The sequence below is a fragment of the Haemorhous mexicanus genome, chromosome 32, assembly GCF_027477595.1.
Source record: "Haemorhous mexicanus isolate bHaeMex1 chromosome 32, bHaeMex1.pri, whole genome shotgun sequence".
NCBI classification, from domain to species: Eukaryota; Metazoa; Chordata; class Aves; order Passeriformes; family Fringillidae; genus Haemorhous; species Haemorhous mexicanus.
The window spans coordinates 3,109,699-3,179,286 of record NC_082372.1 but is presented as its reverse complement, the minus strand read 5'-3'; the positions used below and the strand labels follow the sequence as shown (position 1 = coordinate 3,179,286).

Genomic DNA, 69,588 nt, shown 5'->3' with positions numbered 1-69,588 from the left:
GGATCATCCAGCTCGGATCCTCCCATGGGGGATTGAGCTGGAGCAGCGCATGAAGCTCTTCCCACACTCGGGACACTCGCAGGGCCTCTCCCTGGTGTGGAAGTGCTGGTGAGTGACGATCCCTGAATTCCACCTGAAGCTCTTCTGACATTCCAAGCACTCATGGAGCCGTTCCCCAGTGTGGATCTTGTGGTCCTTGGTGAGGTCGGAGGTTCCACTGAAGCTCTTCCCACGTTCCCCACACTCACAGGGCCTCTCCCCAGCGTGGATGTTCTGGTGTTCCATCAGGCTAGAGCTGTAGCTGAAACCCTTCCCACATTCCAAGCACTTGTAGGGCTTCTCCCCGCCATGAGGCTTCTCCACTGAGCTCCGGCTGGATCTCCAGACACCTTCCTGGCTCAGGGGGACTCTTTCCTTCCTGCAGCTCCCTGGGCTGGGTTTGCAGCCACTCCTCGTGAGGGATCTCTGGGGCTTTTCCTCCTCCTCCATCAGGCCACAGCTTGGCAATGACAGATCCTGGTTTGGGGGAAACCAAGGTGGGAGCGCCTTGGAGTAGAGGCTCCTCCTGCCCAATTCCATTTCTAGAAGTCAGCAGGGGTCTTGTGTCCATGAAAATCTCCACAATGTCAAGCTTCAGCCCAAAAAAATCTCTCCCAGGAGTTCCCTATCGCTGATCTCTCCACTTTTGGGGTTCCAGAGTTTTCCTTTCCTTGGGATGATGGGGGTCCAACGGCTCCAAGGCTTGTCCTTTCTCCAGTATCCTGCTTAGGGATGATCCAGGGGCTTTTGGGGGTCCATGGGGTCCCTTCTCCCCTGATGCTCTACTTTGAGATCCGAGGAGTCCCAGGGGTCCCTCTTCTCCAGGCTCCCCCCCTTTCAAGGCAGCCGGGGTCCCCCGGCTCTGGGATCGCCCCTCTCTGCTCTCCCCACTCTGGGGGTCCCAGGGGTTCCCCTCCTCTGCTCTCCCAGGGGTCCCCAGCACCAATGTCCTCCCCAGCCCATACTGGGCAATGGCCACGTGAACCCCCAAAGATCCCCCCAAGGGGCTCAGCCTTGGGGTCCTGCATGACCCAAAATTATAAACACAGAGAAAAAAACCTCCAAGAGACGCCAGATGATATTTGGGGCTCAAATCCACAATCTGCAGTCTCCAAACACACCCCAATAAAAAACCCTCTCCGCGACACCCCTGATAGATTTGGGACACGCCCCTCCTCCCCTCTCACCTGCAGGATGAGGTGGGGGCGATGGTCCCGCGGCTGCGGCCACAGGGGTCACTGGAACCTCCTGTTCCTGCTCCTGCTCCACCTCTTCCTACTCCTCCTTTTCCTCTCTCCCTCCTCTTCCTCCTTCCCAATCCCACCTCCTCCCCAGTTCCTGCCTTCTGTGTATTTAAGGTTGGAGACCCTTGCTTGTTTTTAGAACTAGAACAAAGATCCCTGATGGAACAAGGCTTGCTGCTTTCAGTCAGAAGTATCAGTGACTAAAGGTCACGTTTCCTTTGGTTTGGTGCCGTCCTTGTTCCCCCTCAGTGTTCAGGCTGGGCTATGGGGTGTCCTTGTGTGCTGCATTTTCCGAGTTCCTCTGGCATCCTTTGGGCAATAGGCTGTGCCCTGGGAGGGATCTTTGTGCTCCTTTGTGACACAGGAGAACCTTCCAGGCGGTTTCTGCGTGAGCTGCTGCTGTGGTGTCACAGGAGCAGTGCCACGTCCCCGTGGTGTTCCCGTTGCCGTGGGACACGGAGGCCTCAGTGCCCTGAGTGGCTCTGGGCTTGCTGCCAGAGGATCCTCCTGCCTGAGGCATTCTCAGCAGCCAGCCCAGCCCTGACGGGTGTCCTTCTGTGCTCGGAGGGCTACAGGCTGCAGACGTGTGCAGCGCAGCCAAAATGATCCAGCACGTGGCTGCTGCAGTTTGCACTCTCTACTCTGTGGCTTATTCGGGGTATTTTTTAACCCACTTGGCACGTAAGTCGAGGCTTTCCCTCGGTGCAGCATCTGTGGCTTTGGGCTTGCTGTGTGCTTTGTGTTCTTCCTCTGGAGCTGAGCTGATTTTGGAACCAAATTGCCATGAAGACACCATTGCTTTGGGAGAGCTGCTGCCAGCAGCTGCAGCTGAAAAAGGGGGTGTCTGCAGCCAGGGGGGCTTGCATGGCATTTGCAAAGAGCCCTGGGGGGTTCTGTTCCCTCAGGCAGGGAGTCTGTGCCAGCAGAGCCTGGAACTCCCTCCGTTTGCTGCTCCCGCCAAGAACTGACCCAGCCCAGTATTTTGTGCTGTTCTCTTGCTTGCTGTGGGAAGGGACTGTGGCTCCGGGAAGGATGCAGTGAAAGCAAAATGCTCTCTTGGGGTTGCCTTGCTCTGTGGCATTTCCCACCACAGGCAGTTTTTCTCCTAACAGCATCTGGTTCATGTTCCCTCTCCCATTTCAGGGCACTTCTTCTGTGGATCCCGAGCAGCTCCTCCTTCGGTGAGTGGGAAAGGAACCTTTGGTGTTTGGAATTGTGCAGCAAGTGGTGAGTTTGGCATGTGGCAGCTGAGTGCCATCCTGGGAGGCTGAAGGAAAGTTCCTGTCAGTGTCTCAGCAGCAGCAGCATCAAAGGGATCCCAGTCAGTTTTCTCTTTTTCTGCTGAAGAGCTTTTGAAGAGCTGCAGGTCTGGCTTTGCAGGCAGAGGATTGCTGGCTGGCTTTAGCCATGGTGGAATGTTGAATTCCCAGCAATAAGTGGCAATGTCAACTTTAGCCCATTGTTAGTTGGAACAGCTCCAAACCCAATTTCTGCTTAGTGCAGCTGGATGTGCAGCTGAGGATAAATAAGGTGAGAACTGAGGTAGAACTTCCCGTCCCTCACGCTGCTGTCTGTCCACAGGGCACAAAAGCAGCACCAGCACCTCCTGTGGCTCCCTCTGCTTCCAAAGAGGAGGCCAAAGAGGAGGAAGACAGCAGTGAGCTTCCCACTGTTCTGGGAGACGAGGTCAAACATCCCGTGGTGTGGGAATGCAACAGCGAGGCTCCTGCGGATTGGGACAAGGACAGTGGACATCTCCCGGAGTGGGACGAGAATGGCCAAGCTCCCATGGCATGGGATGAGGACAGCAGACATCTCCCGGTGTGGGATGAGGATGGAGGACATCCTGTGTCTTGGGAAGAGGAGAGTGAACATCTCCCAGCATGGGAAGTGGACAGCAAACATCCCCTGGCTTGGAAAGATGATGGCGAACCGGCAGCGTTTTGGGAAGAGGATGGAGAAGCTGAAGAATTTTGGGAAGAGGATGAAGAACCTCCCTCCTCTGTGGGATCCTGGGCTGAGCATTCTGACAGCAGCACAGCCCTGCAGCCAGAGGGGAGAGGGGAGTGGTGCCTGATGCAGCTGAGTACGTCTGCTCTGTCCCTGCGTGCCCGAGCAGGGCGCTGTGTGTGTGTCTCGGCATCAGCTGCACCCAGGCTTGCTCTGCAGCTGAATGTCACCGAGCCATTTCTTGTCCTTCCCCAGCTGAGACCAAGGGGCTCACGGCCCCAGGGAGTGGGGCTGCGTTCTGGCTCTGCTGCAGGGCGGGCTCTCACTCTGGGAGGGAGCGTCTTCCACGTGGTTTCTTTCAGGGAACACCGTGAGCGAGGCGGAGCCTGCCGAGAAATACCTGGAGCTGGAGCAGATTGGCCAAGGGTAAGGGCACGGCAGCGACTTCTGCACAAGCAGGGCCAGGGGTTGTGCTGGTGCAGGATCCAGTGAGAAGTCAGGAGAGCTCCAAACACCTTCAGACACTGGGCTACCATCCTGCTGTCTCTCAGTCCTGATCAGAATTGATAACTGTGGTCAGGAGGCATCGTCAGAGCCCCCTGAGGCTGGCAGTGTCCTGCCTGCAGCACGGGGCAGGACCTGGAAGATCTTCTGTCCCTGGAACTGGATTGCCTAAAAGAGCAACTCACCATCTGATGACTGTCAGAAAGCAATTCTCAAGAAGATTTCTTTCAAATATTTTCCTTTGAAAAATATCCACGGGTCAGAATGATCAACCTAAAGGTTTAGAAACAGAAACTAGAAGTGAACTAATAAGGGCTCTATTCTAGCACAGGTAGCAGACCCCATCCATTCAGTAACAGACACAGAGCTGATGCACTCTGGGGGAAAATGCATCACCTGCCTGATTTCAGGGCCCTTGTGGAGCCTGCAGGTCTTAGGCAGGACATGGAAAAGGATGAAATGCATTCTTTTCCAGTTCTTTAGACACCCATTTACCCTCCTAGGTTTTGAACTAAAGCAGTTCAGGGTGGACATTTGGGATTTGCTCCAGCCCAATTCCTTCGTGCTGGGTCTCAGTTTTCTCTTGCACACCTTGCATGGCAGAGGGCTGGTGGCTGCTGTGCTGTTGTTGGAAGGGTCGATGCACCCAGGTGTTTGTGAAGGCTGCAGGCAGCAGAGATCTCCTGTCTGGGCTGGCTTTCACTGCCAGGGCCTGAAGCGCTGCTTCTTTCTTCTCTGCTGTTTTGTCTCCAGGGCTTTCGGAACCGTTTACAAAGGACTGGACAGGGCCACTGGAGGAGAGGTCAGTGTCAACACGCCCAGCACGTCTGGCAGCTCTCCAGGGCTTTCCCCTCTGCTGGGAGCTGTGGCTGCAGCGTTGGGGGCCAGCAGAGCTTTCCTGCCCAGGCTGCTCCTCTGAAGGCAGAGCAGTGTCAGCCTGCAGAGCACAGCTGGGACAGACTTGGTCCTTCTGAAGTGCCAAAGGAATGCAAGGAGGGCAGCGGTGTCTGTCAGAGCAGGACATGCTGGCTTGGTCTGCATATCTAAAAGTGTGAATGCATCAGCTGCTGGAGACTGAGGCCCAATTTATCTTCACCCCAGCCTCCGACAGGAACACTGTTTAGCAGTTTTTCCATCCTGCCTTTCATCTTCAAAGAGAGCCTCAAGGCACTATCAGGAGGCATCCCACTTGGGCTCCATTTGGGGTTTTAGTCCTACTTCAGCTGTTCACAGAGGGCGAGGGAGAGAAATGAGAAGATGGATGTCCAGAGCAAAGCTCTCTCCCAAACCCTTCAGTGGTGTTTGGGTCTGGTGTCAGTGACAGCCTGTGACAGGGATCACCTGAGCAATGGATGTGTGTGTTTTCTTTGTTGTGCAATCCCAAACAGAGCAGTTGGATCTGAAATCATGACCAAATCCCATAGACTTACTAAAGGGTTCCTGGCTGTTTTGCTCTGTTTTCACAGAACCAGAATTACCTCTGCTTTCAAAATGGGTTTGAATAATAATAGGAGAGTTGAGGCCATTTGAGCAGACTCTGGGTGCAGAGGATGTTGTTAGAGCTTTGAGGCTGACAGCTGAGGGACCATTTCTGCAGAGCTGGCAAGGCCAAATGTCTCTGGCCATGTGTCCTGTGAGCAGCCCCCAGCTGGCAGAGCAATGGGCTGTGGGAATGGCACTTGCTGAGCTCTGGTGTCCCATCCCAAGGCAGTTTGGCACAGCCCGGCTCCGTCACTCCAAACAGACTCGCTCCGTGTTTGCTGTGGCCTCCTGCCACAGACTCCTGCAGTTCAAGGGCTGCCATGTCCCTTCAGGTGGCCATAAAGAAAATGAGTCTCCAAGGGCAGAACAGGGAACGAGCTGTGAATGAGATCCTGCTCCTGAAGGACAAGAAGAACCCCAACATTGTCAACTCTTTGGACAGGTGAGTGTTTCAGCTCTTATCCCGTGCCCAGGCCCTGCGTTAACCTTTCCTGGCATCCCGAGTCTGTAGCCTGTTTTGAAAATGCCTGACCCAGCCACATCTTCCCCAAACAACAGCCTGGAAGTTCACTCCCTGTGTGTGCTTTTGTTGCTTTGCTTTGGTTTTTCCTTCAAGTTGACCCCGTTTACTGTGTCTCCAAACAAGTCCTGATGAACCACAGCAGAAATTATTTCCCTTGGCTTCTTCTTCCCAGCCCTTTAACATTGCTACAGATGCCAGGCAGACCAGGTTCTCGTTTTCAGCAATGCCTCATTTGCCCATTTTCCACTGGCCTTGCCTGTTTCTGAAGGGACTTTCTGAAAGGTTTTCTGACTGCTTTTGTCCCAAGTGCTGCACGGCCTCCTCCCCTGCATAACCCTGGCAGTTGTGTTGCCTTGTTCTGGAGGGAATGGTGGAACTGAGGAGTTCAGAAGCTGAACCAGCTGGGGGCAAGTGTTGTGGTTCCACATTGATCTGGGCTGTTGCTAACCTGCATTTTTCACCTGCTTGCCATCTAAGGCCTGTCCTTTCTCACAGGTGTCTCCTTCTCCTTTAGACTGTGCAGATTCCAAGGGCTGGGCAGCCGGGCAGGAATGTCTCTCCATCTGATTCTGTCCTCACTGACAAGTGACCTGGAAACAAAACTCCATTCCAGGCTTTTCCATGGGGGAATTGAGCACTGCCCATTCATCTCCATGCCATTGTTTTCCTCTTCCAGCTTCCTTGTTGATGGAGAGCTGTGGCTGGTGATGGAATACATGGATGGAGGAACTTTGCAGGACGTTGTCAGACAGACACGCATGGCTGAAGGAGAGATGGCAGCTGTCAGTCGGGAGGTGAGGGATCCTGCTTGTCACTCCCATGGCTGGGACACCATGGTCCTTCCAAACAGGCATGAGAACAGGAGTGGCTCCGTGCTCAGGGCTTTGTTTCTGTGCTGTTTTCATGAGCTGGAGAAGAAAGAGCCTCTGCAGTGAACGGCCTGCCAGCATCACTGCACTTCTACTCTGTTCTTGCTCTCTCTCCTGCTGTTGTGGTACTCTCTGTCCTTTTTTGATTTGATTTGCTGTTCTCAGCTTTGCCTTGCACCGTTTGCCTGGAGCTTGTGTGCACTGCACTCCTGGCCTGTCCCAGCAAAGCTGCTGCTGGCAGAATTCTGAACTTTCCTTTCTGGTGTGATATATTCCGGCCATTGGTTTTTACCCTGGTGTTTCTTGTTCTCTCTCAGTGTCTGCAGGGCCTGGATTTCCTCCATTCCAACCGGGTGATGCACAGGGATCTGAAGAGCTCCAACATCCTCCTGGGAATGGACGGCTCTGTCAGGCTGGGTGGGTGTTCCTGGCCAGGCACGGCGCTCCCGGGCTGCGGCTGTGGGGCTGCTTCCCAGTGAGGCCAGAGCCCCACAAGGGCTGCTGGGGGCACTGCCCGGGCCCTGCTGCCAGCTGAGAGCGGCTGCCCCTGCAGAGAGCTCAGGAGAGGAGCAGGGTGCCAGCCGTGCCTTTGCTCTGGCTCTGGCCCTTCCAGAGGGGCAGCAGTGGGAATCTAAAGCTCCATGGGAATCAGTAAAAGCCACTGCATGAAAGCTGAGGGTTTCTGTAAGGGTCCAGTTCCATCTTTCCTTGGCTACAGCCCTGAGGACTTTTCCCGCTGACTTCACTACTGCATTCTCAGATGGAGAGTGGGGAATATTTGTGCTTGGTTTCCTCATTCCAGCTGCCTTTGACAGGGTTTGTTTCTGTCCTCAGCTGATTTTGGCCTCTGTGCTCAGCTCAGCCCTGAGCAGGACCGGCGCAGCTCCCTGGTGGGCACTGCTCACTGGATGGCCCCAGAAGTTGTGACCAGATCTCCTTATGGCCCCAAGGTGGACATCTGGGCCTTTGGCATTGTGACCATCGAGATGGTGGAAGGAGAACCTCCTTACTTCAGGGAAACGGGGGCCATGGTAAGAGGCAAATTCTCCAGTGGTTGCAGAGGCCTGTGAGCACAGGGGGACCCTGCCCTGGGAGCAGCAGCTGGAGGTTTCTGCACATGGGAAGGGAATTCCCAGAGGACTCCAGCCTTAACACAGACAAATATTCTGCAGTCTCAAGCAACAATTTGCTTTGGGATTTACGTTGTTGCAGCTCTTCTGGCTGTGAGGATGACATTGAAATGTGAAGCAAGTGCATCAGCCCTAATGTTACCCTGCAAGAAAACCCCAAACCAACCCCACATCCCACCCCCAAACCCAACAAGATTTCTGCAGGAGCTTCTAGAAGACATTTTGCAAGATGATCTCCCCCCTGATTCCTCTCACTGTGAAACTTGTTGAAAACCTGAGGATGATTGTTTAACATCCCCATAGTCTAACATATTTCATTCCTAGTCCAAGCTACTTTCTCTGTGTCACCAAAGCTGAGCTTTCAGCATCACAAACCTCCTGTTTCTGGCCTGGCAGTTTCTGGGATGGGGCATCAGGAATGCATTCACTTGAGTGTCAGTGGCACTGCAGAGATGCACTTGATGTAAGAATCCTGTGGAATAACCCAGGCAGACGCCACTGACTCTGGAAAATGGCCTGTACAGCTGGTGTCCACATTTGGAGAAGCAAAATGTGCTATTTCTGATGGAGGCTCCTACTGACAGAGTCAGCCAATGAAACTGGCTCTCAGGGAGAGATCATTTGGATGTTGCAGTGGCTGTGGCAGCCCAAGGGTTTGGGTTTTTTGGCTGGCACAGAAAAATGAGCTGTGAGCAGCATCTCTGGCAGGGAGGAAAGTGCCCCTGGAGCTGGGCTGCGGACCCGGGGTGGATGTGAGCCCGTGTGGGTGTGAAGGAAGCTGGCAGAGCGCTGAGTTTGCTTTCCCTGCAGGCTCGCGCTCTGATCCGGCAGAACGGGACCCCGCAGCTGCAGGAGCCCCGGCGCCTGTCGGCTCTGCTGCGGGACTTCCTCGAGTGCAGCCTGGAGCCGGACGAGGAGCGGCGCTGGGCTGCCCAGGAGCTGCTGCAGGTGAATGCCAAGGGCTGCAGGGCAAGCAGCAGCGCGAGGGAGGGGTTTTCTTGTGGGGCCCCCTCCGACAGTCTCCAGCCTCGCTGCTTTCCACACGCAGAGCGAGCAGAATCCTCGCCTGCTTTGGCTTGGCAGGCTCCTTTCGAGGCCAGCTGGGCCTGGTGCCCCACAGCGAGCAGGGACATCTTCAACAGGTCAGGGGGCTCCGAGCCCTGCCCGACCTGAGCTTGGAGGTTTCCAGGGAGGAGGCACCTCCCACACCTCTGGGCACCTTCTGTCAGTGTTCCCCCACTCTCCTGGTTAAAAAATTCTCCCTTAGATCTAATCTGAGCCTGCTCCCCTCTCTTGAGTTTTAAACCATTTCCCTTTGTTCTGCTGCAACAGAGCCTGTGAGGAACTTGACTCTGGGAAGTAACAGTTCATTTCTTTCTTTTTTATCCTTTGGGCAGCACCCGTTTTTGTCATCAGCCAAGCCTCTCTCCAGCCTGACCCCTCTGATCACTGCAGCGAAGCAACTGAGGGAGCAGCGGAGGAGATGAAGCACTTGAGGACAGCCTTTAGTTACAGTTGTTAGGACAACTAGTTAGTTTTGGTAGTTAGCACTGATAGTTATGGTAGTTAGTACTGCTAGTTGGTTATGGTAGTTTGCACAGTCTGTTTGTTATGGTTCTTGTTGGTTATGGCAGTTTTTGGAATAAAAACTCTCTCAAACCTCAACTCCCTTGACGTGTCCCTTCCTTCTCCCGCTGTTCCTCAGCTGCCCGGAGCCATGTGAGGGGAGAGCGGGCCCAGCCCGGCCCAGAGCTGAGCCCCAGCAGAGCCCTGGCAGAGCCCAGAGCAGCCTCGGCACCTGCAGAGTCAGCCTGGAAGGAGGCGCTTGGAGCCTTCGGGGCTGCACCCGGCTCTGGGTTACAAACTGTGTGTGCTGGAAAATGCCAGCGGCTCTGCAGGAGGGCAGAAGGGGCCCGGGGAAGGCCCAAGTGCTCCGTGCAAGGGAAAAACCTGCCCTGGCTTTGGTGTAAATAACTAGGCAGTGTTGGCTTTTGCTATTATGTATTGACTTGTGCAAATTATTCTTAATCACAGCGAGTTTGATATGGTACAGTTTGTAATCACTTTTCACTGTTTTTGCTATAGTATAATTTGTCAGCTTCTTGTGGCCAATGCCCTGGCCCCTGTGCAGCTCGTATCCTCAGAACATCATTTATGGATGATATTTTAGTTTGTGGAGAGTGTGAAAAACACACATTATAGTTTTGGCTTTTGCAAACTATTAAAGTGGATGCCATGTGTTGTGCATTGTAATGTTAACTTTTGCAGAAGTAGCTGTAGTAGTGAAATAATAGCTAATGCTTTTATTTTTGTAACTAACTGGCAATAATGAGAATGACTCAGAGATATTTGTGAAATAGTTAATGCTGGTTTAAAGGACTTGTGGAAATAGCTAAAACTGTCTGCCTGGTCAGATAACATTTAAGGAAGGGATGTGATGAGGGCACCTGCCACTGACCCTTCCACTGTCAGTAACTGTCACCTGCTGCAACCACAGAACAGGGGGCCCTTGTGAGGGAGTGACACACAACCCTCAAAACAACAACCCACGATTCCTGCACGTACTCTAAAAAGGTGATTTGGGGGTCAAACCAACCTAAAGAATTCCTGGAACATGTAAACGAGTTCAAAGAAATGTTTGAATGTGTATAATTTGGACAATACAATGGAAAAACTAGACAAGAAGAGTTGCTGTGGTTAACCATTGTGCCTCTGGCCATGGCCAAGCACCCAGTGTTGTTACTGATTTGTCTCTAATTATCCCTTATTAAACTTTTAAAAATTCCAAAGAGTGAGGCTCCTCTCTCAGAAAACCCCAGTTGCTCACCCCTTGTTGTTCTCCCAAGCCAGGATTTGTCAATCCTAAACTTTGTCTGTGTGGAAGGGAAGGAGGCTGTGAAGAGAAGGAAGATGCACTGTGTGGAGGCCCAGGGGCTTAACTCTCACTTATCTGCTTCCTTGCTGCACCTGTTGTTGTGCATATATGCAATGTGTTATGCAGATTGGTTTACCAAAGGCTGTTTTATTAACTGGCCATTATCTTAATTGGTGATGGTGTTTGGATTGGTTGACCAATTGGATCTGTCTGTATTGGACTGTCTGTGAGGGGGTGAGTTTATTAATTAGTACAGAACAATACAGTATGGTAGGATAAGGTGATTGATCAGCCTCCTGCAGTCATGGAGTCAATGCTAATCATTTCCATGATAGCCCTTGGCCCCCATCACTCAGAGCCTGAGCTGCTTGAGGTTTGTTCTGCTGGCAGCTGGGGACTGATGATTTTTCTTTCAGCACTGGACAGTCCTTGTTCCAGTGCCCCCATTTCTTACAGGATGCACTCTGCTCCTTCTCCGCAGGGGAAGCTTTCTTGGGTGACTTTTCCTGAGCTGCCTTCTTGCTGGGTTGGGATGAACTCTTTCCCTTGGGCCCCTGTCTCAAAACACCTTCCAGGCACCCTCCAGCAGTTGATCTCAAATTCCCTTTATCTTTGCTTTCTTTCTCGCCGGCAGGGGGCTGTGCACAAATCACCAACGGGATAGGACTGCTGGCAACGTGCCTTGAGCTGTTTGATTTTCCAGCATCACTCTCATTCCATGGTTATGGCAATGGGAAGATGCCAGCAGCTCACATCCCAGGCAGCAGACCAAGAACTCAGTGTCACAACTCACTTTATAAGTTTTTTGACCAGTCACACCAAGCAGAAGCACACTGACAGTGCTTCCATCCAAGCACTGTCAGCACAGGTACCTTTGGTTAAACAATGCTGGTTTATTTCCAGTACAATACCTGCTTGTGAGCCTTGAACACAATGCACAGAGCTCCAGTATTAACCTTCCAACTTCCAGTATCTCGCTGGATAAACTTTTCTGCAGCTTAGGGAGTTATTCTAGACAAGCGTGAGTGCACAGACCGTTGTTCTGGTTGTCCTTGCTTTTCTACTTTATAATTAATTTTTCTGTTGACCAAACTCGTGGCTGCTGCTGAGCTCCAGTCACAGTTCTGCTGTCTCTGAGGCCTTTTGCAGCTTCCCCAAAACCCTCTGATTTTGTGCATTCCCACACTGTGGAGAGTTTTGTGGAGACATGGCTTGAAGAAAAGGGACATGATAAAATACAGCTGGTAAAGCAACGGGCCTCTGGTGGGGGGCCTTTGGCAGGGCCAGAGTGTCCTTGAGCAGGAAGTTATACGATAACGGGATGCAGAAGCAGAGACTAGCTAATGAGGGGAGAAAACATAGGCATCCTGAGTATCTGATAGCAAAGGCTGAGCTGACCTTTTATAGCGAACCAATAGTGAGCTTTAGTTTTGCAATATGTATGAGCCTTATTATCACTGTTATAAGAGCACGCATGTTAAATCAATAAATTGAGACTTGTTGATCATCATTGGATGTGCTTGTCTCCCGTCGACTCCGTCAAATGGTGACCCCTACGACGTGATCCTTGCCAGACACCACGGACGAGCGACGACCGGGTCAGGTCCCGAAGCAGCCGGGACGGCAAAAAAGCGCGAAAAAGAAGAGTTAAGACGCGCCGTGCCCTGGGTGTCCGTACCGACGAGCCTGGCCGATACGTGCTGCCGAGACCTTGAGGGGCTGCAACAGCGCTGACGAATTAGGTATGGAAAGGCAAGCAGCATATGATTTATTTACCGCTTTTTTACAAAAGCGGCAGGTTAAGGAGATAGATTTACAAAAGGAGTTACCGGGGCTTTTAGCATATGGGTATGCCAAGGGAGTTTTTGCAAATCCTCATACCGTACATGAGTTGACAGAGTGGCGAAAATTCAGGGATTTATTATGGGAGGCTACATTAGAGGACGATAAGACGGCTAGAAAGTTGGGAAAGCTTTGGAGGGTGGTACACAATGAGCTTCTGCAGCATCAGGCAGAAAAGAAAGCAGCTGAGCAGGCATCTGTCGCTCACACCAAGAATAGGAGTTATGGGAGTGATCAGGATCAGACCACTCCTTTACCCCCTGTGTTCACAAAGGTGGTCCTGCCGCCTCCACCATCGCCTTCTACCAGAGCCGGTCCTGAGGTTGCTTGTGAGCCTTCTGCACCCCCCGAAGAGCAGGGGCCACGGCCGAGGGCACCCACTGCTGAATTCCCGCAGGGTAATGAGCCGATCCCTGGGGCGGAAAGCGACCTAGCGGAGGCCATTGCCAGGGAGCGAAGGGAGGCTTGGGCTGCGCTGGCGAAGGATGGCTTGGAGAGAGGGGATGACGGTGCAGTTAGTGTGGCAACCCAGCTAGCATGCCCGGTGACCTTCCAGGCACAGGCTGGTGGAGGATTACTAGCAACAATCACTGCTCTCGACTAGAAATTGCTATCACAATTGTGATCTACTGTTAGTCAGTTTGGGGTAACTAGTGAACCAGCAAGACAGATGTTGGATTATGTTTGGAATACTCAGGTACTTTTGCCTGCTGATTGCAGAGGGATAGTGAAGTTGATTTTCACTCAGCATCAACAACTTTTATTTCATGCACATTGGCAGGCGCTTGTCAATGAGTGTGTAGCGATACAGCAGCAGCCAGGAGACCCTCTCCATGGGGTGACTGTGGATGAGCTTATGGGTTTAGGAGCATTTCTTCGCACTGAAGCACAGGCTCTGATTGGACCGGACAAGTGCCGAGAGGCAATGAGGTTGGTTAGATTAGCAATAGATAGAGTGAAGGAACCGGGAGGAGTACCCGTGTATATGGGAATTAAGCAGGGCCGGGAGGAATCGTTCGGTTCATTTATAGATAAAGCTGCTGCTGCGATTGAGAAGGCAGGGGTACCCGAGTATATGAGAGGGGCTTTGTTGAAACAATGTGCTCTTCAGAATTGTAATTCAGCTACAAGGAGTGTAATTAATACACTAGGTGCAAACTGGACCATAGAAGAAGCACTAGAAAGAATGGCACAGATGCCGGTAGGATCACAAGTCTGTTTGGTAGATGCTATCAATCAGCTGGGATTAGGGTTACAAGAACAAGCAAAGGCTTCTCAGAATCAGGTGTTGGCTGCCCTTGCACCCCTTCAAGTGTCAGCTGCACTTACCCCGGCTCCGACAGGAAATCGGATGAGATGTTACCGGTGCGGAGGCATGGGTCACATTTGTCGGGAATGCCGAGCAACAGGGATCTGGTGCCAGAAATGCCGCTCGAATACACACAATACAGGAGCTGTGTGGGTACCCGCAAAGTGGACTAAACCTGTTCTCAATGCAGCGGTTGGTGGGCAACCTGACAGAAGTGGACAAGAAGCGACTAGAGGAGAAGCTGCCAGTGATCCTACGGCCACTACTGATACAGCTGAAGGGACACTCGAAGGCGATCGACAGAGCTGTGACACACTGCCAGTCTACTAAGGAGCTGACTGAAACTATTGAATCACTGTCATCTTTTTACATAAGGGGCCCAGCGGGCCAGAACTGTCTTGATTGTAATTGTTCATGTTGTGCTGCTTGGGTGGCATTGTATTGTGGGGGCTGCTGTAAGACCTTTTAGATAGAGCAGTCCTTGATCCAACAATTGTAGTGTAGTACGTGCTGGTATGACCATCGTTTTGATAGCTGGCAAAGGGAGCTGAGGGAACAAACAAGATTGGACATAGGTTCAGCTTTAAATCTTTTTGAAGCGCCTGAACAAAAGATTTTGGCTTATTATCGGTGGGAATTAAATCATATTGTAAAAAGGGTTAAAGCTCAAAGTAGGTCCTATATTGCATCTGCAAGGTGTAGAAAGTTGGTGCCCTTAACACAGCATTCTGTAGTAGGGCCCATTAAGGGGGATCCCGATGAAGAATTGGATCAATGCTTAAGAAAATTACAGGATCTAAAATTACAACGGTTAGGGACGCTGAAGATTAAAAGGAAAAAGAAGAAAAATAAGAGGGAAAAATGAAGCTTATTTTTGTTGTGTTGCTTAGTGCTGTGATAGCTGGGGTAGTAGGAGTAACGCGCTTTAATCAGCCAAGAGACAATATATGGATAACGCTTGCTAATCAAACTAATCAATCACCACTTTGTCTTAGGAGGAGTTACTAACCCCTTTTGAACGTGATTAGTGGGCCTGCCTGTGTGGTCTCCCAAGGAGTTTTGTGGTCTGACAGATAATCAAACCTTCTTGCTCAAAAAGAAAACGGGGGAAGTGTGGAGAGTTTTGTGGAGACGTGGCTTGAAGAAAAGGGACATGATAAAATACAGCCGGTAAAGAAATGGGCCTCTGGTGGGGGGCCTTTGGCAGGGCCAGAGTGTCCTTGAGCAGGAAGTTATACAATAACGGGATGCAGAAGCAGAGACTAGCTAATGAGGGGAGAAAACATAAGCATCCTGAGTATCTGATAGCAAAGGTTGAGCTGACCTCTTATAGCGAACCAATAGTGAGCTTTAGTTTTGCAATATGTATGAGCCTTATTATCACTGTTATAAGAGCACGCATGTTAAATCAATAAATTGAGACTTGTTGATCATCATCGGATGTGCTTGTCTCCCGTTGACTCCGTCATGGGCTGAGTCCAGGGGCACTGCAGGGACATGGAGACACTGCGCAGGTGGCACCAGGGACACAGCAGTGCCACCTGTCCATTGGCACTGCAGTGGTGGCCCCAGGGACAGAGCAGTGGCACCAGTTCCATCCCAGTGCCACCAACCCCATTCTATCCCAGTGCTCTCAGTGCCAGCCCAGTGCCACCATCCCATTGTCCCCATACCAATGGCACCATCCCAGTGCCACCAGTTTCACCCCAGTGCCCCCCACCCTGTCCCAGTGTTTCCCCCCCAGTGTCCCCAGTCTTGTCCCACTATCCTTGTCCACTTCCCTGCCAGGACCCTGATTTGGAATTGGTGTTTTTGGATTGTTTTTGGACACCCAGTAGGATTTGGGGTCTGGGCTTTGGAATTGGTTGGGATGCAGGATTTGGGTTTATTTGCAATAATTTATTGGGACACAGAATCATCTGGAAGTTGGGAGTATTTCGGATCCAGGATTTTGGATCTGAGATCATCTGGGATTGGTTTTTGTGGATCCAGCAAGATGTGTGGTCTGGGCTTTGGGATTGTTTGGGATCCAGGATGTGAGATTCTTTAGGATTGGATTTGGGGATCCAGCAGCATTTGGGATCTGGGAAGTTTTGGATCCAGGATTTGGGAATTGAGACCATTTGGGGTTATTCCTTGGGATCCAGCAGGATTTGGGATCGCCTGGGACCCTCAGTGTCCCCAACCCATCCTGATGTTCCCAGGGGGTCCCTTTTTCTCCCCTTCCCAGGCTCTCCTTGAAACCCCGCCCCTTTCCCACACCCCATCCCTTGCTCACCAGGCCCCGCCCAGTTTCGTTTCTGCCTAGGCCCCTCCCCTTTCCCAAGCATCATCCTTGCTGCTGGGCTACGCCCACTTTTGTTTCCCTCCAGGCCCCGCCCCTTTCCCATTGGCCACCGCTCCTGCTGCTCCGCCCCTTTCTGACACTCCCATTCCTCAGCTTTCCAATCCCTGCCCCTCCCCGCTCTGCCAGTCCCCATTGGCCGCCCCATGGGGCCCTGCCTCCTGTGGGCGTGGCTACAAGACCGATCGGCATTGATTGACAGTCTCCGCTCAGCGGCGGCCCCGGGGGGTGGAGCCACCCCGGCCAGGGCGTGGGGGGAGGGGCTGGGGACTTTCAGGGGGGTTCAATCAATGGGAGGGGCCCAGGGGGTTCCGGGGGGGGTCATGGTGATGGGAGAAGGGAGTCCTATGGATTGCGGGGTCCTGGTGAGTGGGAGGGCAGTGGCGGGGAGGGGGTCCCATGGATAGTGGTGGTGGGGTCCTGGCGCACAGGGGGGAGCTCATGGATCGGGGGGGTCCCAGCGCTTTGGGGGAATTGGTGAAGAGGGGGAGCAGTGAATGGAGGGACTCTGGTAAATTGGGGGGTGGTCCTTGGTGATAACGGGGCGGGGGGCGGAGGCAGGGACTCAAGGGACCATTAGGCAACCAAGAAATCGCCTACACAGTGCACGCAGCAACGGATAGATTATATTGCACCAGGGAGCAGCTGCAAGGGATTATCAGTCACCAATATCTATCAAGCACCATAGCAAAATACTTGTGATCATTAATAACGTGCAAAAGCCAATACAGAAATGCAAAAGCCAGTTATTATATTGTCATTTATAACCTGGCTCCACTGCAGCCACAGTGGAAACCTGCCTCTGCTGCAAGGCACTGAGGGGGCTCATTCACCCCCTGACCCGCCACCATGTCCCTGTGTGTCCCTGAGCATCCCAAGTGACAGTACCCCAGGAATTGCCATCAGGACTTGGGACAATTTCAGTGAAAAATCCCAGAAAATTCCCCAAATTTGTCTCAAATACCATGTGGGGAGTGGGGAGGGGACAGGTGATGCCAGTCAAGTCCCCGATGATGTTACTGTCTCCGATGACATCACAGTGGTGACATCACTGTTCCCACAGCAGCCTCGGGATGTCCTCGATGGCTTTCTGGCATAGCTCGGGCACCACACGGGCATCATCAGCTGCAGGTTGATAATGGAAAGCCCAGTAGAGGCCCTCCATATCCTGAAGTGTCTCCAGCAGGTGACACATGGCCAGACGGGCGCTGGCATCCCACAGCCGCTCAGCCTCGGCCACCTTGGCCATCCAGGTCACACGGAAATCGTGGGATGGCTCATTTGTCCCTTTCAGGGCAGCTTTGATGTCCTGAACCCTGCGCTGCAGCTCCCGAGGGAACTCAGTGGCTTTGTCACATGCGGCCACCAATTGCTCCAGCAGCCCCAGAGCCGCCTCTGCCCGCTCTCTCACCATGGTGGCCACCTCTGCCTGGCTGGTGTCCACCTCGGCCTCTCCCATGGCATCTTCTATGGCCGCAGCGGTGCCCTCACCGGTGACCGCGTCCCTGCAGGTGTCCCGGAGCTCAGTGGCCTCCTCCAGCAGCTGGAACCAGTTGTCCATGACTGTGGCCACCGACTTCTGCCAGGTCCTGGCCACCTTTGTCACCTGGGCCCATGTGGTCCATGGGGTGCTCTCATAGGCGGCCAGGGCCTGGCCCAGGGAGGTGAGAGTTTTGTTGCGCCGGAAGGTGACATCGCGGTGCCACCAGGTGACACCAATGTGGTCCAGAGTGTGACGCAGGTGGATGGAGAAGGCCGCCAGGTTCGCGTGCAGGGAGCCCAGGGCCCCGCCAGGACACCTCTCAGGACACGGCCACAGCCGCAGCATATCGCTTTCCAGCATCGCCGTGGTGGCTGCCACCTTGCTCAGGGCGGCCACCACGGTGACCAGCGACTCCAGCAGGGATGGGAACAGCTGAGGAGGGGACAGGGGAGGTGTCAGGGACCTGGTGGCACTTGTGGCCTCCTGTGGTGGTCCCTTTTTGCCCTCCTGGGGTTCCCTTTGTCCCCTCCTTGGAGGCCTCTGCTGTCCCCTCTGTCCCTCTGTCACCCCCTCATCCCCTCCTGCCCCCCCCCCCCCACCACCCCGGCCCCTCTGTCCCTCCTGGCCCCTCCTGCCACCCCCCCGTGTCCCCTCTGTCCCCTCCCGCCCCCCGCACCAGGACTGTCGCACCTCGTGGGGCTCCATGGCTGCTGGGGGACACGGTGGGGACGCCTTGGAGACACTCTGGTGACACTCTCGGGAGCGAACACACCTGAGTGACAGTCAGGGACTCGCCCGAATGGGGCGTGGCTGGGGGGGTGGGGAGAGGTGAGGGAAAGGTGAGGTGACCCCCTGGCACCGCCCCTTTCTGGTAGGGCCAGGGAGGGGTCACCAATGTCCCCCTCATTTCCCCAATGGGACCCCGATGTCCCCTGAGTGTCCCTACATGGCCCCGGTGTCTCCTCAGGATCCCGAACAACACCCAAGTGTCCCCTGATGTCCTGTTGGGGACACTGTGGAAACATTGGGGACATCGTGGTGACCCAAAACTAGACAGGGGACGTCAGGGTGGCCCCGGTCTCCCCAAGGGAAGGACACAGGGGTGTCCCCAAAGTCCCCAATGTCCCTTGGGATGTCCCCGTGCCCCAGCGGTGACACTGCCACCCGCGTGTCCCCACCCTGTCTCTGTCCCAGCATATCTGTGTCCTGTCCCTCACTTTGCTCAAGACTTTCGCAGTGACTTTGGGCAAATTGCCTCCCTGTACCTCAGTTTATCTGTAAAGCCTCAGGCATGTGAAGATAATGAAGATGCAATGGCCATTGAGGGGCTCTTGTAATGTGACCATCACCAATTCAAATAAAAGGAGGGAGATTTGAAAATGAGGAAAAGGAATAATTTAGTTAAGCTATAGAAACAATTGCCACCAAATATTATAAGGGCCAAATCTCATATGAGTTCCAGAAGCGAATGGAAAAATCTATGTTTCAATGAAGTCTATTGGGCTCAGATTTACTGGTTGTCCTAACCCTAACTCTGTCCCTACCCCTGCTCCGCCAGCGCCCCCTGGGCCACCTCCAGCCTCTGGTCACGTCTTTGTGTCCCTCCCCTGGTGTCCCCAAGGCCACCACGGTGTTCCCGAGCGCCCGGGCAGCGCTGGGTGAGCCCTGTCCCCGTGTCCGCCAAGGCGTCACCTCCCTGGCCCGGGGGACTGCGGCCACCACCGTCCCCAGCGCACCTCGCGGGGCTCCATGGCCGCTGGGGACACTCCGGGGCGGGGACGCGCCCGGGGGACACTCGAGGAACAGGCGGAGACGCGGCGGGTCCGGCTCCCGCTGCGACCCCTCAAGCCCCGCCGGTCGGGCCCCGGCCGCTGTCACCGTCACCGCCGCGGTCACAGCGAGGGCCGGGCCGGGGCAAGGGGACAGCGGCGTGAGCAGCCCCCGGCCCCGGCCGGAGCAGGAGGCGGCGGGCAGAGCCTTCTGCCGAGCGGGCGGCGACGGAACCTCCGCAGGGAGCGGGGATCGCTCCGCTCTCACCCCGCGGGTTTCCATGGCAACCGGGAACTCCCGGGAGCTGACTCACGACATGACGTCACCGATCGTGCAGGGACACAGCCCGGCTGCCACGGCGCTGGGAGTCGCGCTCAGCGATTTCAGACCTGGCATCGGTGGGAGCAGATCTGATATTCCAGCACAGTCAGCAGAGCCGGACCGCTCTTGCTCGAGCGGCCTCGAGGAGGAGGAGGATGAGACCGAGGAGATCATTGCTGCTCTGAGCAAGCCAAGGAAAGAAGGGAAATATATGGACTGATCTAAATGTGCATTTAGTGTTGGCCGCGCCCATGGAGCCATCTGGAAGGAGAGGGGAGTTCTGGGCGCTGAAGGGAATCAAATCAAACACGCTGAACAAATATTCGCCCTCTCAGAGAGCATTAAGAAGCCCGCAGAAGTAGCTGTCATGCATTGTAGAAGTCACCAAAAAAGGAAAACCACTCTGAAACTGGGAAATCACTTTGCTGATAAAGCAGCAAGAGGAATTGCAGAAAAAGGTATTCTTGCAGTAATTCCACAAAAAGAGATTGATCTGTCGGGGTTCACCCCAAAATACGACCAAGCAGACCACAAACTAATTAAGTTCCTTAAAGCTGATGTGAAAAACACCAATCACTTGTTTTTTAAAATTTTAAAGATTTAATAGTAATAAAATAGTTATAAAAATAGTAATACAATTAGAGTAATAATAATTTAGACAATTTGAATTAAGACAATATGAGACAATAAAAACAAAGAGTTACGGGCGTCCAGGTACCTTTTTCTGGGCAGGACAAGCCTGAAAAAGGACACTCGTTAACAAAGGATTAACCCTTAAAAACAACAGCCTGTTGCATATTCGTACACTTCATGCATGATGTATAAATTCCATTCAAACACAGGATTGGCCTGGTCATCCTCAACTTCTTCCTCCTAATCCTAACAGCCCCTTCGAGGTGGGAAGAAGTTAGTTCCTTCTGATAAGGGAGCAATAAATTCTTTTTCTCCGAAAGATTTAGGTGTCCTGTGGCTGCTATCTCGCTGCAAGTCCTTTCTTTAAAAAAAGTATCCTACATAGCATAGTTTCTATTTTAACAATTTTTATAACCTAAAACTATATTTAACACACTACTGAAGAGAATTAATACAGCATCACTTTCTAACACAACACATATAATATTCATTTTAATATTTGCAAAAAGCCAATCATAAAATACACATTTTTCACACTGAGATCGTAGAAAGTGGAAGGGCAGTTACACCAGTGAACCAGGTTGTAGTCCCACCCTGATCCTTTGGGAGCTAGCTCAGAGAGAACATGAAAACATCCATTTTGGGGTTGAAAATCTTCTGAAACATCTAAAAAAGGTAGTAATAGGAAAGGGAATGACTGATATTCTACAATCAGTAGTGATCAAATGTGAGATCTGCTGTAAAAACAACCCTACATGAGGAAAAGAGTTGTGTTAGGAATAACAAAGGCAGGGGATCTTCCTGGAGATTAATATTTTTGTAGATCTTGATTAAGTGCTTAACGTATGGGAACCCCTCTTCATAGTCTCTGCACGCCTTACAAAGCTCTTTCAATCTTCTATCAATCATGGATTCCCACTTTGGGTTCCTCCTCCTTTTGTAGTGGACAGGGGCTGCCAGGATCTGCCAGCCTCCCTGCAGTCTCCCAGGCCCCTTCTCCGGCCGCCGGCTGCCGCACCTCTGCCCAGTGAGCCTCAGGCTCAGCACTGGAGTCTGAGGAATCGCTGTCCTCCGAGGAGGAAGAGGGAGGTCTTTTGGTAGAGGAATGGTGCTCCTGGATAACCGGTGTGAGCCGGTGTTGGGAGCTGTTGGTAGCTAAGACGGCTGCCTTCTGGCCACTGTCATGCCCACTTCCAGTTCCATTGATGTGGGAACTCGAAGTGTCACGGCCACCAGGGCTGGAGACTGAAGCAGGGAAGGTGGAGACCACGAGGGGAGAGCCAGGGCCCACCTTGGGAAGGGTGGTGCTGATGGCAAGGGGCAGTCCCAACGCAGGGGTGACCATCGACAGGGTGGGTGGAGGGGAACATGTCGCAGGGGAGGAATTCAATGACAGAGGAACTCCTGGAATGGAGAGAGGAGGAGGAGGGAGGTCCTGGGGGCCGTTTTGTAATGGTAAGATGAAATTGGCACCACTTGGGCTAAGATGCCAGGTCCCCTCACAGGCCAGTGCCATCTTGGCTAATAAAACTGGACAGGGGAAGTGGTAAGAGGGCATAGGAAGGAGGGTTAGGTTCGGGCTCAGGATGGCGTGGCCAGCACCATCCTGAGAGAAGGACAGGAGAGGTCGAGGCACAGCAGAAAGCTGGTGGCATTCCTGCTCCTCTTGGTGGGTTCTGTCACTCGACCTCCCCTTAGGGGACGAGGGACTAGGGACATGAGGGGAGGAACACAGCAACTGGGGAGACAACTGGGGATCTAAACGTGTAACCTCTCCTGAACTCTCCCCTGATTTTTTGATTGAATCATAAATAGAACAAAAAAGATGATAAAACAGACTTTTTTCAATGGAACAAAAACGAGGATAAAACTTCCCAACCTTAAAAATTCCCTCCATTTGTAAAACAAATAACTTTACCCCAACATTATCCCAAAATCCAAGTGATAAAACTGATTCCTTCGTAACATTTGCAAAATATTTTGAAAGAAAATGAACAAAAGCTTTAAAATTCCCCTTTGAAAAAGGAATTCCCTGAGCAACAAGGGTTGTTTTAAGTTGGATATAAATCTCCCGCTGCAGAATGGTGAGTTTTGTGCCCATTCTACAGTCTTCCCATCCACAAGATTTAAAATGAGAAAACAAAAGAAAAGGGTTGCTGCTTCCTGGGCACACTTTTCCTCCCAGCTTTTATGAAACATCACCTGCTGGTGGGGTGGCATTACAAGCCTGATTAGGGTATACACATCAGCTGGAATAAATGTGCTAGAGGTAAAAATATACTGCAGCAGTGACTGTGCAAGCTGGGATTTTAAGCCAAATTGTGAGATTGCATTTCTTACCCTCTCTAAAATCTTCCAATCAAAAGGTTCCCAAATTCTACCTCCACCATTAGTTACTACAGGAAAAGCCTGTAAATCATTTGTGACAAAAGTCCCTTTTATAATCGCTTCTGTAATAACCCCCTGCCACTTGCTTTTTGCCACACCATGCTGGAGATGCCTTAAAGCAAATCATCTCAAACTACCCCTCATGGGTCCTACTACAATGCATCTTTCACAGTTCTCTTTCTTCAAAGTATCTAGGGATTTTTGCAAGGCCATCTTTTGAAACTTTTTTCTAGCTCCATTTCTCTCTCAACAATATCTGTCCTATTCCATGGCATTTCTAAATCAGCATTTCTTGTCTCAAGGTTTGTATACATATGCACACTGTGTGGGCCTTCTGTCAGGGCCTGAGAACTCTCTACAAATCCATTTCCCACATTACCCCTCTCTCTTGAACAGAAACAACTTCTTGGATGGCCTGGTTCATTTGCCATGCACAGTGAAGTTCACAAGGCACTATATCACTAACAATGCCACAATAACTATCAATGCATATAAACCCATTGTGCAAAGCTCTTTCACCAAGGTGCAAAACTCCATCCTTCAAACAAGTCATCTGACCTCGATCCATCATTTGTTTTAATTTGAATTGTTAAACCTCTCCATTTTTTAAGTTGTTTGTGGATGGACACTGAATGGTCAGACAAATTCATACAACACAGTCCTTCAAAATCCTCACAACCATGCCCATGTGCCAGTAAAAGAAAATCGATTGCTGCTCTGTTCTGTCAGGTTGCATGTCTGACAGCACAGTCCTAACATCTGTCATCATGTCACTAATTGCAATGGCAGTAGCACTGACTTCTTTACTCAGCCAACACCCCAATTGATATAATTGTTTCAGTGCCTCACCTGAGGCAAGCTGAGGCAGAAATACAGCTGATGTAACTCGTTTTACAGGGCCCCAGGTTTTGAAATTTTTATTACAGTTTTTCTCATAATGATAGGCAAATCTCCACGGAGGGATCCTGGTGCATGAGGAGGGTCCAGTCCTGGTGCTGGTGCCTGAGGGGGGATCCCGCTGCCAGGTGATTCGGGGGAGTCAGTGCTGGAGGGGGGGTCAGGGGGTCTGAAGAGGGGGTGGGTGCAGTTTTTGGGGGGATCCCGGTGCCCCCTGGGGCCAGGGTCAGTGCTCAGCAGCAGGGCCGCGTTGCTGGCAGCCATTGGCCATGGTTGGGAGTGGTGGGGGCAGAGGCGGGGGCTGCCCAGGGACCTCCCCCCAGCACCCCAAATCACAGCTGTGTGTGAAAAACAAAGTTCACTCTTGGAAATTTGTAAAAGTTTAATAAGGGATATAAAAGGGTTTTGGCACTCAGCCAAAGAACTCTCCCTGAACTTAACCCATTGTTCTCCAGATCCAGTTCCTCTGCAGGGCTACAAACACATTCCTGAGTTTAGATATTATTCAAATATTCCTGGGAGGTTTTGAACTCTTTTTTGGTTTTAACCTCTGACTTGTCTGCAGGACATTCTGTAGATTGGGTCAATAGATTTGATTTCTTCTCCTGGTTCCATCCTATTGTTTCACACCCCCTGATCAATTCATAAATTCTTCTCAGGTTTGTGTCACTGTTATCATCAGGAGAGGTCTGCAGGTGTGAGAAGCAATGGAATTATTTTACACCTGAGTTAGTTAGAGAAAAGCATTTCAACTTTGCATAGTCTCTATTTTAATATTTATTATGTATCTATTTACTATTTGTCTATTTTTAATATTTTAAGGCCTATGATATAATATCTCTTTCTTACTCTAGCATTAAATCAGCTACACGGTGCACAGATAAACTGATAGATTATATTGTACAAAAAGCAGCTACAAGGAATTATGAATTGACCATATCAAAATACTTGTGATCAATAACAATGTGCAAAATCCAATACAGAAATGCAAACCCCAATTATTGTATTGTCACTTATGACCCAGCTCTGTTGCAGCCACAGCAGAAAGCTGCCTCTGCTGCAAGGCACTGAGGGGGCTCATTCACCCCCTGACCCATCCCTGCCTCCATGAGTGTCCCCAGAGTGTCCTCAGAATGTCCCCAAGTGTCCCTAGTGACGTCACCCCAGGAATTCCCATCAGGATTTGGGACAATTGCAATGACAATTCCCAGAAAATTCCCAGATTTGTCTCAAATACTGTGGGGAGGGGGGAGAGGACAAGTGACACGAGCAATGTCCCCGATGGTGTCACTGCCCCGCTGATGTGATGTCGCTGTGCCCGCAGCAACCTCGGGATGTTCTCGATGGCTCTTTGACAATGCTCAGCCACTACATGGCCACTGGGGCCACTGTGGCAACCACAGGGGCTCGAGAGGAGGGCGTGGATGTCCCAAAGTGTCCCCAGAAGGTGATGCATGGCCAGGCGGGTGCTGGCCTCCCACAGCTGCTCAGCCTCAGCCACCATGGCCACCAAGGCCTCGGGGACATAAGGGGGCACCTCCTTTGTCCCCTCCAGGGCAGCCTCGATGTCCCAGAGCCAGCACTGCAGCTCCAGGGGAAACACGGTGGCTCTGTCCCATGCAGCCACCAAGTCCCCCAGCAGCCACAGGGCCTCCTCCGCTGGCAGTCCCGTCCTGGTGGCCGCGTCCTCCCCGTCATCGTGGAGCTCGGTGGTGTCATGGTGTTCTGGATTGCAAGGCAGGATGTATTCTATTACCATCTGTATGGCAGTTGTCTAGGTGTTAAGTGGGCAATTTCCCCTTATCTCGCTCCCTGAGAGATCACAATCACTCCTCCCTCAGCAGGGGGCATCCCGTGATAAGAGGCTATTGAATGTCACTGCATGGCTGATAAGAACTGTAACATCCCATTGTGAGATGCTCCGCCCAGAGGGAGGAGCCGAGCATTGCTATCCAGATATAATCAGGAGATTCTGACACACCAGCACAGCTTCTCCACTGGATTCACCAGAGGAACAGCAGCTGCTTCTACTTCCACGGATCTGCGGAGGAAGAATCACCCTTTTTCTACAGGACCCCCTGCTCCAACAGAACCACACCTGACACCTCAGGAGGACTGCAGCCACTTTTCCAACTGGACTGCTGCCAGCACCCTGACCAACAGGGTGTCAGGTTGAGTTCTGACTCTGTCATTTTAGTGTACTGCTTTGTTTTTATTTTATCATTTTATGTTTTTTCCCCCCTTCCCTATTAAAGAACTGTTATTTCCTGCTCCCGTATTTTTTTGTTGCCTGAGAGCCCCTTAATTTAAAATTCATAGCAATTTGGAGGGGTGGGGAGGGTTTGCATTCTCCATTTCAGGGGAAGCTCCTGCCTTCTTTAGCAGGCACCTGTCTTATCCAAACCTAGACACCACCTTTACAGCAGTGAAAGTAGCCGGTGTAGACCCCTGGATTCACTATACCCGAGTGAAGAAAGTCCATCCTGGATCACAGACTGTGTAAACTGTAGAACCAAGACTGCAGATAAGATGTGTTTAATTACTTTGAGAATGTTATTAGTAATTGTGCTAATGTTATGGTCATTAACGTCTTTGGGATGTAGGGTGCAAAAAGATCAACTAACCACTCTTCATTCTAGAATGAAGAGAGAGGCAGAAACACAAGTGATAAAATTTCTAATGCAGTTCGAGCTGAGAATGTAATGATTGGATTAGTTAAAGACTTTGCCAAAATACAAAACACCAGTAGAATAACTGCCTGTCTGCCAATACCTAAGGCAGCAAGAGATCCAGTAAATTGGAGAATCATAACATCAAAACTACCTGAAATACAAAAGAACAAAACAATTGCATGCAAACAAGTACTCAAACCGAGACAGGTAGTCAAAGAAACTTGGGAGAAAGTAGGAACATGGATGAGACCTATGAGCCAGAAAGACTGTATTCTAAGTCATGGCATACTAAGAACCCCTTTGGGACAGTCAAGAGGCATCACACAATGGCAATGCTATTTGCCACACTATAAAAAGATCATAGAAAATGTTACAGAAACTACTCTGGTATAGAAGTGTGAGGCCGAAGATCAGAAAGATCAGATAGAGCCTTGGGACAGTGCATGGTCTGTGAGTATACTTCAAAAATTCCAATATATGGCAAACACCCCTTGGTGTATTAAGTGAGAAAGTTCTGAGAGTGAAACAGATCCAGCAGTAACATACACTGCCATGAGTAGCAGAACATGGGCATGCAGTAAAACTTATGACTGTACTTCTGATGATGCAGAGATAAAACAGATACCACCCTGGCAATAGCCCTACAGATTGGTTGTGCTTGCAGAGAGATCAAACATAAACAAGGCAAAATGAATTATAAAGTGATTATAAGATGTACCAAGAGTACAATTAAAAGTCCAAGACAATTTGTATGGGCAACAAGCGATGGTACCTGGACAACACATCTGCCTGTAGATGAGAAAGTAAAAGAAATTACTTTGGGCCTCCCAACCTTATGTCCAATTTGGAAAAAGTCCCCATTTAATAGAAAACATGAACTTCTGCAAATAAGAGCAAGACGAGAAGTTCTAGACAACAAAAATCCAGATGACACTTGGCAAGAACCCTCTAGTGGAGTGAAACTTGAGTGGGCCCTAGAGTCTTTACTCGGTCCTATAGCAAACTATCAGAATAGAGAGATGCTGTACAAACTTACAGGCCAAGTAGATAGACTAGCAAAAATCACCCGTGAAGGATTTAAAGAATTAAACGTACAATTACAAGCCACCACAAAAATGACTTTGCAAAATCGATTAGCCTTAGATTTGTTACTCCTGAAGGAGCATGGAGTATGTGGATTTTTAAAGGGACGAGTTGATCATTGCTGCATTCACATCCCAAATGTAACTGCAGATGTAGAATATGACATCAATCAGTTGAAACAAATAGAGCATTGTTGCCTCCTGTTATGAGGCAAGGCGACCTGGTCTCAAGGGACAGCACGGCGACCCAAACTCATCAGGGTCGCTCGGGCCAGTGACGGACGCAGACACCAATGTGGTGGACGGTCAAAAGGCCTTTATTATCTCATCTCATGGGGTTTTATAGTCTAGGGGGTTTCACTACGTCAGAGGGAGGTCTGCAGTACTATCCATGGTCAGTAAGGAGTGGAAAGTTACTATCGTTAGGGGGGCTACATTCCTGGTCACATTCCTAGGGAGATCTCTTATCTCAGGTGACCAGGGGAGAAGGGAATCCTGCTGCTTTCCGTCACATCGCGTGATCTTCCGTTCGCCTATCCCTATCTACCACATTTCCCCCCCCCTTTTTCACAAATGAATGAGGTAGTCGTAGATATAGGCACTGAAATGAGGTATAAGGTTGTAATTTGATAAGGGAGAGGGGTTTGGTAAACCTGAGTAAGTTTTTTGCCAGGCAAGCTTAGAAAATCTTGCGACTGGCTGTGTTCCCGGCTGAATTCACAGCATTTGTTGCCGGCCTATGAACAGGATGTTGGCCCGTTCTAGGCGGGTCTGAACGAATGAGACTAGCTTGTTTAGCAAGCATGGTCCGAAGGTAATAGCTAAAAGTAGCATTGCCAATGGACCTATTAGGGTGGAAATTAGGGTGGTTAGCCACGGTGATTGGTTGAACCAGGATTCGAACCAACCCTGTTGTGCTTCCCTGTCTTTCTGCCTTTGAGCCAGTCTGTTTCGGAGTTCTGCCATGGAGTCTCTAACGACTCCCGTATGGTCCGCGTAGAAGCAACACTCCTCTCTCAGGGCAGCACACAGGCCTCCTTGTTGCATGAACAGGAGGTCCAGTCCTCGCCTGTTCTGCAAGACCACTTCTGAGAGTGAGGAGACTGACTTCTCTAGAAAGGAAATGGATTTCTCGATCCTTTGCAGGTCCTCATCGATGGTCATTTGCAGCTGGGACAGTCCTTGATGTTGGGTCGCTAGGGCTGAGACGCCTGTGGCCGTTCCGGCTGCTCCTAGGCCGAGCAGCATTGCGATAGTTATGCCTGTCACTATTTCTCTTTTGTGGAGTCGGCTGGGTTCTTCAAAAAGGTGGTACACTTCTTCGTCTGAGTGGTACAGGACCTTAGGAACAATTAGAACTTGGACACAAAAGTCGTTAGAGTCATTGAATTTGGCAAGGAACACACAGGGACTCACTCCAGATCGCTGGCAAACCCACATCCCAGATGCGGATGGGACTACCCACTTCCTCTGCGGGGGGTGTCCCACCTGCACTGGTGAGGGGCATCGGCTGTGGAGTAAAAGGGGGGTTTACACAGAAACACCGTTGATGCTTAGGTCTCTCCCGTGTAGGTCTCTCGGGAGCTGTTTGGCGGCTCGGTGGTCTGTCACTGTCCTCTGGAACGGGGATGTACGCGTCACGAGGACGTCCCACGAGCATGTCCTGTAAACAAAAACTCACAACTCTCATCAGTCTCATTCTGCTCATTGTGAAGGTCGGGCTTGATTGACTTAAGTGGACACCACCTGACTTTGCCGTCTTTTTTGACAGCTGCATACCCTCGCCCCGTGAGCATCAGCCTCCAGCCCCGTTCCCATTCGCCTAGTTCATTTCTAATTATAACCTGCGGGCCCTCCTCTAGCGCTCGGGTGGCCCAGTGTTTTTGAACGGGACTGTTTGTTTCATCTCCCCTAGGGAATTGATTCAGTGCCAGCAAAGCGGTTGCCAGAATACGCGCCTGATCTCCTGGGGGAATGGAATTAGTGAAGCCCTCTGCTTTCGCCAACACTTCTAGCCTGGTTTTCAGGGTCTGATTTGCTCGCTCAACTATAGCCTGCCCGGTACTGTTATACGGGATACCTTGCACTAATGTGATGCCCCATTTTGAGGCGAATTCTTGCACTGGTTTGGAAGTGAAATTGGAACCGTTGTCAGTTTTGATCTGCTTGGGGATACCAAGCCATGCCATGGCTGTCAGCCAGTGCTGAATTGTGGCCTTAGAGTTAGTTTTGTGGTGTTGTGTGGCTATAATCGTTCCGCTATAAGTGTCCACTGTCACTGCAAGCCATGCTCGGGGCTTCAGCAGTTGACACAGGGTGAAATCCGACTGCCAGATCTCTGAAGGTTTGAGACCTCGCGGGTTGACCCCACTGGTCCATAGGGGTGATTTCTGGCAATGAGGGCAGGTGGCCACCACATGTTTTGCATCTGCTGTCGAGATCCCGCATCTCTTCGCCAGTGCTTTGGCTCCGATGTGGAGCGACTCGTGCAGTTGACGAGCTTCCTGCAGCGTCCATACGCCTTTTGCTGCGGCGTCCGCTTTGTCGTTGCCGGTCTGGAAGTAACCTTTGACTGGGTTGTGGCTGTTGATGTGAATGACAGATACGGTGCCCTGTCGCGAGGAGAGCGCTTCTTCCAGCATTAAGGCTGCTGCAGAGGTTGACACACCTGGTCCTGCCATGGCTAGGCAGAGCCTTGCCACGAATATGGAGTCTGTTACAATGTTGAGGTGCTCATCCTGGAAGAGTCCGCACGCCAAGACCACTGCTGCTGCCTCCAGTTGTTGCACTGACAGTGTGGGGTCACATGCTTTGCCTGCCTGCCACACTGCTGTTGCGGTAGAAGTCGTGGAGGAAGCGTCTGTGAAGACTGTCGGTCCTGGTTGTGGTCGGTCCATGACCTTCGGCGGCATGTCCATGTCGACAATGGTCAGCAGCTGAGTCCAGGGTGGTCTGGCGGAGTAGGAGATTTCTCCTCCGAAGCCGGTGAGAGCAAGGGCTAGGTGCTCCGATATTGTGGTTGACTCCGTGATCGGCTGCTTGCGGAAAGGAAGGTGGATTCTTGTCGGCTCGGTTCCTAGGTGTTTCAAGGCGAGTTTCCTGCCCTTCATGATGAGGTTGGCGATACATTCGATTCCTGGGGAAAATGCACGAGCGGGTCTTCCGAGGACCACCCATTGGATCGGTCGGGACTTTTCGGAAGGTCCTTGAGCCAGTGCTCCCACTCCTCCCTTCGGTGTGAAATGGACGTAGAGGTCCAGCGGCACGGCTGGATTCCATCTGGCAAGCGTGCCAGTGGACATCTGGCGTTCGATGAAGTTGAGGGAGCTCGTTGCTTGTGGTGTCAGCTCCTTGGGTTCCCAGGGGTGCTTTCCTTTCAGGAGGTCGTATAAGGGGTCCATGACCTCGGGAGGAATTAGGACGATGTTGCGAAGCCACTGTAGTGATCCCACCAGGCATTGCATGTCATGGAGCGTCTTGATGTCTCGACGGACCTTCACCTTGGGGGGGGTCACATAGGAGCTTGTGATCCCCACTCCCAGGAAGGTCACGCAGGGTCCTCTCTTGATCTTTGCGCTCGCGATCTCGAAGCCGTTGGCCTGAAGGGTTTCTGTGATTGTGGACACCAGGTGATCTACTTGGCTTGCCGATGGCGCAGCGACTAGGATGTCGTCCATGTATTGAATGATGGTCGCGGTGGGGTAGGAGTGTCGGACTGGTGTCAGTGCTCTGTCCACGGTGATCTGGCATATGGTCGGGCTGTCCACCAAACCTTGTGGTAATACTCGCCATTGGAAGCGGAGGTTGGGCCGCTTGCCGTTTGGGAACACAACGGAAAAGGCGAATCGTTCTCTGTCCTTAGGGTGCAGGGGTATTGAAAAGAAACAGTCTTTGATGTCCAGCACTGCACATGGCTGCCCTTCGGGGATGGCTGAGTTCATGGGTAACAGTGTCTGGACTGGACCCATAGGTCGGATCGTCTTGTTCACTTCTCTCAGGTCGTGGATGAGGCGATAACCTTCTCCAGACCTTTTGGGGATCACAAATACAGGGGTGTTCCATGGGCTGATGGAGGGTTCTATGTGACCCTTTTGCAGTTCGCGGTTGACCAGTTCCAGCAAAGCTGCCACTCGAGGCTCTGACAGGGGCCACTGCTCGACCCATACGGGGTCTGATGATTTCCAAGTCAATTCGATCGGCAGCGGGGGGTGTACGGCAGTGGCCCTTATGATAAATTTGTGATCCTGACTCCTAGCATAGCAAGGACGTCCCTTCCTATCAGGGGTGGAGAATTTTGCAAAATGTAGGGGTAAATTGCTACTGTCTGTTCTGGTCCCTTTTTCGTGTGAAGTGTTATAGCCACCAGCTGGGTGCTTTTCCATGCCCGGGATTGCCCTCCCACCCCGTTCACTGGAGGGACTTCTTTAAATTGCCAATGTCTGGGCCAATGCGCTTGGGGAAAAATCGTGCAGTCTGATCCCGTGTCCGCCCAAAACTGAAGCCCTATGACGTGGGGATCCTGACTGCCATAAAGGCGGCATGTCCCCCACACCCTCAGGGGCTCCTTCCCTATTTTCATGGCCAGGGCCACCCAGGGGTCCCGCTCTGGGGCGTCCCCTGCTGGCCCTGTGGTCCCGGCACGGCTTGTGGCGGTGGAGGATGCGAAAGTACTGCTGGCGGCGTTGCACAACTCTGCCATTGTGCTGCTGACGGGGGTGCGAAAGTGGCTGCCTCCTGTGGGGGCATGGGGTATGAGGATCCCCTGCCCCACTGGGGGTTGACATAGATGGGCCGTCTTGCATTCGCAGTGGGAGGAGGCTGAGTATGGCCCGCGCGCCCCCTCCCTCTCCCGTTTCCCCGGGGCCGGGATCTACAGTCCTTTGCGAGGTGGCCCTTCTTCCCGCAGCTCCAACAGATCCCTCTCATGCGCGCTTGGAGTGGGGGTGCTGCCGGGGAAAGCTGTGCCGGCTGGGGACAGCTCGCTGCGACGTGGCCTGCCTGACCGCATTTAAAGCACGCCATTGCACTGATTAGGGTGTGGACGGCTGTTTGAAAGGGTGTCAGTTGTTCTTCCCTTACAACGTGTTTAATCATGTCTGCCAAGCTGGCCCCGGCCGGTAGGGAGCGCAAGATATCTTTGGTGACGGAATTACACTGCTGCCGCAGGCAGTCGGCCACCACAGGGCCTTTTGCCGCCGCAGGCAGGGTAGAGGACTCTACCGCTGCTTGCAGGCGATCTACAAACTGCGTGAAGCTTTCACTCTCTCCCTGCTTTATGGTGGACCACGGTGATGGCTTGGCTACCACCCGAGAGGCGGCACGTATGGCCTCTCTGGCAGCTCGAGTTGTTGCCCTGACTTCCTCGGCCCGCAACTGTGCGGCTTGTTGCTGTGGTGTGGCTACCTGGTCATGCTTCCCTAGCAGTCTGGACAGGCTCGAGCCGTGCAGTTGCTGCCCTTCCCCAGAAGCCTGGGCTAGTGCGGTTGTGCAATGATCGCTCCATTCCTGCTTAAATACAATCAGTCCCGCCCCGTCGAAAAGCATGCGGCTTATTTGTGTAATGTCAAAGGGAAGCAGATCGTCATTGCTAAAAAGGCCATCCACAAGAGTGGAAACTATAGCTGAATTGATCCCTTTTTCTGAAATCGCTTTGACAATCGCTTGTACATCTTTGGGATTTACCGGGGTATATGTCCTTTGTTGATTCCCCTGCGCTCCGGTGACCCTCACCGGGAAGGCATGTATCGTGGCTGCGGGTGCCCAATCCGCGCACGCTATTTTTATTTTTCCCCAATCGGTGAGTTTGTGTTGCGATTGTTTCCCGATATCGCTTAAAACTTTATTCGGTTTTGTTTGAAACCGCATTAATTCTGCTCTTTCGGCTTCCGAGTCCCAGTCGGACTCGGTCGGCCCTTCCGAGCTGTCTGAGCAGCTGCCGCTTGACTCAGAGCCGGAAGTCGACTGCCGATACGTTTCCGGCGCTCCATGCCGTCTTGTGCGGCTTCGACCCCGCTCCTCCCCTCGGGGGTGGTGCCGCTCCCGCCCCCTGGGCTTGCCCTGCCTCCCGCAGGGAGGGATCTCTCCCTTATATGGTAGCACTATTGAGCGCGGCCCCCGATCGAGTACGCGCTCTTTGCCGTTCTCCCGCGCATGCGCGTTTGCGGGGATCAGCGGCTGTAGACTGAGCGTGCGCTCTGTGCTGGTCTCCCGTGCATGCGCATCAGCAACTACCCGCGCCTCCGGACTTTTCCCGCCGCGGACTCGTGCGCCCCGCCCATCTCCTGGGTCGCCGGCGCCATGTTTTGCCGTGTACGGCGGCGGCGGCGGCGCCCGCGTGTCCGTGCCAGCCATTTTTTCGGCGTCCCGGGCTTCCTCCGCCAGCTCCCCCCAAAAGGACCGTGCGCGCCGCTGTGCCTCCGGCGCCGGGTCGTTGACCGGCGGGGAAGGGACGGACAGGGAAACCGCGGATTTTTCGAAATGTTCCGCGGGGGGGCTAGGACCCGGCGGGCTCCGCGGGAGGGTCGGGGGGTCCCCTGGGGGCTCCGGTGGGTTTGGGCTCGGGGAGGGTTGGAACGCGCCCGGCCCCCGCGCATTCCCGCCCTCAATCAAATCGCTCTCAGGGACGGTTTGCGTCGCCGCTCCTACCCCCAGCTGTGGTGTAGCTAGTAAACACGTACGCGCGGCTTTCCACGTCTCTTGTTCTTCTAATGCCCTGCGTAGGGCCACTTCTACTTTCCCCCACGCTTTAAGGCTTTTACCGCTGCCTGAGGATTTAGTATCCTCTGCTAAAGCGGCGGTGCATCTTTCCCACACCTCCGGATGTAATATTTCTATGGGACGCTCAATCGTCCCCAGCTCTAGGAGTCTTGCGATAGCAAGATTAAAACTCCTGAGCTCGCATTTAATTCCCCACTGCTCATGAACCAAACTCACGACCTTCGCGATGGCCTCCATAAGGATCGCTGGTCCCGGGGGCGTCCCCCCTGCGCTGTAGACGGACCCGCCGCTGCAGCTGCTGTCTCTCGTCCAGGAGAACCCCGTTGCCCGAGCTGATTCCCGGGTTTCGGCACCAAATATGTTGCCTCCTGTTATGAGGCAAGGCGACCTGGTCTCAAGGGACAGCACGGCGACCCAAACTCATCAGGGTCGCTCGGGCCAGTGACGGACGCAGACACCAATGTGGTGGACGGTCAAAAGGCCTTTATTATCTCATCTCATGGGGTTTTATAGTCTAGGGGGTTTCACTACGTCAGAGGGAGGTCTGCAGTACTATCCATGGTCAGTAAGGAGTGGAAAGTTACTATCGTTAGGGGGGCTACATTCCTGGTCACATTCCTAGGGAGATCTCTTATCTCAGGTGACCAGGGGAGAAGGGAATCCTGCTGCTTTCCGTCACATCGCGTGATCTTCCGTTCGCCTATCCCTATCTACCACAGAGCATGAGGCACAAAAAGAGCAAAAAGATTTGACTACAAGCTAGTTAAGAAAAATCTTTAAAAAGTTAAGGTGGAATGTGAGTTCATAGATTAAATCTATCATTGAGAGTGTGATAATCTTACTAATTGTATTCTTAGCAATTTGGTTAGTTTACAGCATTTTAAAGAGAGAAATACAGAAGAAAACGTCCTAGAACCAGAAAATAATAAAGGCACTGACACGAGATCCACACCCACTATCTTCTAGTTCTCCAGCACGTGATAGCATCCATGACAACTTTTACATCAACCCTGGATTTGAAGAACATCAAACATAAATTGAGAAGTAAAAGACTGTATCAAGTGAAAACATTTACACCTATAGTGAAGTGAAAATGCTTTCAAAAAGGAGATAATGATAGTGGCGCCCTAGAAAATGCTAAGATAAACTCTGAAATGTTAAGCCTTGTGTTTTACCTGCGTAAGTAGTATAATTGCTAGCTGAAATGATTGTTTAGTGATTAAAATAATTATTGTATAATCATAAGAAGAACAATGAGAAACTGTATGTTCCTAGTCTAAGGTGGCCATGCTTGGCTGAAATCTATGTATACTATAGAACAATGTAAGTTTAATAATTAACATGAAAGGTATATAACGATAGAATATAAAAGCATATCCATCCCGAACCTATGTCGGAGTCAGATTTGGGTCTTTACCCCTGACACCCAGAGCTCTTCAATAAAAGCACCCGCATATAATCATTTCTCGTGATTATGTGTTCCTGAACGCTAACACCTATGGTGGCCCAGGTGGCCCCGGTGGCCCGGATGGCCCCAGTGGCCGAGCAGTGGCTGAGAGGTGCCAAAGAGCCATCGAGGACATCCCGAGGCTGCTGCAGGAAAGTGTCACATGGGGGCAGTGACATCATCAGGGACATCACTGCTGTCACTTCTTCACTCCCAACTCCCCTCACAGGATTTGAGACAAATTTGGGAAATTTTCTGGGAATTTTCATTGAAATTCTCCCAAATCCTAGTGTGACATCACTGGAGACACTCAGGGACACTCTGGAGACACTCAGGGACAGGGGACAGGGGTGAATGAGTCCCCTCCAGAGCTTCCAGCTTTCCACTGTGCCTGCAGCAGAGTGAGGGGCTAAATGACAATTTAATAATTGCCTTTTCACTTTTCTATTGCCTTTTGCACATTGTTATTGATCACCAGCAATTTGATTTGATATGGTATTTGATACTGATATTGATTATTGGTGATTCCTTGTAGCTGCTGGTTGGTGCAATATAATCTGTCAGTTTGTGTGTACACCATACAGCCAATAAATAAATAAATAAATAAATAAATAAACAAATAAATAAATAAATGTCCTCTATATAAATCAAACCAGGCTGATCTGAGCTCTGTGTCAGACACATCCCTTGACCCCACTGAGGGATGAGTGGTCACTAAAGCCATCCCAAAGTTCCTTGAGGGGAGCACAGCCAGGGAGCTGCTTCAAGGCGCTGTCACTGAGAGATTTCCCTTGAAAACCCTGGGTGGAGTGGAAAACTGGGGACACTGGGCTGGTGGCCCTGGGATTGAAATCGTGCCGCTGGGATAGAACTGGTGGCACTGGGTTGGTGACACTGGAATGGAACTGGGGACAGTGGGACACAACTGGGAACATGGGGCAGGCAAACTGGGACAGGAGTGGGGAAACTGGGAGGAGAGGCTGGGGACACTGAGGTGGAACTGGGGACACTGGACCAGAGCTGAGGACACCAGGTTGGTGGCACTGGAATTATGACACAGGGTTGGTGGCACTGGGATTGAGCTGGGGACACTGGGGTGGTGACAGTGGGACAGCCCTGGGGACACTGGGCTGGTGGCACTGGGATGGAACTGGGGATACCAGGACAGGGCCGGTGGCAGTGGCACAGGGACATTGGCATTGAACTGGTGCTACTGGGATTGAACTGGTGGCACTGGATGGGTGGCACTGCAATGTCCCTGGTGCCACCGTGTGGTGTCCCCGTGTCCCCGCAGTGGCCGAGGACACTCACCTGCTGCTGGCCCTGCCTGCAGTGGCAGTGTCCTGCCAGCTGGCCCTACAGAGGAGGGGACATCGTGGTGTCACCTGGCCACCAGCAGGCCATGGCTCTGTGGGGGCGGGGCCTGGGCAGTGACATCACCTCATCCTGCCCCTTTCCAGCAGGTGCCATGACTTGGCCATTAGCTCTGGTAATGTTCAAGTAGTGTTCTGGTTAATTAATTAATGATGACATCAGCAACCCAGTGCCAGCCCAGTGTCCCCAGTCCTGTCCCAGTGCCAGCCCAGTGCCACTAGCCCATTGTCCCCATACCAATGTCACCATCCTAGTGTCCCCATCCTGTCCCAGTGTCCCCCATCCTATCCCAGTGTCCCTGTCCCAGTATTCCCATTTCTGTCCCAGTGTCCTCACTTCAGCCCAATGCCAGCATCCCAGTGTCCCCACTTCAGCCCAATGCCAGCATCTCAGTGTCCCCTATCCTGTTCCAGTGCCCCCATCCCACTGTTCCCAGTGTCACCAGTTCCACCCCAGTGCCATCAGTCCCCAGCCCCTTTCTGACGTCCCCATCCCAGTGTCCCCTCCCAGTGTCCCCAGTCCAGTCCCAGTATCCCCATCCCACTGTCACCAGTCCCCTCCCACTGCCACCAGTTCCCATCCAGTGTCCCTGTTCCAGTGCCACCACTTCCAGCCCAGTGTTACCACCCCAGTGTCACCTGGGTTGCCCTGGTGTCACTGCTCCAGTGTCACCAGTCCCATCCCAGTGTTCCCCATCCTGCCCCAGTGTCCCCATCCCAGTATTCCCATTTGTGTCCCAGTGTCCCCAGTTCTATCCCACTGTCACTATCTCAGTGTTCCCAATCCCATCCCAGTGCTCCCATTTGTGTCCCAGTGTCTCCAGTTCTGTCCCAGTATCCCTGTCCCAGTGCCTCCAGCCCAATCTCACCAACCCAGTCCCATCCCAGTGTTCCCCATCCTCTCCCAGTGTTCCAGTTGTGTCCCAGTGCCACCAGTTCCATCTCAGTGCCAAAAAAGTGAAAAAAAGAAGAATTTATGAATTCTTTTCCCATCACCAGAGAGTGAAAACACGACACGATGGAACCGCAAGGAGAAATAAAATAAATTGGTTTAATGCACAAGATGGCGTGGAGGCAAGTCAAGGGTTAAAACCAAACAAAAGAACATCTGAACTTCCAGGAATGTTTGAATATAATTTATATAGAATATAGAAAAATATATGTATATTTATGTATATATAAAATGTTAATATAAAATATTATTTTAAAATAATATAGTAAATCAACATAATTATATATATGAATATAATATAAATTCTGTTGGTATAAAATATATTAATGTAAAGTATTTTTATAAAATCTATATTTCTATTTTATTACTCATATATATATATTTTTAGATCAATAATATATTATGAATATGCATCAACCTCCGTGAATATGCATGAACCTCTGTGATGTAACAGAATATAAAGAACGTGGTTTAATTAATGGGGAGCTTTTGGCAATTAGCACCAGGATTTTATCCCTTAACAAACTTTTATAAAAATCTCAATTCTGACCACTGTCTCCCAGGGGGGTCTTGGCTGATAATGGGGAAGGAGGACAGGACCGAGCCCCAAGGGACCCCCCCCAGATTCTCCTGCACAAGATCCCAGTGACAGCAGGAGCTGGTGGCATCCGAGGGGCTCTTGGTGACACCAGGAGCTGGTGGCACCCGAGGGGCTCTTGGTGACACGAGGAGCTGGTGGCACTTGGGGAGCTGGTGGCACCCGAGGGGCTCTTGATGACACAAGGAGCTGGTGGCACTTGGGGAACTGGTGGTACTTGAGGGGTTCTTGGTGACATGAGGAGCTCGTGGCACTCGCGCTGGTGACACTTGAGGGGCTCTTGGTGACACGAGGAGCTGGTGGCAGCTGAGTATCCACAAGTCTCTCCAGTGACATCACTGCCCCAATGACATCATAGTGGTGACATCACTGTCCCTGCAGCAGCCTTGGGATGTCCTTGATGGCTTCTTGGCACCACTCATCCACTGTGCGGCTACAGGGGCCACCTGGGCCACCAGGGCCACCACAGGCACTCAAGAGGAGGTTGTCAATGAGCTCAAATATCCCCAGCAGGCGCTCCTTGGCCAGGCGGGAGCCGGCCTCCCACAGCTGCTCGGCCTCGGCCACCTTGGCCACCAAGGCCACAGGGACATTGGGGGATGCCTTCTTTGTCCTGTTCAGGATGATCCTGATCTCCCAGAGGCAGTAATCCATGTTCCTGTCACACACGTCCACCAAGCGCTCTAGTGGCCTCAGGGCCACCTCTGCCCAATGTCCCCTCCTGGTGGCCGCCCTTGCCTGGCTGGCAGCCACCACGGCCTCTCCCATGGCCTTGTTGGTGGCTGCCTCCTCCTCACTGGGGGCCAGCTCCTCCTCACTGGGGGCCAGCTCCTCCTCACTGATGGCTGCCTCCTCCTCACTGGGGGCCAGCTCCTCCTCACTGATGGCTGCCTCCTCCTCACTGGGGGCCAGTTCCTGCATGCTCGTGGCCACCTCCTCCTCACTGGTGGCCACCTCCTCCTCACTGGTGGCCGCTGCCTCCAGGACATTGCGTGTGGCCCCCACCCAGGCCACCTCCTCCCAGTCCAGGGCCACCGTTGGCCGCTGGGCGGTGGCCGCCAGTCTGTGCCAAGCTGTCCCCCGGCGGGCAGTCTTGTACCACAGGTCCCTGGCCCGGGCAGGGGCCGCGTCCGCGCAGGCAACACAGAGCTCGGCGGCCTCCAAGGCCAGCTGGTCCCATCTGTCCCTGAGCGCGGCCACCAACCTCTGCCAGGCCTTGGCCACAGCTCTCACATCGGCCCAGCTGATCCAAGAGGTGGCCCTGAGGGTGGCCAGGGCCTGGCCCAGGGAGGGGACACTGCTGTGGTCCAGGGTCTCACGGAGGCTCTGGGTGAATCTCCTCAGGGCAGCGCGCAGGGAGTCTGGAGACAAGCACTGCTGCACGCCCTGGTGTGACCCGGTCACGGTGGCCGCCACTTCACCCAGGGTGGCCACCACGGACACCAGAGCCTCCAGCAGCTGGGCAGGGGACACCTGGAAAGGGGACAGGGGAGGTGTCAGGGACCTGGTGGCATTTGTGGCCTCCTGCGGTGGCCTCTGTGCCCTCCCGGGGTCCCCTCTGTGCCCCTCCCTGGAGGGCTCTGCTGTCCGTCTGTCCCTCCCTTGTTCCCTCCGCCACCCCCTGCCCCTCCCCTCGTTGCCCCTCCCGCCCCCTGCCCCCTCTGCTGTCCCCTCTGCCACCCCCGCCCTCTCTGTTGTCTCTTTTGCCACCCCCTGCCACCACACTCGTAGCCCCTGCCACCCTCCGTGTCCCCCCATCCCCCACTCCGCCTTCCACCCCCTCTGTCACCGCCCCCCTTCCTTCCACTCTCTCCTGTCCCTTTTGCGACCCCCTGTCCCCTCCCGCCACCCCCGTGTCCCCTCCCGCCACCCCCTGTCCCCTCCATCCCTCACCGCCCCCTCCCCCCCGTATCCCCTCCCCCCCCCGCCGTGTCCCCTCTGTCCCTCCCCGTGCCCCCTCCCCTCCCGTCGCACCTCTTGGGGCTCCATGCTCACTGGGGACACCTTGGGGACGCTCCGGCAGTGAACGAGCCCCAGGACAGGCGCCGGTCCCGGCCCAGAACCGGCCCCGGTAGCGGCGCGCGCGGCAATGGCGGAGCCGCTGAGGGACGAGGGCCGGAAAGGGGCGTGGCCCGCCGAGGTGACGTCACCGCCCCTCCCCGCACCTGGACCGCCCCAGCCCAGGGGAAGCCCCGGGATTTGGGCGCTTTGTAGGCTCCGTCCCGGGGGGCTCGGCTCCGTCCCAGGGGTTTAAACTCTATCCCAGCGGATTTAGGCTCCGTCCCGGGGGGCTCGGCTCCGTCCCGGGGGTGTAAACTCTATCCCAGCGGATTTAGGCTCCGTCCCAGGGGTTTAAACTCTATCCCAGCGGATTTAGGCTCCGTCCCGGGGGGCTCGGCTCCGTCCCAGGGTTGTAAACTCTATCCCAGCGGATCTAGGCTCCGTCCCGGGGGGCTCGGCTCCGTCCCAGGGGTGTAAACTCTATCCCAGCGGATCTAGGCTCCGTCCCGGGGGGCTCGGCTCCGTCCCAGAGGTTTAAACTCTATCCCAGCGGATCTAGGCTCCGTCCCGGGGGGCTCGGCTCCGTCCCAGGGGTTTAAACTCTATCCCAGCGGATTTAGGCTCCGTCCCGGGGGGCTCGGCTCCGTCCCAGAGGTTTAAACTCTATCTCAGCGGATTTAGGCTCCGTCCCGGGGGGCTCGGCTCCGTCCCAGGGGTTTAAACTCTATCCCAGCGGATTTAGGCTCCGTGCCGGGGGGCTCGGCTCCGTCCCAGGGGTGTAAACTCTATCCCAGCGGATTTAGGCTCCGTCCCGGGGGGCTCGGCTCCGTCCCAGGGGTGTAAACTCTATCCCAGCGGATCTAGGCTCCGTGCCGGGGGGCTCGGCTCCGTCCCAGGGGTTTAAACTCTATCCCAGCGGATCTAGGCTCCGTCCCGGGGGGCTCGGCTCCGTCCCAGGGGTTTAAACTCTATCCCAGCGGATTTAGGCTCCGTCCCGGGGGGCTCCGTCCCAGAGGTTTAAACTCTATCTCAGCGGATTTAGGCTCCGTCCCGGGGGGCTCGGCTCCGTCCCAGGGGTGTAAACTCTATCCCAGCGGATTTAGGCTCCGTCCCGGGGGGCTCGGCTCCGTCCCAGGGGTGTAAACTCTATCCCAGCGGATTTAGGCTCCGTCCCGGGGGGCTCGGCTCCGTCCCAGGGGTGTAAACTCTATCCCAGCGGATCTAGGCTCCGTCCCGGGGGGCTCGGCTCCGTCCCAGGGGTTTAAACTCTATCCCAGCAGATTTAGGCTCCGTCCCGGGGGGCTCGGCTCCGTCCCAGGGGTGTAAACTCTATCCCAGCAGATTTAGGCTCCGTCCCGGGGGGCTCGGCTCCGTCCCAGGGGTGTAAACTCTATCCCAGCGGATTTAGGCTCCGTCCCAGGGGGTTTAGGATTCATCCCAGGGGGTTTAGGCTCCGTCCCAGGGAATTTACGCTCAGTCCCAGGGGATTTAGGCTCCATCACAGGGGATTTAGGTTCCATTCCAGGGGGTTTAGGCTCAGTCCCAGGGGATTTAGGCTCCATCACAGGGGATTTAGGCTCCAACCCAGGGGGTTTAGGCTCCATCCCACGGGATTTAGGCTCCATACCAGGGGATTTAGGCTCCATCCCAGGGGGTTTAGGCTCCATCCCACGGGATTTAGGCTCCATCCCAGGGGGTTTAGGCTCCATCACAGGGGATTTAGGCTCAGTCCCAGGGTGTTTAGGCTCCATCCCACGGGATTTAGGCTCCATTCCAGGGCATTTAGGCTCCATCCCAAGGGATTTAGGCTCAGTCCCTGGGGATATCACTGGCCCCCACTATTTGATTGACTGCATTTTCAGCCTCAGCAGGGATTTCACCACATTTTTCCTGTATAAAAAGTGCAGCAACTTGGACAAATTTGGATTCAGGAATTACAACTCGTACACCCTTCTCTTTTTTGAATGTAATTTCTGCTTCCAATTTTTCTATCAAATCCCTCCCCAGCAATGGTTTAGGGGAGTCAGGCATATGGAGGAATTGATGAGTTCCCCAGAGCTTCCCCAGTTTAAATTTTAAAGGTTGAAAGAAAAATTTAATTTAAATTTTAATAAATAAAATAAATAAAGTAAAAGTAAAATAAATAAAATAAATAATAATCAAATTTAATACATAAAATAAATTTTAAAAATTTTAAACTTTAAAGGTGTAAAGAAAGGCCGTGTTTCGCTCACCTCGGTCACCCCAACAACATGTAGAGTATCGTGACTCAGTTTCCCTTCTGCAGTGTTTAACCCCAAACGTGCTGCTCCAGTGTCTATCAGAAACTCTGTGGGAACCCAGGGCACAGGGAATATTTCTCAGCCTGCTCTGAGGGGTCCTGACCCCCAGAGGAGCCCTGCCTTTGACCCTCACCCATGGAGAAAGCTCCAAGAATGACTTCAAGATAGAGTGGAGCCTACAAGAGTGTGAGATGGATAATAGAGAACAGTGTAATTTGTCACTTGGGTGAGAGTTAGAGCCTGAATGAGGGATGTGGGAGTCCAGGTGGCTCTTTAGATTGCAATTTATTATATCCATTTGGTTACAGCAGGCCAGGGTCGTGGGCAACAGAGCCTGTGCCTACAGCTGTCAGCTCCAGCTGCAGGCAGGCCTGGAGAGCCTTTAATTTTGGGTACAATGCATTTTATACTTTTCTTTGCTCACCATCTTAATACAGCAGAACCAATCTATACCTTAACTTTTACCTATAGCCTATTGTTGTATTTCACTGAGTAGTTTATTTAGTTGTTGTTGTTGCACTGGTGATGGGCAATTTCTACTGAGCATGTTGGGTCAAGTAGATGGGTTTTCCCCCTCCCTCATTACATGGTCTCCCCCTCACACCCCCCCCGTTATACACCTGGCCTGTCCCATAGGTAATTCGCCCCTCCCCAATGGCATCCCGTTGGCTCCGGTCCTCTCTCCCCCGCCCCCATCCCCTAGGGTATAAAACCTCCTGTGTGAGAGTTCCACGCCCTCTTTTCTACCTGGGTGACCCCATCACCTGTGTCTTGCACCAAGCCAATAAACAAGATACTTGCACCCACGTGGAGAAGAGCGCCTCTCGTCTTTTACCTTCGTCTGTGCGGGTCCGTGTGGGCTAGAGTCTTAAGCTAGCCGGATTGGACTCGTAAGAGGCCCAGGAAAAACACGGGATACCACAGCCTATCATAACTACTGTAATTACCATATTCATGTTGCTGTTCTCCAATCACTAAAAGTCAGTACATTACAGTTTAAGCTAGAAAGTGTTTTTCAGTTTTCTTGCAGTGGAAAATTCTGAGACCTTTTTTCTACTTGCCACATTTGCTGACTTGTTTTCCTGTGCTCTCTTTCTGCTTGGTAAAAACATCTTTTTGTTTGGGGTGGGTTTATCCTTTGCTCTAAGCCATAAAACCCCTTCTAACTAGCACACCCTTTGCCTCCTTGGTTATCCAGTATGACTGGCTCAGCAATTCTTTTCTTCTACATCAAAACTTGCTTCCATCTCTATTCCTTCTTCAGATTCTGCATCCAAAAATATCTCTGCCAAGCACACACACCTGTGAGACTTTCTTGTCAAACTTTCATCCCTCCCAAGAGAAGTGGGTTTCCCATCCCACCTTCCCATGTCTGCCCCATGGTCACACAGACAGAAACACAGGTCAGCCCGTGGGGTGCACCCTCTCTGTCCAGCTGGGGGACATTTGGCTCTGACTTTGGGGCCTGTGACTCGCACGAGTGATATGGCAACTGTTCCTCCTCACCTCCTCCCTCTTCTCCCCATCTCCTCTTTGAGTTCCTTGACCATGGCAGAGACACGAGCCTGCATGGGGCCGTTGATCATACTCTCATAATTTCTGTGAAAAACCACAATCACTTATTTTCAGAATTTTAAAAGTTTAATAGTAATAAAATGGTTATAAAAATAGTAATATAATTAAAGTAATAAACATTTGAACAATTTGGATTAGGACAATACGAGACAATAAAAACAAAGAGTTATGAAAAGTCCAGGTACCTCTCTCTGGGCAAAATAAGCCCAAAAAAGGACACACCTTAACAGAGGATTAATCCTTAAAAGCAATAGGCATATTCATACACATCATACATGATGCATGAATTCCATTCAAACAAAGGATTCTGCCTGGTCAGTGTCAACTTCGTCCTCTGAATCCTGACGGCGTCTTCATGGCTGAGCAAGGCAGGAAGAAGTTGGTTTCTTCTGATGATGGAGCAATAAATTCTTTTTCTCTGAAAGATGTAGGTGTCCTGTGGCTGCTATCTGGTGTGAGTACCTTATTCCTTTCTTTAAAAAATATCCCGCACACATAGTTTCTATTTTAACTACAAAAGTTACATTTTAACTGCAAAACTACAATTACAATACTATTAAAATGTTAATACAGCACTACTAATCATACATAATACACATAGTAAATATCTGCATAGAGCCATATAATATGTACTTTTGACAAGAGGTGAAAAACAAGTTGGCTTTGTCAGTGCTCTGCTCCCCAGGACCTTGCACCGAAGGAATTTAGAAATGCATCTCCAGGTGACGATCGGTGCGGACACGACTGCGTCCCCTCTGCAAACCTCATCCTAGAGGCAATCCCCCAATTCCTCCCAAGTTCTCAGACTCAGTGCAGAGCCCAGCTCCACCAGGAACCCGTGATCTCTGGCCCAGCCCAGCAGATCACAGAGCACTTCATCTGAGACTGCAATTCCCATGGGAGGTATGACATTCCTCCGCATGGACAGAACAAGTTGTTCATCTCTGGAAGGTTGGTTCCCCATTTTTAAGGAAAACCCATCCCTCAGCAAGTGTCCACTTCAAGAGACAGTCTGCTGTGTCGGGAAAAGCCATCCCCTGCTCAGTTCTCAGCCTCCCGGGGGAGGTTTGTTTGGTCTGTCGTTTGCCCCCAACCCTGTGGTCTGAACAGGACCAGTCTCCTCAGGAAGACACGGGGCAAAGGCAGAGTTACCTCACTCAAGAGGGCAAACGGTGTCCGATCGCAGAGGGTCGCTGGGTCGCTCATCTCAGGACGTGTCCCGGCTGTCCTGCGATTCCATGAGGGGTCACCAGACCCCGCCCATGTTCAGTCTCAGCTGTGAACTCGGCCTGATCCCTTAAGGTCCTGTTTCTTCAGCCTCGGCTGCACCAAAGGTCGGGGTCCAGCAGACCCTGTGCCTCCAGCCTAGGCTGCAGCACACGTCGGCGGTCACCGGATGACGCTGTTGAGTCAGGGATGGAATGAAAGACTCCAGTCCTCAGGTGGATCAGGAGGCAAAAAGCATTTAATGAAAGCAGCGGGTCTTGTATAGTGTGACTCGCTAAGGTGAGATCTGATTGGTCTCAAAGTGAAAACCTCTCACACTCTTGGTGAACTATGAATAGCACACTCTGGAGAACCCTATCTATAAACAATGGTTGCAGAAAGAGAGAGAATAATTGTTTGAATTCTTTTCTCTAAGTTTGCCACAGCTCCTCACAGCTTCCCAGGAAAATCCTGGCAGAGCTGTGTCTCTCTCTGTTCAGAGGATATGTGATTACCACAGGTGTCAGGGTGGTTATCCAAGTCAGCCTTCCCTTATCACTGAATGCTAAATAAAAAGGGTTAACAGGCCTATCAGCAACACCAGCCACTGTCTGATATCATTAGCATTTAGAGTGGATCTGAACCCTTCGAAAACTGGTGGGGCAGACCCAAAGAGCTGGGTGAAGGGTTGAGAGAAAATTTCTCCCGGTGTCATTTCCTCACAGTGGGTGCCATTATTAAAGTGACCCCAAAACCGTACAGTTATGGTGTGGTAGCTCTGAATCCATGTGCCTGCTTTCCAGAGGAAGTTAAAAATCCGTTAATTGCTCACCTTATTAACCTGTAAAGCAAACTGGATAACAGCCACAGTAGCCTTGGTTACAGGACCCATGTTGAGATAAGGGCCTGCAAATGGGAGAAGTGTAGCCAGGGCCATGTGCCACCCAAACCAGGGTAAGCTGGACCACATGGTGACACCTAACGAGGTTTCAATAGCAGCACACAAAAATTAGATTACTCAAGAACTGTTATTCCTTTTTCTCTCAATGCTCTCAAGCTGCATATAGGCGCCAAAATCTGTCTTGGTTTGAACAGACAGGAGTCTGCTAAGGAAGGCAGGAGCCTCCCCTGAAATGGAAAATGTAAATCCCCTCCCTGTACTATGATTTTGGAATGTGGGGCTCTCAGGCAAAAATATGGGAGCAGGGATACAGATCTTTATTAGGGAAGAAAATAAAATAAACAATGCCGTAAACTAACCCCACACTGCCAGAGTCAGAACACAACGTGACACCCTGTGGGTCAGGGTGTTGGCAGCAGTCCAGTTGGAATTGTGGCTGTAGCCCTCCTGGAGTGTCAGGGGTGGTTCTGCTGGAGCAGGGATCCTGTAAAAGGGTGTGTTCTTCCTCTGAAGATCCAGGGGAAGAGGCAGCTGCTGTTCCTCTGGGAATCCAGTGGAGAAGCCGTGCTGCTGTTCCAGAATCTCCAGATTATATCCGGGTAGGAATGCTTGGCTCCTCCCTCTGGGAAGAGCATCTCCCAATGGGATGCCATAGTTGTTATCAGCCATGCAGTGACATTCAATGGCCTGTTATCAGCAGATGTCTCTGGAGGGAGGAGTGGTGGTGGAAGAGATAAGGAAAACTGCCCAATTATCAGAAGACAACTGCCATGCAGATGGCAAATAGAACACAATGTGCTTGGCAACCCAGGACACTGAGATGTATCAGAAGTTTGAGATGTATCAGGAGTTTTGAGGGAGGTGGAACTGTGGGGACGTGCAGGCAAGGCAGTAGGGGGTGGCTATGGTGTGGAGAAAATGCAGAGCAGTAATGAAGAAAACAGTGAGGACAGGACAGTGGCAGCCGGTGTCTGAGAAAGGCAGGGACAGGTGAAGTTCAGGATTCCCAGGGAACATGAAGTTCAGGATTCCTGGGGCACACGAGGTTCAGGATACTAGGGCACACGGAATTCAAGAATCTCAGAGCACATGAAATTCAGGATTCTGTGGGCACACGAAAGTCAGGATTCTCGGGAGACACGAAATTCAGGAGTCCCGGGGCACACAAAGTTAAAGATTCCTCTGGCATATGAAGTTCAGGATTCCCAGAGCACACTGTTAAACAAAGGTTGGAAATTGTTGTAAATAGTTGATAGACCATTAAGCATGTACTGTTCATTTGGTTATTATATTGTAAAAGGGGTTAAAAGGGTAGTTATAAGAAATACGGTACCCAACGTACCACAACACACCTCAGTAAAGGGCACCACCCCCAAGGGAAACCAGCCAGCCTGGACAGAACTGCCATGGGCCAATCAAGCACCTTAAACCTTCATGCAAATGAAGGATCCAATAAGAAACCAATCCAAAGGGACAAAAACAGGATAGAAAGGGGCTTCTGACCCACTGAATCTGTGCCGCTCCACCTGGGACATCGGGGCCATCGCTGCTGAAGCAGTCCCAGCGCCGGCGCTGCAGCATCCTCGACGGGAACGCTCCTGCTCGGCCCGCGGGCCCCCTTGCTTTGGGCCTTTCTTTTTCTTGTAATAAATGCTGAAATCACTTTGGTACTGGGAGCCTGCTCGCGTTTTTATCAGTTATAGTTATAAAGTTCAAGTTTTGTTCAGCTCAGAGTTGACAGTCAAAATAACATCTCAGTTTCCAGTACTGTTCCATAGAGCGCTCTCCTTGCAACCCGAATTGGGACCAAATTGAGGGAAGGCAGTCGGTACCATGAGGGTCATGGCAGAATGGCTCCAGAAGAAGGGAAAACCAGAGGTGGGAGGCAAGACTGGATCGGGAACTCCATCTGGGAAAAACTCTCAGGGCACCAAGAAAACCCCTGTGGATCAGAGGTGAGGAGGCCAGCCCGTACCAGACTGCCACTGGTAGCAGTGCTGCTACTCACTGACTGCAAAGGAAGTGGAGGAAACGCTTGTGAGAAGTGTTACTGTCCCTTGGATAGAGGAGATACAGTAAGTGCATTAATCAGAGTATACACAAACATGAATCCCAAATGTATCCATCACTCCCAGCTAACAGCCTGTAAAGAGGATAATAAAATATATTGGGTGGTGTAAAGAATGCCAATCACTTGTTTTTAAAAATTTAAAAGTTTAATAATCATAAAATGGTTATAAAAATAGTAATATATTTAGAGCAATAAATACTTTGACAATTAGGTTTTAGGACAATACAAGACAATAAGAACAAAGAGTCATGTAAGGTCCAGGGACCTCTTTCTGGGCAAAATAAGCCAAAAAAAGGACACACGTTAACAGAGGATTACTTGCAAAAAACAAAAGCCTGTTGCATATTCATAGATTTCATACATGATGCATAAATTCCATTCAAACACAGGATTCTGTCTGGTCAGTGTCAGCTGCTTCCTCTGAATCCTGATGGCATCTTCAGAGTGGAGCAAGACAGGAAGAAGATTGTTTCTTGTGATAATGGAGCAATAAATTCTCTGTCTCTGAAAGATTTAGGTGTCCTGTGGCTGCTATCTCGGTGGAAATACCTCGTTCCTTTCTTTAAAAAAATAGCCCACACACATCGTTTCTATTTTAACATTATGTTTTAACCTAGAACTATATTTAACACACTACTGAAGAAAATTAATACTGCATAACTTCCTAACATAACACATAATATTCATTTTAATATTTGCAAAAAGCCAATCATAAAATATGCATTTTTCACAGCTGGCTAAAACTATTGCAAACCCCAGCTAGGAGATGTCATGAGAGTGCCCTGTGAAAGAAAGATGGGTAAGTTTTGAACAAGAAAGTGAAACCAACTTAGAGGATACATTCAAAGAGAAAGAAGTGCAACTTCTTTCTCCTTGCCAGTGAAAAGGCAAACGGATAGAGAGGGACAAATATATGGAAAGAATCTTTTTATCAATATGGTGGAAAAGATTATGAAAGAATTTAATCTGACTGATTGTTGGGTGTGTGGGGGGACACACTTAAGTGAAATTTGGCCATGGGATGGTATCAGTTTAGGTCCCCTAGACATTTTAAAATGGATTACATCAAGAAAATGTATGGTAGTACCCAAAAGCAGGGCATGAGAGTGGAAGCTAAAATCAACAATAATAGGGAAAGGTGTCCTGGTTTAGGGCACATTTGGGAGAGAATCCCCAAAAAGGGCTTCTCCATAAAACAAACCCACACGGCCCCTCCCCCCAACCGGTTCGGGAAGAATTCCTCGGAGAGAGGTGGAAAGAACCTGTTTATTTAACAGGCACAGCACCCCCCAGCACACACAATGAACAAAACCGGGTGACACCACTCTTCCACTGCTCTGAAAAAGATGACAAATTCAGAAAGTCTCCCCTGGGGGTTTGCTCTGTTATCAGTCCCTCCGGCGCTGAGGCAGCTGCTGCAGTCACAGGGTGCAAACTCTCTCTCCGTGTTCCAAATCCCAGTCCGGAGCAGTCAGCAGGTCCAACGGGGTGGGGGGAACAGTCCAGAAAGGAGTTTGGACTGTTTAGCTAAATTAACTAATGAAGGGGGGGGGGGGGGGAAGCAAGAGCAAGCAAAGCAGAAGCGAAGCAGAAGCAAGAGCAGAAGCAAAAAAGCAGGGGCAAGAAGCAAAAAGCAGCAACATGCACTGGTGCAATCTGGATGTCCCGCCGAGTGGCTGATAAGAGGCCAAAACAAAACCTTCACTCCACCAGTCTTACAGGCACAGAACATAATATCCAGCGTAAATTACACACACACGAATGGGGATAACAGTCACCCCAGGACAGTTCTGAAAACTACACTTAAAAAAGCTGGGGGTGAATCATCCCTCTGCCCACTGCAACACCTACTGTCATTTTCTGTGTTATATAGGGTGTATTAGATCAGTTTATTTTTGGATTTGGTGGGGGTCTTTTGTGTTTTTCGGTTATTTAGGAAGATCAGTTAGGAATCCAAGAATGTGATGTTTGAATTACAGAAAAGCAGTCAATTGATGCAGTCCTGGCTCCTGAGGGAGTGCCCAAAAATGGGGAAAACAGCAACAGCCACCAGAACAAATCCTACAACAACATGGACCAGCCCCTGGGAACCTGAACCAATTCAAATCAGGAGCCACAGAACCCATTTCTCATTTCAATGGCATCATTAGGTTACAAGCTGTCCTCAAAATAATAACCAACCAGACAGCTCCAGCTCCTGACCTTCCTGCTGACCAATCCACTGAAATGAGGAACACAACATTTCACCAGGGGATGGGATCAGATCATCTGTTAGCAGAAAAAGGTGGAGTTTCTGGAAAATTAAATGACTCAAACTGCTGTTGGCAAATAGATGACAAAGGAAAAGTGGGGAAACAGATAACAAAAGAAACAAGAAAGTAGCTCATGTACCAGTCCAAACATGGAAAGGATGGGAATGGAACACAGTTTTGTGGCTCCCTGGCAGACCATGGGTTAAACGAATGCAGTTTCTCCTCTCATGTGCTACAGTAACTCTCATCTTTTTACCATGCTCCACACCTTGAGAGTGCAGCTCATTCAGCAGGTGAGCCAGGGGATGCAGGTGGCAGCCAGGCCTCCTGATCCAGAAACAGCTACAGAAGGACAGGGAAGGAGGGCACTGAGAATAACCCCAAAATCAAAGAGGACCCAGGAAGAAAAAACAGAGTCAATTAGTGAATCTGTTTGGAGATAGGGCCAGGGACTTGTAGATAAGGAAGTAACGGGAGAAACCACCAGTTCCAGAAAATGTTACAAATTTACACGGACACCCGCTCAAAGTCCCGCTAGATTCCTGAACTTCGAGAAGAACAAGGACTTAACAGAGCCCATGAATATCGGATGTTAAACAAAAGTGGGGGTGCACATTAACGAGGACATACAGCAGGCGGATCGGGAAGTCTGAACCTTCCAAGCACCTCAGCCAGTGGGCACAGGGAGAGGGAAATAAGGCCGGGAAAATGAGAATAAAAAGTAGGCTGCGAACTCCAACAATGGCAGAGACCGCACGGCAAATGCCCCACGGCCTCTCCCTCTGCTCAGCAATAAAGTCACTTTTACAGGACTCCTCTGCCTCCTCCGGGCACAGAAACCTCCGCCGACCTGAATTTCCCCGCACAGCCCCGGCGGCGGGGCAGCCCCCTCTGTCCCAGCCACAGGAACCGGCCGAGCCAGCGCCGCTCCGGCAGCGGCTCCTGCCGAGGCAGCGGCGGGAAGGAGACCGCGGGCAGCCGCTCCCGCAGCGCCCTCAGCCCAGGGGCAACACGGGCCGGACACGGCACAACCAACCCGCCTGAGCCCCCTGCCGCCCCCGAGACCCGCAGCGAGCCCCGAGCCCCCGCACAACCCAGCGCGGCTCCCACCTGCGCTCCGGCCGCCTCCGAGCTCCGCCGCCGCTCCCGGGCCCGCTCCGCCAATGGCGGCGCTGAGCAGCCACGGCCGCCCTCAGGCCGGCACCGGGGCCCTGCTCCGCCCCTCTCCCACCAATCAGCGCGCCAGAACCGCGACTGACGGCACAACCGGCCAATCGCAGCCAGGGGCGGGCTCTGCACACGGCACAGCCCCGCCCCGCGCTCTCGGGGCCCCCCGGGCTGCGTGAGGGCAAAGCCGGAGCTGAGGAACTGCCCTGGAACGGGCCCGGGCCCGAGGGGGATGGAGCTGAAAACACAAACAAACTTCTCCGCAGCTCCCGACCCGGCTTTCCCACGGCACTGCCGCTTCGGTGGCTCCGGCTCAGCGGGAGCCCTGGAGCCTCACTTTTCCTACCCCTAATTAGGAGCATCAGTGCATCGCTTTGATTTCCCCCAAGAAGGGAAAGCTGCCCGAAACCCCTGTGGGTAAGTGGGGGAGGGGAGAGATTTCTGGCAGAAAACTCCAAAAGCTCAGAGCAGGATAATGAGAATTCAGTGAAGACCCTTAAATCCAGCTTTTCCCCCGCCTTGCTCCTTCCAGCTGCACCTCCTACCCCGGCAGTGCAGGAGACAGGGAATGGGGCCATGCTCAGTTCATCCCCCGGGGCTTCTCCCTCTGCTCGGGGACAGGAGTCGTTCCCCTGCTGCACCCTGAGCTCTCTCCCACCGGAGACTTTTCCAGGAACTTCTCCAGCCTGAGTCCATCCCATGGGGCACAGCCCCCCTCCAGCTGCTGCAGCGTGGGTCACTGTGCCCCGGGGTCAGTCCTGCCAGGACAGGCTGCTCCAGCGGGGCCCCTCTGGCCACGGGGTCACAGCCTCCTCTCAGGCATCCCCGTGCTCCAGCGCGGCTCCTCCAGGGGCTGCAGGGGGATCTCTGCATCCCCATGGACCTGCAGGGGGATCTCTGCATCCCCATGGACCTGCACGGGGATCTCTGCAGCCCCATGGACCTGCACGGGGATCTCTGCATCCCCATGGACCTGCAGGGGGATCTCTGCATCCCCATGGACCTGCAGGGAGATCTCTGCAGCCCCATGGATCTGCAGGGGGATCTCTGCATGCCCATGGACCTACAGGGAGATCTCTGCATCCCCATGGACCTGCAGGGAGATCTCTGCAGCCCCATGGATCTGCAGGGAGATCTCTGCATCCCCATGGACCTGCAGGGAGATCTCTGCATCCCCGTGGACCTGCAGGGGGATCTCTGCATCCCCATGGACCTGCAGGGGGATCTCTGCATCCTGCACCGCTGTCTTTGGAGGTGCCAGGAATAGGCTGAGCTCTGTCTGAAGCTCTTCTCACATTCCCCAGCACTGGGAGGGTTTTACATCCTCACAGCTCCCCGGGCTGGGTTTGCAGCCCCTCCTTGTGTGGGATCTCTGGAGCTTTTCATCCCCGTTGGATTCCTGCACCGTGGAGCCGTTCCAAATGGCCTCTTCCACGAGGTTCTGTGGCAGGGATTTTTTCTCCCTAGTCTCCATCAGGAGCTCAGTGCCTGGGGGAGGAAGGACAAGGAGAGGAAGAGACAGGGAGAAGGGAAAAGGAAAAGGCAGAAGGAGAGGAAGGAAGAAGAAGGAACAAGGGAGGAAGGAGATGGGAAAGGAATGTGGATGGTTGAAGGACAGAATGAGGAGAGGAAGGAGGGCAGAGAAGGAGAAGATGGGATTTGCCGCCATGCCAGAGGGAAGGGGAAGGAGATCCCCCCAGTCCTTCCCTGGCAGGATGGCATTGGTAGTGAGGCTGTCCTGCAGCAATGCTTGGCTGGGAGATGAAGCAGGAGAGAGGGGATAGGGGCAGTGACTTCCTCCTCACCTGCCTGGCTGTCCCAGTCTGGAGCGTCCTGGCGCTGCCGAGGCCCTTGGAGCGTCCGGCACTCAGGAGCCCGAAGCTCACGGCTGCTTTATAAAGCTGACACAGCAGGCAGGGTGGGTCTGTGTGTGATCTCCTGCAAACTGGGTTTATTGGTACAGGAACAGGGTCCACAGCTGAACAGGGTCCAGGGACAAAGACAGGGTGCAAGCTGAGGGCACAGGGGGTTTTTATATGAGGTAGTGAGGGTGGAGCTGAGGGTCAGGGTCCAATGGATATGGGGAAAATGGGGCAAAGGAGGGGTTAAGGGTCGGGTCAGCTAACAGGGAAACAGGGGCAGAGGAATGCAGTAAACCAGGGCAAATGGAGGGACAGAGAGGAGAACATTCTAGGGACTAACCAGAGATGGGTAACAGGGGTTGTACTTGGGTAACTAGGCCAACAGGCCAATGGGGTAACATAACTTTACATAAATTAGCATGTGCCTGCAAAGATCTATGGGAGAAGCAAGCTTATGACCATAACCTTGAAATCTATTCCTCTTATTTGGGACCAGTCCTCCACAGCTGGGAGATTGAGACTCCCATGGGCCTCCCCATCAGTGCATTTTCCTTTTCCTCACAGCCTTCTCCAGCTCTATCTAGACAAAGTGTAGGATTGACAAATCTTGGCTTGGGGGAAGAACAAGGGGTGAGCACCTTGGGGACAAAGTGAGAAAGGAGCCTCATTCTTTAGAATTTTTCAAAGTTTAATAAGGAAAAATAAGGAACAAATACAATAACAGTGCTGGGTGCTTGGCGATGGCCAGAGGCACAATGGTTAACCACAGCAACTCTTCTTAGCAACTTTTTCCATTGTATTGATCAAATACGTATTCATAATGATTATACAAATTCAAGCATTTCTTTGAACTCCTTTACATGTTCCAGGAATTCTTTAGGTTGGTCTGACCCCCAACCTGCCTTTTTAGAGTACGTGCAGGAATCGTGGGTTGTTGTTTTGAGGGTTGTGTGTCACCCCCTCACAAGGGCCCCCTGTTCTGTGGTTGCAGCAGGTGACAGTTACTGACAGTGGAAGGGTCAGTGGCAGGGGCCCTCATCACACCCCTTCCTCAAGTGTTATCTGACCAGGCAGATGGTTTTAGCTATTTCCACAAGTACTTCAAATTAGTTATTTCACAAATATCTCTGAGTCATTCTCATTATTGTAAGTTAGATGCAAAAATAAAAGCATTAGCTATTATTTCACAACTACAGCTACTTCTGCAAAAGTTAACATTACAATGCACAACACATGGCATCCACTTTAATAGTTTGGGAAAGCCAAAACTATAATGTGTGTTTTTCACACTGTCCATAAACTAAAATATCATCCATGTTCTGAGGATAGGAGCTACACAGGGGCCAGGGCATTGGCAACAAAAAGCTGAACAAATTATACTATCTCAAAAGCAGTGAAAAGGGATTACAAACTGTACCATATCAAACTCGCTGTGATTAAGAATAATTTGCACAAGTCCATACATAATAGCAAAAGCTAACACTGCCTAGTTATTTATACCAAAGCCTGGGCAGGTTTTTCCCTTGCACGGAGCACTTGGGCCTTCCCCGGGCCCCCTCTGCCCTCCTGCAGAGCCGCTGGCATTTTCCAGCACACACAGTTTGTAACCCAGAGCCGGGTGCAGCCCCGAAGGCTCCAAGCGCCTCCTTCCAGGCTGACTCTGCAGGTGCCGAGGCTGCTCTGGGCTCTGCCAGGGCTCTGCTGGGGCTCAGCTCTGGGCCGGGCTGGGCCCGCTCTCCCCTCACATGGCTCCGGGCAGCTGAGGCACAGCGGGAGAAGGAAGGGACACGTCAAGGGAGTCGAGGTTTGAGAGAGTTTTTATTCCAAAAACTGCCGTAACAAACAGGCTGTCCTAACTACCATAACCAACTAGCAATGCTAACTACCATAAATAACTACCAGTGCTAACTACCATAACTAACTAGTTGTCCTAACTATTGTAACTAAAGGCTGTCCTCAAGTGCTTCATCTCCTCTGCTGCTCCCTCAGTTGCTTCGCTGCAGTGATCAGAGGGGTCAGGCTGGAGAGAGGCTTGGCTGATGACTAAAATGGGTGCTGCCCAAAGGATAAAAAAGAAAGAAATGAACTGTTACTTTCCAGAGTCAAGTTCCTCACAGGCTCTGTTGCAGCAGGACAAAGGGAAATGCTTTGAAACTCAAGAGAGGGGAGCAGCCTCAGATTAGATGTAAGGGAGAATTTTTTAACCAGGAGAGTGGCCAGAGATGAGGGAGGTGTCTCCTCCCTGGAAACCTCCAAGCTCAGGTCCGGCAGGGGCTGGGCCCAGGGGGAGCGGGAGGAGAGATGGAGGAGGAGGAGGAGGAAGGAGGGATCGCTGCCCGCAGATCCGCGCTGGGTGATCCCCGGTGGGCGGATCACCCGTGTTGGGAACACACCTGGCTGGGGGCTTCACATCTTCCTGGCTCCCCCCGTGGACACCTGGAGGAAGGCCGGAGGATCGCCGCTGATTCTCTTGTTTCCGCTCCTCTTCCTCATCTCCCCCTCCTCTTCCTCCCGCCCCTCCTCCCTCGGTTCCATCGCTCCTCCCGCTTCTCCCCCTTCCTCATCCCGCCTTCTTCCCCTTCTCTCTCAGGCCCTTCAACCGCTCCTTCCTCCTCCTCCTCCATCCGTCCTCCCGCTCCCCCCGGGCCCAGCCCCCACCCTTTGTCCCCCTCCCTTTTCCCAAATCCGTCCCTTCGCCCCCCCCACCCCCCAACCCTTCCCCATCGCCCCCCAACAGACGACACCTGGGCCAACTGGGAAGCTTTATTGGGAGCACTGGGAGCGGGCACTGGGTGGGGGCAGAGCGCCGGCGGGGCTGGGGGGACACAAGGGACCCCCCCAAAATCAGCTGAGCGGGGACGGAGCGGGGGGTCCCGGCGGGGCCCGAGCCCACGGGGAGGGGCTGCGGCCGCCGGCGGCTCAGGAGCTCTGCGGGCAGAGAAAAGGGGGTGACACCGGGCTGGGGGGCCCCAAGGGGAGCGCACACGCTCCGGGCCGGGGGGGACATGAGCCCCGGGACCCTCCCTCACCTTCTTGCGCAGGTAGAAGCCGAGCCCCAGCGCCAGGAAGACGAAGCCCAAGACAAAGCCCCTGATGCCCGTCAGCATCTTGCTGCGGGCGGCGTCCGGTGGCATCTCTGGGGGGTCGGCAGGGCTCAGCACCCCCAAAACCTCTCACCGACACCCCCAGCCCCTCGCAGCGCCCTCCCTGTGGCCCCCGGCCCGGCCAGGACCCCCTGAAACCTCCCCCCGATCCCTTGTTGGGCTCCCCGGGAGTCACCAAAGCCCCTCCCGTCCCTCCCAGGATCCCACAGCCCCCTCCCAGTGTCCCCCCAGGGCTGCAGGACCCCCAAAGCCTCTCGCAGTCACACCCAGGACCCCCAAACTCCCTCCCAGTCACACCCAGCACCCGAAACCCCCTCCCAGTCCTACCCAGCATCGCCTAAATCCCCAAACTCCCAGTGCCCACCAGGACCCCCCCAACCCCACCCCACCCTCCCCAGCATCGCCTAAACCCCTTCCCAGCCCTTGCCCAGCCCCCAGCCCCTCTCCCAGTTCCAGCCCAGCTCCCTCCCAGTGGCTCCCAGCTCAGCCCAGTGGCTCTCCCAGTGCCCCCGGGGGCTCCCCCGTATCCCAGTGCAGCTCAGGGGCTGCTCCAGGCTGACGTGCTCCACCTGGCTGGTGTAGGTGAGCCCGCGCCGGGGGGGAGCGTTTCCAGCAGCTCCAGGAGCTGGTAGGTCCAGTCCCCGTTGGGGACCACGTCGGTGGCCACCACGTGCTCCGAGAGCTCCTGCTGGCCCTGGAACCACCTCACCTGGATGCGGGCAGGGTAGAAATCCATGACGGAGCAGAGCAGGCGGCTGGGGCTGGGCTGGGAGCTCGAGGGGGGTGCCAGCGAGATGGAAACACTGGGGGGCACTGGGGGAGAGAGAGAGAGAGCAGGGACATACTGGGATCAGCTGGGGGGCACTGGGAGAGGGGAGGGCTGGGGTGGGCAGGAGAGGGACTGGGAATGGACTGGGAGGGACTGGGGATGGACTGGGAATGGAGTGGGAATTCAATGGTAATGTACGGGAATGGACTGGAGGGGGACTGGGGAGGGACTGGGATGGCACTGAGAGAAATGGGAGGGGGTGAGTGTCCCTCGGATTGAGGATGGTGCTCTGGGACTGGAGGCGGACTGGGGAGGGACTGGGAGCGACTGAGAATGGACTGGGAGGGACTGGGATGGCACTGAGAGAAATGGGAGGGGGTGAGCGTCCCTCGGATTGAGGATGGTGCTCTGGGAATGAAGTGGGAATGAAGTGGGAGGGACTGAGGAGGCACTGGGAGGGATCTGGGAATGGACTGGGAGGAACTGGGATGGAACTGGGAATGACGTGCGCGGCGCTGCGAGGCCCAGTCCAGCGCAGGGCCCTCTAATCTAATCTTCCTAGCAACAGATGGGTCATCGGAGCGACGCGCTCTGATTGGCTGAGAGGCGTTATCTCCACGCTCAACCGAGATGGACGCGCCGTGGAGCGCTGGGAGTGACCGGGATGGACTCGGATGGACTGGGATGGGCTGAGATGGGCTGGAGGAGCCACGGCGGGGGAGGTCACTGGGAGGGAGAGGATGTCCCGGTGATGGGCACAAGGAGGGCTGCGGCCTCTGGGGTGATTCCCAAATTCGAGGGATTCTGGGAATTTCAGGAGCTCCAGGGTCATTGGCAGGGCAGGGCCCGAGGGGACGCGCTCTGCCCCGCGCTCACCTCGGCGCTCCACCGTTGTGAACGGGGCATAAAGCTCGTAGTTTCGCCGGCAGAGCGTGTCCACCATCTGAACCGGGTGGCTGTACAAGCGCTTGGCATTCATCTCCCCATAGGGGTGAACCCCACGTACACCCCGACGTCGCTGTCCAATATCAGGAACTGCTCCCGGTTGTAGATGTACCTCGCCACGAACCTCATCTTCTCCGTACTGTTAATGAAATGACACTCGGACTTTCCCATGAACTGGAACACCCCTGTGAGTGCAGGACCCAGGTCAGGGGATGCGCACCCAGCAGCACCAGAGCTCTGGGGGCCACCTCAGATCCCCACTCTGCATCCCCTGTGCCCCACGGCCGCCACAGGACCCTCCTGCCCGCACTGCCGCTTCCTCTTTGCCACCCTTCCCCCATTTCCCCTTTCCCATCCTCTCCCCTACCACCTCCGGCCGCTCTCCAAATCACTTCTGGGGTCCCATTTCCCCATTTTCCCACAAATCCGTGAATCCCCAGGCCCCTCGGTCTAAGTTTTCGGGACTCCCCTCCCCTTTTCCCCCTTCTCCCCCCCACCGTCCCACCGCCTCCCGTCCCCCCCGCTCACCCGAGAGCTCCGCGCCCGCAGCCGGGGGGGCTCCCAGCACCACCAGTGCCACCAGTCCGGCCCCGGCTGCCGCCCCTCGCCCCACGGCCAGCGCCGGGCAGGGGCCGCAGCCCCGAAGCAGCCGCGCTGCGCTGGGAGCACCAGTCCGGAGCGGGGCGGGCTCGGCAGCGCCGCGCGCTCTCATTGGCTCCCGCCACTGCTGGGGAGCGATTGGCCACGGGCTCTGCCCGGCAACCGATGAGGCAATCCAACGCCCCGCGCTTTCATTGGCTGCGCCGCCTTCTGCCTGCGCTGGGATTGGCTGAGGCCTTTCCGGGAGGCTGCAGCCCCGGGCTGGGGGATTTTTGGGGGAGGGGGAACCTTGGGGCGCTGGGCAGGTGGGAGCTCAGGTGAGCCCAGAAATGTGTGCCCAGGTTCGCGGGATCTCCGGGGTGCCCGTGGCGAGCGGTGACGCTGGCCCGATGCCAGGGACCCCCAGAGCCGCTCTGTCCCTGCCCCCCGCAGCCGCACAGGGACAGAAAATGGAACCGAGGGTTCCTCCGTGGGGACAAGGACCGGGAGAGATCCCTCAGCAAATCCGACACGGGCACAACAGACCCGGCCTGGGCACACGGAGGGAATTTATTACCAACCAAATCACAGCAGCACAAGGAGAGGGCAAAGAAATCTCTCCAACACCTTCCCCCACCCAACAGGGATCACCCGGATCGGGGGTCACCGGGGCTCTGCCCAACGGGGGACACTGGGGATCATCCAGCGCGGATCCTCCCATGGGGGATGGAGCTGGAGCAGCGCACAAAGCTCCTCCCACACTCGGGACACTTGCAGGGCCTCTCCCTGATGTGGAAGTGCTGGTGAGTGTGAGTGACGATCTCTGAATTCCACCTGAAGCTCTTCTGACATTCCAAGCACTCATGGAGCCGTTCCCCAGTGTGGATCTTGTGGTGCTTGCTGAGGTCAGAGGTCCCACTGAATCTCTTCCCACATTCCCCACACTCACAGGGCCTCTCCCCAGCGTGGATGTTCTGGTGTTCCATCAGGCTAGAGCTGTGGCTGAAACCCTTCCCACACTCCAAGCACTTGTGTGGCTTCTCCCTGTCATGAGGGTTCTCCACCAGCTCTGAGCTCCGGCTGGATCTCCGGACACCTTCCTGCCTCAGGGGGGTGTAGGCGAGACGGAGGTAGCACGGTCGGGACGGACGGAGACGAGAGATCTCTGAAGCCAGATCGTGGAACTTGCGGTTTATTGCAAAGGGCGTGGGTGCAGGGCCCTGCTGGGAGCTGCCAGCTGCAGCTCGGAGCAGGCCCGAGAGAAGAGAGAGGATGAGAGGGTAATAACGTAAAAGGCAAGAGCTAAGAGCATAGAAAAGTAAGTAAGAGCAAGAGAGCAAGAGTAAGAGTAAGAGCGCAAGAGTAAAAGCAAGAGCGCGAAGTTCCCGTTACAATACAATAAATCATCTTCTGTGTTGGATATTCTGATTCTCACTAACCAATCTAGTACAGCATACAAATCCTATAGCATTTACATACAGCCTATAAGAATCACTACATTACCATACTATGCTACATTTTAAACCCTAAAAACTACTCTTTGGACCCCTTCTGCCAAGCTGGCAGGGTCTGCTCAGACCCTTGGACCTGCCTACTTGCAGAGGGTCCTGTATCATCCAAAGGAGATTACCTTCAGCTGGCCACAACATTGTTTTCCTGTTGTTCATTAACTAAGGGATCTCAAAGTCTGCTTTCATTTCAATCTCGCTTATAGTTTCTATATTCTCAAAATCTTTTGCCAGGCAATCATATTTGTAAGGCTTTCCTGTTGCATCTTCCCCAACAGGGGGGCTCTTTCCTCCCTGCAGCTCCCTGGGCTGGGTTTGCAGCCCCTCCACATGAGGGATCTCTGAGGTTTTTCCTCCTCCTCCATCCGGCCACAGCTTGGCAATGACAGATCCTGGTTTGGGGGAAACCAAGGTGGGAGCGCCTTGGAGTAGAGGATCCCCGTGGCCAAGTCCATCTCTGGAAGTCAGCAGGGGTCTTGTGTCCATGAAAATCTCCACAATGTCAAGATTCAGCCCAAAAATCTCTCCCAGGAGTTCCCTATCACTGATCTCTCCACTTTTGGGGTTCCAGAGTTTTCCTTTCCTTGGGATGATGGGGGTCCAATGGCTCCAGGGCTTCCCCTTTCTCCAGCATCCTTCTTAGGGATGATCCAGGGGCTTTTGTGGGTCCATGGGGTCCCTTCTCCCCTGATGCTCTGCTTTGAGATCCCAGGAGTCCCAGGGGTCCCTCCTCTCCAGGTTCTCCCACTTTCCAGCCAGCCACGGTTCCCCAGCTCTGGGATCACCCCTCTCTGCTCTCCCCACTCTGGGAGTCCCAGGGGTTCCCCTCCTCTGCTCTCCCAGGGATCCCCAGCACCAATGTCCTCCCCTGCCCATACTGGGCAATGGCTACGTGGACCCCCAAAGATCCCCCCAAGGGGCTCAGCCATCGGGTCCTGCAAGATCCAAACCTACACAAACAGAGAAAAAAACCTCCCAGGGATGGGAGATGATATTTGGGGCTCAAATCCACAATCTGCAAGCTCCAAACACACCCCAATAAAAAACCCTCTCAGGGCCCCCCTGATAGATTTGGGACAAGCTCCCCCTCCCCTTTCACCTGCAGGACGAGGTGGGGGCGATGGTCCTGTGCCTGTGGCCACAGGAGACACTGGAACCTCCTGTTCCTGCTCCTGCTCCTCCTCTTCCTACTCCTCCTTTTCCTCTCTCCCTCCTCCTCCTTCCTAATCCCACCTCCTCCCCAGTTCCTGCCATCTGTGTATTTAGAGTGGAGACCCTTACTTGTTTTTAGAACTAGAACAAAGATCCCCGATGGAACAAGGCTTGCTGCTTTTAGTCAGAAGTATCAGTGACTAAAGGTCACGTTTCCTTTGGTTTGGTGCAGTCCTTGTTCCTCCTCAGTGTTCAGGCTGGGCTATGGGGTGTCCTTGTGTGCTGCATTTTCCGAGTTCCTCTGGCATCCTTTGGGCAATAGGCTGTGCCCTGGGAGGGATCTTTGTGCTCCTCTGTGACACAGGAGAACCTTCCAGGCGGTTTCTGTGTGAGCTGCTGCTGTGGTGTCACAGGAGCAGTGCCATGTCCCCGTGGTGTTCCCGTTGCTGTGGGACACGGAGGCCTCAGTGCCCTGAGTGGCTCTGGGCTCGCTGCCAGAGGATCCTCCTGCCCGAGGCATTCTCAGCAGCCAGCCCAGCCCTGACGGGTGTCCTTCAGTGCTCACAGGGCTACAGGCAGCAGACGTGTGCAGCGCAGCCAAAATGATCCAGCACGTGGCTGCTGCAGTTTGCACTCTGTACTCGGTGGCTTATTCGGGGTATTTTTTAACCCACTTGGCACGTAAGTCGAGGCTTTCCCTCGCTGCAGCATCTGTGGCTTTGGGCTTGCTGTGTCCTTTGGGTTCTTCCTCTGGAGCTGAGCTGACTTTGGAACCAAACTTCCATGAAGACACCATTTCTTTGGGAGAGTTCCTGCCAGCAGCTGCAGCTGAAAAAGGGGGTGTCTGCAGCCAGGGGGGCGTGCACGGCATTTGTAATGGGCCCTGGGGGGTTCTGTTCCCTCAGGCAGGGAGTCTGTGCCAGCAGAGCCTGGAACTCCCTCCGTTTGCTGCTCCGGCCAAGAACTGACCCAGCCCAGTATTTTGTGCTGTTCTCTTGCTTGCTGTGGGAAGGGACTGTGGCTCCTGCAGGGATGCTGTGAAAGCAAAATGCTCTCTTGGGGTTGCCTTGCTCCGTGGCATTTCCCACCACAGGCATTTTTTCTCCTAACAGCATCTGGTTCATGTTCCCTCTCCCATTTCAGGGCACTTCTTCTGTGGATCCCGAGCAGCTCCTCCTTCGGTGAGTGGGAAAGGAACCTTTGGTGTTTGGAATTGTGCAGCAAGTGGTGAGCTTGGCATGTGGCAGCTGAGTGCCAGCCTGGGAGGCTGAAGGAAAGTTCCTGTCAGTGTCTCAGCAGCAGCAGCATCAATGGGATCCCAGTCAGTTTTCTCCTTTTCTGCTGAAGAGCTTTTGAAGAGCTGCAGGTCTGGCTTTGCAGGCAGAGGATTGCTGGCTGGCTTTAGCCATGGTGGAATGTTGAATTCCCAGCAATAAGTGGCAATGTCAACTTTAGCCCATTGTTAGTTGGAACAGCTCCAAACCCAATTTCTGCTTAGTGCAGCTGGATGTGCAGCTGAGGATAAATAAGGTGAGAACTGAGGTAGAACTTCCCGTCCCTCACGCTGCCGTTTGTCCACAGGGCACAAAGCAGCACCAGCACCTCCTGTGGCTCCCTCTGCTTCCAAAGAGGAGGCCAAAGAGGAGGAAGACAGCAGTGAGCTTCCCACTGTTCTGGGAGACGAGGTCAAACATCCCGTGGTGTGGGAATGCAACAGCGAGGCTCCTGCGGATTGGGACAAGGACAGTGGACATCTCCCGGAGTGGGACGAGGATGGCCAAGCTCCCAAGGCATGGGATGAGGACAGCAGACATCTCCCGGTGTGGGATGAGGATGGAGGACATCCTGTGTCTTGGGAAGAGGAGAGTGAACATCTCCCAGCATGGGAAGTGGACAGCAAACATCCCCTGGCTTGGAAAGATGATGGCGAACCGGCAGTGTTTTGGGAAGAGGATGGAGAAGCTGAAGAATTTTGGGAAGAGGATGAAGAACCTCCCTCCTCTGTGGGATCCTGGGCTGAGCATTCTGACAGCAGCACAGCCCTGCAGCCAGAGGGGAGAGGGGAGTGGTGCCTGATGCAGCTGAGTACGTCTGCTCTGTCCCTGGGTGCCCGAGCAGGGCGCTGTGTGTGTGTCTCGGCATCAGCTGCACCCAGGGTTGCTCTGCAGCTGAATGTCACCGAGCCATTTCTTGTCCTTCCCCAGCTGAGACCAAGGGGCTCACGGCCCCAGGGAGTGGGGCTGCGTTCTGGCTCTGCTGCAGGGCGGGGTCTCACTCTGGGAGGGAGCGTCTTCCACGTGGTTTCTTTCAGGGAACACCGTGAGCGAGGCGGAGCCTGCCGAGAAATACCTGGAGCTGGAGCAGATTGGCCAAGGGTAAGGGCACGGCAGCGACTTCTGCACAAGCAGGGCCAGGGGTTGTGCTGGTGCAGGATCCAGTGAGAAGTCAGGAGAGCTCCAAACACCTTCAGACACTGGGCTACCATCCTGCTGTCTCGCAGTCCTGATCAGAATTGATAACTGTGGTCAGGAGGCATCGTCAGAGCCCCCTGAGGCTGGCAGTGTCCTGCCTGCAGCACGGAGCAGGACCTGGAAGATCTTCTGTCCCTGGAATTGGATTGCCTAAAAGAGCAACTCACCATCTGATGACTGTCAGAAAGCAATTCTCAAGAAGATTTCTTTCAAATATTTTCCTTTGAAAAATATCCACGGGTCAGAATGATCAACCTAAAGGTTTAGAAACAGAAACCAGAGGTGAACTAATAAGGGCTCTATTCTAGCACAGGTAACAGACCCCATCCATTCAGTAACAGACACAGAGCTGATGCACTCTGGGGGAAACTGCATCACCTGCCTGATGGCAGAGCCCTTGTGGAACCAGCAGGTCTTAGGACGGACATGGAAAAGGATGAAATGCATTCTTTTCCAGTTCTTTAGACCCCCATTTCCCCTCCTAGGTTTTGAACTAAAGCAGTTCAGGGTGGACATTTGGGATTTGCTCCAGCCCAATTCCTTCGTGCTGGGTCTCAGTTTTCTCTTGCACACCTTGCATGGCAGAGGGCTGGTGGCTGCTGTGCTGTTGTTGGAAGGGTCGATGCACCCAGGTGTTTGTGAAGGCTGCAGGCAGCAGAGATCTCCTGTCTGGGCTGGCTTTCACTGCCAGGGCCTAAAGCGCTGCTTCTTTCTTCTCTGCTGTTTTGTCTCCAGGGCTTTCGGAACCGTTTACAAAGGACTGGACAGGGCCACTGGAGGAGAGGTCAGTGTCAACACGCCCAGCACGCCTGGCAGCTCTCCAGGGCTTTCCCCTCTGCTGGGAGCTGTGGCTGCAGCTTTGGGGGCCAGCATAGCTTTCGTGCCCAGGCTGCTCCTCTGAAGGCAGAGCAGTGTCAGCCTGCAGAGCACAGCTGGGACAGACTTGGTCCTTCTGAAGTGCCAAAGGAATGCAAGGAGGGCAGCGGTGTCTGTCAGAGCAGGACGCACTGGCTTGGTCTGCATATCTAAAAGTGTGAATGCATCAGCTGCTGGAGACTGAGGCCCAATTTATCTTCACCCCAGCCTCAGACAGGAACACTATTTAGCAGTATTTCCATCCTGTCTTTCATCTTCAAAGAGAGCCTCAAGGCCTCATTAGGGAGAGATCCTGCTTGGGCTCAATTTGGGGTTTTAGTCCTACTTCAGCAGTTCACAGAGAGAGGGAGAGAAATGAAAAGATGGATGTCCAGAGCAAAGCTCTCTCTCAAACCCTGCAGTGGTGTTTGGGTCTGGTGTCAGTGACAGCCTGTGACAGGAATCACCTGAGCAATGGTTATGCGTATTTGCTTTGTTGTGCAATCCCAAACAGAGCAGTTGCATCTGAAATCATGACCAAATCCCATAGAACTGCTAAAGGGTTCCTGGCTGTTTTGCTCTGTTTTCACAGAACCAGAATTACCTCCTGCTTTCCAAATGGGTTTGAATAATAATAATGAGAGTGTTGAGGCCATTTGAGCAGACTGTAGGTGCAGAGGATGTTGTTAGAGCTTTGAGGCTGACAGCTGAGGGACCATTTCTGCAGGGCTTGCAAGGCCAAATGTCTCTGGCCATGTGTCCTGTGAGCAGCCCCCAGCTGGCAGAGCAATGGGCTGTGGGAATGGCACTTGCTGAGCTCTGGTGTCCCATCCCAAGGCAGTTTGGCACAGCCCGGCTCCGTCACTCCAAACAGACTCGCTCTGTGTTTGCTGTGGCCTCCTGCCACAGACTCCTGCAGTTCAAGGGCTGCCATGTCCCTTCAGGTGGCCATAAAGAAAATGAGTCTCCGAGGGCAGAACAGGGAACGAGCTGTGAATGAGATCCTGCTCCTGAAGGACAAGAAGAACCCCAACATTGTCAACTCTTTGGACAGGTGAGTGCTTCAGCTCTCATCCCGTGCCCGGGCCCTGCGTTAACCTTTCCTGGCATCCCGAGTCTGTAGCCTGTTTTGAAAATGCCTGACCCAGCCACATCTTCCCCAAACAACAGCCTGGCAGTTCACTCCCTGTGTGTGCTTTTGTTGCTTTGCTTTGGTTTTTCCTTCAAGTTGACCCCGTTTGCTGTGTCTCCCAACAAGTGCTGATGAACCACAGCAGAAATTATTTCCCTTGGCTTCTTCTTCCCAGCCCTTTTCCATTGCTACAGATGGCAGGCAGACCAGGTTCTTGTTTCCAGCAATGCCTCATTTGCCCATTTTTCACTGGCCTTGCCTGTTTCTGAAGGGACTTTCTGAAAGGTTTTCTGACTGCTTTTGTCCCAAGTGCTGCACGGCCTCCTCCCCTGCATAACCCTGGCAGTTGTTTTGCCTTGTTCTGGAGGGAATGGTGGAACTGAGGAGTTCAGAAGCTGAACCAGCTGGGGGCAAGTGTTGTGGTTCCACATTGATCTGGGCTGTTGCTAACCTGCATTTTTCACCTGCTTGCCATCTAAGGCCTGTCCTTTATCACAGGTGTCTCCTTCTCCTTTAGACTGTGCAGATTCCAAGGGCTGGGCAGCCTGGCAGGAATGTCTCTCCATCTGATTCTGTCCTCACTGACAAGTGACCTGGAAACAAAACTCCATCCGGGCTTTTCCATGGGGGAATTGAGCACTGCCCATTCATCTCCATGCCATTGTTTTCCTCTTCCAGCTTCCTTGTTGATGGAAAGCTGTGGCTGGTGATGGAATACATGGATGGAGGAACTTTGCAGGACGTTGTCAGACAGACACGCATGGCTGAAGGAGAGATGGCAGCTGTCAGTCGGGAGGTGAGGGATCCTGCTTGTCCCTCCCATGCCTGGGACACGATGGTCCTTCCAAACAGGCATGAGAACAGGAGTGGCTCCGTGCTCAGGGCTTTGTTTCTGTGCTTTTTTCATGAGCTGGAGAAGAAAGAGTCTCTGCAGTGAATGGCCTGCAAGCATCACTGCACTTCTACTCTGTTCTTGCTCTCTCTCCTGCTGTTGTGGTACTCTCTGTCCTTTTTTGATTTGATTTGCTCTTCTCAGATTTGCCTTGCACCGTTTGCCTGGAGCTTGTGTGCACTGCACTCCTGGCCTCTCCCAGCAAAGCTGCTGCTGGCAGAATTCTGAACTGTCCTTTCTGGTGTGATATATTCCGGCCATTGTTTTTTACCCTGGTGTTTCTTGTTCTCTCTCAGTGTCTGCAGGGCCTGGATTTCCTCCATGCCAACTGGGTGATTCACAGGGATCTGAAGAGCTCCAACATCCTCCTGGGAATGGACGGCTCTGTCAGGCTGGGTGGGTGTTCCTGGCCAGGCACGGCGCTCCCGGGCTGCGGCTGTGGGGCTGCTTCCCAGTGAGGCCAGAGCCCCACAAGGGCTGCTGGGGGCACTGCCCGGGCCCTGCTGCCAGCTGAGAGCGGCTGCCCCTGCAGAGAGCTCAGGAGAGGAGCAGGGTGCCAGCAGTGCCTTTGCTCTGGCTCTGGCCCTTCCAGAGGGGCAGCAGTGGGAATCTAAAGCTCCAAGGGAATCAGTAAAAGCCACTGCATGAAAGCTGAGGGTTTCTCTAAGGGTCCAGTTCCATCTTTCCTTGGCTACAGCCCTGAGGACTTTCCCAGCTGACTTCACTACTGCATTCTCAGATGGAGAGTGGGGAATCTTTGTGCTTGGTTTCCTCATTCCATCTGCCTTTGACAGGGTTTGTTTCTGTCCTCAGCTGATTTTGGCCTCTGCGCTCAGCTCAGCCCTGAGCAGGACCGGCGCAGCTCCATGGTGGGCACTGCTCACTGGATGGCCCCAGAAGTTGTGACCAGATCTCCTTATGGCCCCAAGGTGGACATCTGGGCCTTTGGCATTGTGACCATCGAGATGGTGGAAGGAGAACCTCCTTACTTCAGGGAAACGGGGGCCATGGTAAGAGGCAAATTCTCCAGTGGTTGCAGAGGCCTGTGAGCACAGGGGGACCCTGCCCTGGGAGCAGCAGCTGGAGGTTTCTGCACATGGGAAGGGAATTCCCAGAGGACTCCAGCCTCAACACAGACGAATATTCTGCAGTCTCCAGCAACAATTTGCTTTGGGATTTACGTTGTTGCAGCTCTTCTGGCTCTGAGGATGACATGGAAATGTGAAGCAAGTGCATCAGCTCTAATGTTATCTTGCAAGAAAAGCCCAACCCAACCCCACATCCCATCCCCAAACCCAACAAGATTTCTGCAGGAGCTTCTAGAAGACATTTTACAAGATGATCTCCCCCCTGATTCTTCTCACTGTGAAACTTGTTGAAAACCTGAGGATGATTGTTTAACATCCCCATAGTCTAACATATTTCTTTCCTAGTCCAAGCTACTTTCTCTGTGTCACCAAAGCTGAGCTTTCAGCATCACAAACCTCCTGTTTCTGGCCTGGCAGTTTCTGGGATGGGGCATCAGGAATGCATTCACTTGAGTGTCAGTGGCACTGCAGATGCACTTGATGTAAGAATCCTTTGAAATAACCCAGGCAGACCACACTGACTCTGGAAAATGGCCTGTACAGCTGGTGTCCACATTTGGAGAAGCAAAATGTGCTATTTCTGATGGGGGTTCCTACTGACAGAGTCAGCCAATGAAACTGGCTCTCAGGGAGAGATCATTTGGATGTTGCAGTGGCTGTGGCAGCCCCAGGGTTTGGGTTTTTTGGCTGGCACAGAAAAATGAGCTGTGAGCAGCATCTCTGTCAGGGAGGAAAGTGCCGCTGGGGCTGAGGACCCGGGGTGGATGTGAGCCCGTGTGGGTGTGAAGGAAGCTGGCAGAGCGCTGAGTTTGCTTTCCCTGCAGGCTCGCGCTCTGATCCGGCAGAACGGGACCCCGCAGCTGCAGGAGCCCCGGCGCCTGTCGGCTCTGCTGCGGGACTTCCTCGAGTGCAGCCTGGAGCCGGACGAGGAGCGGCGCTGGGCTGCCCAGGAGCTGCTGCAGGTGAATGCCAAGGGCTGCAGGGCAAGCAGCAGCGCGAGGGAGGGGTTTTCTTGTGGGGCCCCCTCCGACAGTCTCCAGCCTCGCTGCTTTCCACACGCAGAGCGAGCAGAATCCTCGCCTGCTTTGGCCTGGCAGGCTCCTTTCGAGGCCAGCTGGGCCTGGTGCCCCACAGCGAGCAGGGACATCTTCAACAGGTCAGGGGGCTCCGAGCCCTGCCCGACCTGAGCTTGGAGGTTTCCAGGGAGGAGGCACCTCCCACACCTCTGGGCACCTTCTGTCAGTGTTCCCCCACTCTCCTGGTTAAAAAATTCTCCCTTACATCTAATCTGAGCCTGCTTCCCTCTCTTGAGTTTCAAAGCATTTCCCTTTG

General features: G+C 53.0%; 1 protein-coding gene, 1 long non-coding RNA gene and 1 pseudogene across 4 annotated transcripts; all 3 read right to left on the bottom strand.

Annotated features, from left to right (window-relative positions):
• Positions 1-37,925: 37,925 nt before the first annotated feature.
• LOC132340495 (uncharacterized) lies at positions 37,926-45,508 on the bottom strand. Its single transcript, XM_059871515.1, has 3 exons — positions 45,460-45,508; positions 40,419-40,609; positions 37,926-39,917 (listed from the first exon to the last, which is right to left on the bottom strand). Exons 1-3 carry the CDS (start codon positions 45,506-45,508, stop codon positions 38,811-38,813), a joined length of 1,347 nt encoding a protein of 448 aa, XP_059727498.1. The 3' UTR covers positions 37,926-38,810.
• A 1,195-nt stretch (positions 45,509-46,703) lies between these two features.
• LOC132340630 (uncharacterized) lies at positions 46,704-51,938 on the bottom strand. 3 transcript variants are annotated; one of them, XR_009489946.1, is made up of 3 exons: positions 51,843-51,938; positions 47,913-48,420; positions 46,704-47,624 (listed from the first exon to the last, which is right to left on the bottom strand). It is a non-coding gene; the product is annotated as an uncharacterized LOC132340630 (long non-coding RNA). The 3 variants fall into 3 exon arrangements; XR_009489945.1 differs by having other exon boundaries at positions 47,913-51,100; positions 51,843-51,893; XR_009489944.1 differs by lacking the exon at positions 51,843-51,938 and having other exon boundaries at positions 47,913-51,836.
• A 4,571-nt stretch (positions 51,939-56,509) lies between these two features.
• On the bottom strand, positions 56,510-59,291 carry LOC132340494 (class II histocompatibility antigen, B-L beta chain-like; annotated as a pseudogene).
• Positions 59,292-69,588: the final 10,297 nt, after the last annotated feature.

What these genes read in the sequence shown, in the direction of transcription:
- LOC132340495 (XM_059871515.1), bottom strand. Translation starts at nt 45,508, where the DNA reads ATGAGCGACCCAGCGACCCTCTGCGATCGGACACCGTTTGCCCTCTTG. An exon ending in GACACCGTTTGCCCTCTTGA is followed by an intron (nt 40,610 to 45,459) that starts GTGAGGTAACTC and finishes GGGGCGGTCCAG; the next exon opens with GTGCGGGGAGGGGCGGTGAC. An exon ending in TGAGCATGGAGCCCCAAGAG is followed by an intron (nt 39,918 to 40,418) that starts GTGCGACGGGAG and finishes TCCCCTTTCCAG; the next exon opens with GTGTCCCCTGCCCAGCTGCT.